General features: G+C 33.6%; 4 protein-coding genes and 2 long non-coding RNA genes across 12 annotated transcripts in view; 3 read left to right on the forward strand and 3 right to left on the reverse strand.

Moving 5' to 3' along the window:
* LOC112025170 (kinesin-like protein KIN-4C) overlaps window positions 1-3,695 on the reverse strand; it is a 4,084-nt gene extending 389 nt beyond the window's left edge. The window contains 8 exon segments of the mRNA XM_065765201.1: window positions 1-44; window positions 579-669; window positions 1,538-1,574; window positions 1,848-1,960; window positions 2,170-2,348; window positions 2,907-3,238; window positions 3,329-3,478; window positions 3,570-3,695. The exon segment at window positions 1-44 is cut by the window's left edge and continues 47 nt beyond it. Coding sequence (XP_065621273.1) covers window positions 1-44; window positions 579-669; window positions 1,538-1,574; window positions 1,848-1,960; window positions 2,170-2,348; window positions 2,907-3,238; window positions 3,329-3,478; window positions 3,570-3,695 — 1,072 coding nt within the window.
* Window positions 3,696-21,403: 17,708 nt separating this feature from the next.
* LOC112025176 (lysM domain-containing GPI-anchored protein 1) lies at window positions 21,404-24,600 on the forward strand. Its single transcript, XM_024057839.2, has 5 exons — window positions 21,404-22,540; window positions 23,108-23,225; window positions 23,343-23,504; window positions 23,629-23,660; window positions 24,159-24,600. Exons 1-5 carry the CDS (start codon window positions 21,868-21,870, stop codon window positions 24,449-24,451), a joined length of 1,278 nt encoding a protein of 425 aa, XP_023913607.1. The 5' UTR covers window positions 21,404-21,867; the 3' UTR covers window positions 24,452-24,600.
* Window positions 24,601-26,051: 1,451 nt separating this feature from the next.
* Window positions 26,052-27,819, reverse strand: LOC112025169 (aspartic proteinase nepenthesin-1-like). Its single transcript, XM_065765202.1, has 2 exons — window positions 27,465-27,819; window positions 26,052-26,509 (listed from the first exon to the last, which is right to left on the reverse strand). The coding sequence occupies exons 1-2, from the start codon at window positions 27,817-27,819 to the stop codon at window positions 26,052-26,054; spliced, it is 813 nt and encodes a 270-aa protein (XP_065621274.1).
* A 7,657-nt stretch (window positions 27,820-35,476) lies between these two features.
* LOC112025161 (uncharacterized) lies at window positions 35,477-38,884 on the reverse strand. 2 transcript variants are annotated; one of them, XR_010625695.1, is made up of 4 exons: window positions 38,569-38,884; window positions 36,851-37,016; window positions 36,603-36,674; window positions 35,477-36,018 (listed from the first exon to the last, which is right to left on the reverse strand). It is a non-coding gene; the product is annotated as an uncharacterized LOC112025161 (long non-coding RNA). The 2 variants fall into 2 exon arrangements; XR_002884229.2 differs by having other exon boundaries at window positions 38,029-38,884.
* A 4,121-nt stretch (window positions 38,885-43,005) lies between these two features.
* LOC136064049 (uncharacterized) lies at window positions 43,006-43,894 on the forward strand. 2 transcript variants are annotated; one of them, XR_010625694.1, is made up of 3 exons: window positions 43,006-43,091; window positions 43,193-43,297; window positions 43,388-43,894. It is a non-coding gene; the product is annotated as an uncharacterized LOC136064049 (long non-coding RNA). The 2 variants fall into 2 exon arrangements; XR_010625693.1 differs by lacking the exon at window positions 43,388-43,894 and having other exon boundaries at window positions 43,193-43,298.
* Window positions 43,895-47,010: 3,116 nt separating this feature from the next.
* LOC112025178 (uncharacterized) lies at window positions 47,011-59,432 on the forward strand. 5 transcript variants are annotated; one of them, XM_065765197.1, is made up of 16 exons: window positions 47,017-47,507; window positions 47,625-47,747; window positions 48,095-48,262; window positions 48,382-48,609; window positions 48,753-48,847; window positions 49,889-49,973; window positions 50,132-50,332; window positions 51,878-51,937; window positions 52,919-52,998; window positions 54,643-54,968; window positions 55,093-55,184; window positions 55,276-55,405; window positions 56,240-57,417; window positions 57,503-57,807; window positions 58,525-58,692; window positions 58,785-59,432. In XM_065765197.1, exons 1-16 carry the CDS (start codon window positions 47,241-47,243, stop codon window positions 58,912-58,914), a joined length of 3,636 nt encoding a protein of 1,211 aa, XP_065621269.1. In that variant the 5' UTR covers window positions 47,017-47,240; the 3' UTR covers window positions 58,915-59,432. The 5 variants fall into 5 exon arrangements, with proteins under 5 accessions (XP_065621271.1, XP_065621269.1, XP_065621270.1 ...); XM_065765198.1 differs by having other exon boundaries at window positions 47,628-47,747; XM_024057845.2 differs by having other exon boundaries at window positions 47,018-47,513.
* The last annotated feature ends 4,833 nt before the right edge of the window (window positions 59,433-64,265 follow it).

Raw genomic sequence — 64,265 nt, forward strand, 5'->3', positions numbered from 1 at the left:
TTATAACATTTTCCTTCAAATCTCTTATTTCTGAGTCCTTTTCTCTACAGTCAATGCAACTTTTTGTAGACATAGAAGCTTTTTCTATTTTTCGTTGCAAAACCTAGCATGTAATTAAAAAAAAAAAGTATGAAATAACAGTGAAGGCCCAACACCTAAGCATATTAAAGGTAACACACAATGATGATAAAAACGACAGCCAACTATACACAGGCAACTTTGTTACACAAATATCTGCTTTTTTATTATATTTAATATCTTCAATTTATATTGTTTTGATTTTTTAAGCAACCAACTAGAGAGAAATCACCTAGTTTCAGTATGCTACACTCAATGATAATGTGGTTACCAAAACAATTCTTGGACAGCAAATTAATAATGGGGAAAAATTTCTTTCTAGGAAAGAATATGTATGTATAGTTATCAATCTATGTATACATACATACATTGATATATGTATGTATAGTTACACTCTACCATATCCATGACCAGACCTTAAGAAAGATGGGATCTAAGAGGCCTACAAACACAGTTCAACAATAGATTAAACCAATAAAGTATGTTGAGAGAATACTTACAACTGCCTTATCTGAATGTTGCGAGCATGATTTGCATACTTCAATGTGTTCAGGGTTTCCTTACGATTTAAGTCGGCTAGACTTACACAAGCTTCAATCAATACAAACACTACATCAGAAAATGTCTATTACATCAAGAATTAATACAACAAAATATGTATATAGTAGTTTTAGATAAAATATCGCATCTACAAGTTAAAATGGATGCAATAGTAATTTAAAAGTGTTAAACTATTGCATCAACAATAATAAGTTGCAAGAACTTATAATTTTCAGCTGCAATAGAAGTTATAATATATTATAAAAAAATTGTTGCAATAACTTAAAATGAAAAAATCATTGCAATAAATTGATACAAATTGTTTTTACAATCTATTGCAACGAAAATTTCAAATTAATAGCTTATTGCAACGAAGTTACCATTGCAATAATTTGATATTAATTCTTTTACAATGTATTGCAATGACAACACGTAATTGTAACAAATATTTCGTTGCAATAATTTGATATCAATTATTTCATAGTCAACCGCAGTGACAAAATGAATTAATTATCTTTTACAAAAAAGATATCATTGCAATAATTTAATCCGACTTATTTTGTTCAATTATTTGCAATATATTACAATAAATTTCATGAAGTAATAGCCTATACTTAAAAGATGTTCGAAATAGTAAATTGTTTATTGCAACAATATATATATCATTGCATCAAAGTTATTATTAAAATATTTGAAATTTATTACAACAAAAATTTTTGTTGTATAAACCTATTACCTCAAATTTTATTGCAACATCTTGTATCAACTATTGAATGACTCTAATGCTATTGCAATGGTTTTTTTCATTGCAATAAACGTTTTTTGTTGTAGTGAAAACATTGTTAACATTAAAAATAAAAATGGAGGAATTACAAGAAAGAAAGATCTAAGATGCTTGAATAAGTATATTGACACGTACCAATCATAACCGTTTTGCTGTTTCCTCCAAGAGAATCCTACAGATTCAAATTTCAATAAACAATTATGAGAGAATTTTTACAATCAGACAAATTTTCACTTTAAATACCAAATAATATAAATAATAACCCTTATTCCATTATTTTGGTACTTATGGCAATCTCCATATTACTCCTTCTTACTATGTGTTCTTGTGTTATGTGAAATATAATGAACTAATCCATGACCAGATCCAATTTCATTAGTACAAGCAAATTCTAAAAAATTATACTTACAATTTAAGTAAGAAAAATAAATATTTATTCACTTGCCTGTAACAAGCGGGTTAACTGGCTGTCATGATACAGAACATGACCTCTTTTTTTATCTCCCAAGGCATTTATCACTTTGCCAAGTGCCAATAAACCCTTATTGATATGTTTTCCTACATCAAATAAACTATTAAAACAAACACAAATGGGAAAAACTTCAATTTAAATGATGTAACATACTTATCATTCCATATATCACATTCACAACAAATGGCTATTTTAGAATTTAAAACTACAAAGCTATAGATGTTCATCTTGCCATTATTTTATTAACCATATTGCAACAGATTGAAACCCCAAGACCAAGTCTCTACCGTACTACCTTCTTCTAAACGCATGCCATCTACACCCATTCGATTTGCACATTCAGAACTAGCGAGATCCACTAGAAGCGGTTTTGCACATAGGCTGTCATCACCAATGTCTTCATTAGTTACTCTAGCTACGAAGTGTGCAATTTTCTTTTGCTCTATAGTAATTGTAAAGATAGCATGTGAGCGACTAGAAAATGGTACAAAAAGTTAACATGAAGTTCAACATTATAAATTATATAACTCTCAACATAATGAAGTATGACTTCACACACACTCAATAGATCCTAATTCTTTTTGGTTTGTGCATTACCTAACCCCATTAAAGGATCAGGAACTAAAATGTCAAACCACTCTCTTTAGAAGCAAGCATAAGTTAATTGTTATATATTCTAAAGGTTAAAAGGTGAAGATAGAGCTTTTGCCTAAAAAAGACTAGAATTGAAGACTGGTGATACCACGAAAAACTAAACAGCAATTCAGCTGGTTTTAAGTTTATATATGGTGGTAAAATGTTAGGTCACATGTTGCAATTCAAGAAACTTAATGCACTTCCTGCTATTCTTCTAAGTAGACATACCCTGAACCCAAGACTTCACCCTAAACCTAGCACTTGCAAAGAGGGTGCCAGTTGAGATAAAGCTCATTGGCAACAGTTCAAATTATGAAATGTTTATTCAAAACTACAAAGCTAGAGATTTTCATTGGCAACATTTTTCAAAAATATATATCATTATGAAATTTTCACCTTGATTGGCTATTCATATCAGTACTCTCAGAGGCACGAGAGTGGGAACCGCGAGATAGATATTTTGACACTTCATCCATGAGTACCTATCATCACATCATACCACATCAACAAATAAACTCAAGTAGCGAGGCCAAGGAAACAAAACAAAACAAGCTAACTAGAAGTATTTCTTTTACCTTAACAAATGAGACTCTAATAACAAATTCGTTTGAATCTTTCATCACTTCGACTCTCTGGAATATGTCTTCCATTACTTTAGGTATGACTCCTACATTACTTGCCTCCCCTGAATAGTTAGTCCCCATGGTGTACATCTTCCCCGACCCCATCTTAAAAAACACAAATAAAGTAAACTCAGCAATGTATCAAAACATATTTTCGAGTGTTCTAACTCTATAAGATAAAATAAAAAGTTATACCTGGCCATATGCAAGAACAGTGGCATTACAACCATGGAATAGTGCATCCACCAAAGGAGAAACACAATCATTATATAATGCAAAAGAAGGCGAGCCAGTACTACCACCATAAACATAATTGAAGGTGAAGTACTGCGAACCAACTTGCACCTAATTTTGAACACCAAATTTCAAAATTCTAGCACCTCAATCATACACATATCATCAAATTCGATTAATTAATTTTTTAAAAATCAAGTACCTGAGGCAGAGGTTCACCATGAACCACTGAAATGCAATCTGTACAGCCAAGCTCGATTGTAATCAGAGGCTTGATAATAACCGTGACTCGGACGCGTTGTGAACTCCTCGCTTCCGAATTCTTCATCACTAAAACCAGAGAGATTGCGAGAGATCGATGGGCACATTTGTTTTGTTTTTTTTTTTGTTTTTTTGAAATGAGAGAGAGAGAGAGAGAGAGAGAGAGAGAGAGAGAGAGAGAGATACAATGATGTCAATGCTACTGTTACTATTAGTTTGAGAGTGAGTTTGAGAGAGTTCAAGGGTTTGAGAGAATCTGAGCATTAGAGTAGGGATGAACCTAGGATTTTAAGCTCTGGGGGGGAGGTAAGGAAAAAAAAAATTCCAACTCCACTTGTCCCTATTATGCCTAACTACCAGTCAACAAAGAAAAAACTAATCATAATCCTGTCGAATTTCATCACGTTAATTAATATGATATTCTAATATTTGTTTGCGTGTTCCTGGATCATAATCCAATCAAGGTCAATTCTTTGAAATTGTGTTTGAGAGATTGGAACATCAACATTTTTCGGAATTGGAAAATTCATATTTTCTAGAATTGGAACATCCACATTTTCTAGAATTGGAATATAATGTAAACTACTCACTACTATATAATGTAAACTAAATACTGTGTTTTGATGAGCTTTCTTTCATAAGCTTATTTTCTTTGTTGTGCAAAAATACGGTTGTACTTTGAAAAGGGCGATGCTTTAACTAGTTATTTATTTCTGCTTTAAGATGAAAATAAGATCATTTTAACAATCCAATGAAATTCCTGATTTGGGAGGGGGAAAAAAAAGTACGGGATGGGGGAGAACAAATTGGAAGAAGAGGGAAGAAAAGAACAAAAGCTAAACTCATTTGACACATCAAATACTCCATCCTAAATCTTCTTGTAAATGGTAGCAGCTGTTTTTATGAATGCCTGCACAAAAAATTATTTACCATTTAAAACTGAGAAAGGTAAAGGCAAAAAACCAAACCTCAATTCACATATATAGTTGAAGAATCTGAGGATTTTGTTACAAGGCACTTTCCAACATATCAGCAATATTTATTCTTACCTCCTCAACATTCTGAGCAGTTTTAGCAGAGGCCTCCATAAAAATTAGACCATGCTCCTTGGCAAACTGTTCCCCTTCCTCATTTTTTTTTTTTTTTTTTTGAAATGAGAGAGAGAGAGAGAGAGAGAGAGAGAGAGAGAGAGAGAGATACAATGATGTCAATGCTACTGTTACTATTAGTTTGAGAGTGAGTTTGAGAGAGTTCGAGAGTTTGAGAGAGTTCAAGGGTTTGAGAGAATCTGAGCATTAGAGCAGGGACGAACCTAGGATTTTAAGCTCTGGGGGGGAGGTAAGGAAAAAAAAAAATTCCAACTCCACTTGTCCCTATTATGCCCAACTACCAGTCAACAAAGAAAAAACTAATCATAATCCTGTCGAATTTCATCACGTTGATTAATATGATATTCTAATATTTGTTTGCGTGTTCCTGGATCATAATCCAATCAATGTCAATTCTTTGAAATTGTGTTTGAGAGATTGGAACATCAACATTTTTCGGAATTGGAAAATTCATATTTTCTAGAATTGGAACATCCACATTTTCTAGAATTGGAATATAATGTAAACTACTCACTACTATATAATGTAAACTAAATACTGTGTTTTGATGAGCTTTCTTTCATAAGCTTATTTTCTTTGTTGTGCAAAAATACGGTTGTACTTTGAAAAGGGCGATGCTTTAACTAGTTATTTATTTTTGCTTTAAGATGAAAATAAGATCATTTTAACAATCCAATGAAATTCCTGATTTGGGAGGGGAAAAAAAAAGTACGGGATGGGGGAGAACAAATTGGAAGAAGAGGGAAGAAAAGAACAAAAGCTAAACTCATTTGACACATCAAATACTCCATCCTAAATCTTCTTGTAAATGGTAGCAGCTGTTTTTATGAATGCCTGCACAAAAAATTATTTACCATTTAAAACTGAGAAAGGTAAAGGCAAAAAACCAAACCTCAATTCACATATATAGTTGAAGAATCTGAGGATTTTGTTACAAGGCACTTTCCAACATATCAGCAATATTTATTCTTACCTCCTCAACATTCTGAGCAGTTTTAGCAGAGGCCTCCATAAAAATTAGACCATGCTCCTTGGCAAACTGTTCCCCTTCCTCTGTGCTCACAGTCCTTCTATGAGCCAAATCACACTTATTACCAATAAGCATTATTGTCATGTTTGCATTTGCATGTTGCCTTGCATCTTCCAGCCAGCTAGCCAAATGATTAAAAGTCTCCCTCCTTCAAATACAAAATCGAAATTGTCATCCTAGTGCCTTATCTCAACTACATGGCACAAAATGATACCAGATAACTATAAAATATAAAGAGTACCCAATAAGTACATTCATTAGAAAAATTCAAAGCTCCCTTTATGTATGCTTCTACATGTAACATATAGTCAGCCACTAAAATCTGCCTTAGGCAAGAACCTTTTAGTCTTATTTTTATTAAACCCAAATTCTTGAAATTATCATGTTTGGTTGGTCAATATTTTTTTAAGGTAGACAAAACATACTAATTTAAATATAATATATATATATATATATATATATTCCCCTTTCGTGCAAGTATAATACGGAGTATTTTTTTGGGGAAGTCAGGGTGGTGGGTAGTTGCCCTAGGTCAGGCCGTTTACATAATTCTGTGGTGTGTTAGTACCTGGCTGTTTCATTTGGGCCCAGACCTTGGGTCATGGAATTTTGTTATTCTATAACCAAAATTACACCCATGTAGCATTATCATTTATCAAACCCCTCTTGTTAGAGAAAGCATTATTTATATCTAACATTAAGCCATTCGTATAAGACTAGTATGCATACATCAAAATGTCCAATTATTGTCAAAGTAGTGGTGGAACGGGAATTAGGTAGTATGTGTAATAGATCTGCTCACTCTACTCTCATTTTAGACTGTTGACAACTAATGAGATGGATTCCAAGCATGAAGATTAAGCACTATTATTGAGAGGGGTACCAATGTGTAGTTCGACTAGCTTAAGAATGGAGCAGATCAACAGCATGATTTTAAGATTTTTGCCAATCCACCTACGGCTACGAATATCATTTTATTGATGTATTATGATTCTCTATGGGTTTGTACTATGAGAGGTTTTCCCTTAACTCTTCTATTTAATTAATGCAATGCAATCCTTTTTCTACCTTAAAAAAAAAAAAATGCTTATGACCACATTGAAAGATTGTCAGCTTGGTAATTGTTGACTAGTATGGTCAAAATATTGTCATTCGCTGTGTTAAAGATATAAACTAAACCCTAAACTAATAGACTTATAGTACAAATAGAGACTTGGTTTGCACATAAATCAATAATATATTAGAGTGTAATACAAATTCTGTGTTACAATGAATCATAACACGTGTATATATAGTAAATTAAATCCTATACTAATAGACTTCTAGTATAATTATGAAACTTAACTTGCACACAAAGTAGAATTAAACTTAGGTCTACACGAATAGGCTAATATATCTCTAACACACTATATCATCCCCTTAACTAGAATTTTTTCATGTGGAGTGCTACCACCCATCCCAATATAACACTTGCAACAACCTACAAAAATACCAACTGTAAGGGCCTTTTTTGTTATGTTGGGTTGGACTATCTTCTACGGTAATGGGCTCAAGTATTCTGAGTAAGGGAAGTTGAGACCGATCCAACTGCAACTCAATTTGGGCTGGATTGTGCACAAAGTATGCCTCGTCTGCCAGGAGTATGCTTATGGCAAGCAGAGCTGTTTCAGATGAGTCATGACAGACAGATATTATAATAACAAAATAGAGTACTCTGGCTATTTAATAGAAAATGTCCAAATAATCTCTATTCATGAAACATAATCACAGTAATAACAATGACTTTTACAAAGACAATAAAGGGGAACAAATGGTAATATGGGTTAATTAAAAAAAAAAAAAACAGAAAACAAAACCAAAGAAGGAAGAACACCTCTTCTCAATGTAGTTAATCTCCCAGGGAAAATCCTAACATGGAGATTAATGGCTTTGAGGAAAACGAACCTGAATGGTTAGTGCCCAAAGATTACTTTCAGACAGAGAGCAGGGTTTCGAGAGGGAGAGAGGGAAAATCGACTTACTAGTGCATGCCTGCCCGTCTAACTCTCTCTGTTTTCTCCTTTCTTCTTTCTTTTGTTTTTAGTTTTTCCTCTTATCTTTTCTTTCTTTTCTTTTACCCTTGTTTTCTATTTTTATGATTCCTCAGAAGCGATCTCGCTCCCTTCTTCTGGGCACAGTAAGGGTCTCCTTATATAGTGCCTGTCATAACTAGATTTTACTATTTTAGCCCTTAACCACCTTTGTCTGGTCTAGGTGTACTTGCTGACCACTACTGATCCGTCTGTGTGCCATTTTCCTTTTCCAAACAAATGAGAGCTATTTTATTTATTAGTCTGTCATGGCATCCTTTCCTGCCACAGTGTGGATGTTCTCTCTCTCTATCCCCCATGGCATGCATCTAGCGGTTCCCACTTGATCTTACTTCTTTTGGGTGATATGTCATCCCAACAAGACGTACGTCCCAAAAGATCTTGGGCAGGAACTACAAAATAAGGTTTTTCCCCTCTCCCCACCGCCAAACCATACCCTCTTACCTCTGACCCATAACCCCACCACGTCCCATATTAGCTGGGTACAGGCTGGTGGTGCCTAGGTCTTGCGCGTGCCTCCCTTTCATGTATGTCCAAAATCTATCTGCTGCTCATGCGTTTGTCGTGGTCTGGAAGCTTGCTTGCACAGTCTGCCGCCCTTCTTTGGCCTTTTATATGGGTTGTTCTACGATTTTCCGCTCCCCTTAGGGGCTGGGCTTTATTTGATACTAGGCTTTATATTTCTTTCAACCTATTCCTTGATTGTCATCATGTCATGCCATATTACTCTATCATTTCCGCTATAATGACTTGATCCTGCTAGGCCTCTTTAGGATGGCCATGGGTTTTCTTACTTATTGGCTCCTATGTCCCTTTTGTTTTCTCTCGGGCATCCTCGGCCCATTTGTTTTTCTTGGGCTTCCTCGGCCATTTTCCTAACTATGTGTTCTCATGGGCTTTTACTAACTTTATTGGGCTTCCATGGCCCAATTACCTCATACTTATCTTTGGGGTTTGTGGGTCTGTCATCAATCCCTTACTCTCTTTACTTACATTGCTTTGCGCCTGCCGCGGTCCATTCTCATTTTTTCTACATCATACACTACCCATGGGTTTGCTATTTACTATTTCTCTCCTTCCGGACTCTTTTGAGCCCATTTGCTTCCTCAAGACCCATTTATTTATTTTTTATGAACCTGTAATCCATTATTCTTGTCGCTTGGGCTTAATGGTTCTTTTTTCTATCTATTTGCCAACTTCTTTTTGGTTTGTGCTGCTAGGCCTTTTTCTTTTTATTTGGGCTACCCAAAATGACCATCAACACCAACGAAACAATGTTCTTTTTTAGAGTCAAGCCATTAATATTATAGTGTTCAGTCATTTAAATCAAGAAAAAAAAATTCAAGAGCACAAAACAAACTATCATTCACTCTCGAGCCTCATGTTTCAAAGCATGAGCTTGAGCATGCGAAGGTGCGTATATGATCAACTTTTAAGTTTGGCACTCCGGATCACCATGTCAAATGCCCAAAACCCACCACAACCATGAACATAATTTGGGCAATTGCTCAAATTTGAAGTATACCCACACCATGCCTTCCTCTAATTTTACTTTCTTCCATCAAAGTAAAGGCTTTGTTACATCCAAAACTAGGTCAAAATGCCCAAATATCACTTATTTTTGAAATTTTCAGCAAAATAGCATTGTTCTCAAAATTTTAGTATAATCGAGTTCCAAAATGATGGTAATCTTAGTATTTTGCTACATAGTTTGCAAACAATGCTATTTTGCTGAAAATTTAAAAAAATAGGTGGTATTTGGCCATGTTGACTCCAAAACCATTCAAGGTTAAAACTTGTAAGAACTTTGCCCAATTAGACCCATGCCATATCAACCATCAACACCGAACCTACTGCTTGACCAACTCTCTCCCAAACTTACTTAGTAATATAAATCAGTGAAAGGCCGTGGATTTGAAATTTTGAACCAAAAAAGGAATTGAGTTCATAAGGAGCTTATATGGTTCAACATAAGCACTCACCATGAGTAAGTGCTTATTAAAAATCTAAGGACACCCCGCTAGAACTCTGGCCATTCGCAGCAAAAAACTTCCACAAAAACCATGTTACCCAAGGCATCCCATATATAGTCATTAATTATATACTATACAGTTTTCCAAGTTTTGCGTATAGTATGCTCAAAAGCTCATTGCTTGAAATTATTGACCGATAACACCTTAACCATGACACATAAACTTCCCACCCAGCGAATAATACACCTTCACTCCTCATCGATAAATTTGTACAGGATCACATGACACATAGTGACCCAACAGTACAGATCCCCCCCTCTCTAGGCAAAACACCAAAATGCAGTAATACTTCATCGAGTGTTTTTCCAAAGAGAACTTGAGAGACTCGAGATTGTTTTGCTCAACTTGTTAACGGTTTTTTTTTTTTGGTTATTTTCTCTTTTATGTTAGAGCATTCATATCAGTCTATGCATAATAATAAAAAAAAGAGAGAGAGAGAGAGAGAGAGAGAGAGAGAGAGAGAGAGAGAGAGAGAGAGAGAGAGAGAGAGGAACCTCACTGCCCCTACTCACCATGTAAACCACCACCACTCTCACTGCTCTGCCAATGGGACTACACTAGCAAGCCGGTTCTTCAAGTCCAAACTCAGAAGGCAGGTGCGGAAAATATTGAAAGGTGTGTCGTAAAAGGTCCATTGTTGCAAAATGTGGCATCAACTACTGTAGCTAAACCTTTTTCTTTTTTTGTTTTAGGCTTTAATTTAGCTATGAATTAAGGTTTTTCTAGAATTTTATCATGGCTCTCTCTCTCAAACCGGCTCACTTTCTCTCTCTCTCACAAAGTTAGGGATTTGAATCCCTTAATTTTTATTTTTTTTTAAGATTTTTCTTTTAATTCCAAATTAAAAATTAAAAAAAAAATTAAAAAAAAAAAAACCACATGCAAAATGGCGTCGTTTTAGTGGGTTTAACAACAGCAGTAACGGAGCCTTGAATTGGCAAAAATTGAAAGGTAAAGGACTAAATTGACAAAATTGAAAGTTAGAGGATTGAAATGAAAAAATGTGAAAGTTAAAAGGTCAGTTTTACATTTTTGCGAAAAGACTTTCCAAGTCATAGCATAACAATACATTTGTCATTTTAACAACTTTGTAACAACACATTTGTCATTTTAACAACTTTGACGGTTCTGGGTTTTAGATGCACTTTTAACTAACTTATTAATGTTTCAGAATGTTGTAGAGTCAATTACTATGTAACATAATTCTTTTATATTTCAAATCTAAATAATAGAACTCCCCGTATACAAAGCCATAGAAAATGACTAATGAGTTTTTTATTTATTTATTTACTATAGTTTGGATCTTTCTTATACTTCCTACCTTATTATTATTATTATTTTAGAATCATCTTCGAATAAATAGTGATGGACTTTTAAATGTTGAAAAAACTATAGGTAAAACATTATTTAAGCACATTACAATGGGGCATTCTTATGTGTCTATTAAAAAAAAATTCGTTTGCCTTAAAAAACAAAATCTCTAAAAAAAGACTTATTAAAAAATACATTTTTATTATTAAAAATACCAAACACGTTATAAACAAATGAATGACAATAGTTACAAACAATAAAATTCAATACAAATTATATTTTATAATAACATTAATTAAAGTACTAACAAGTAACAACATACAATAGAAAACCTTTCATTTCAACTCATCAAAGTTCCATCTATTTTTTTTTTCTCCAAAAAAAAAAAAGTTCCATCTAATTTTAGGAATACATGATTTAGATTTTAGGAAAATAAAATGAAATGAGATTTTTTTTTCTTCTTCTTCTTTGTTTTAGGTAAAAGAGTTATGTAAATTATGCTTCCAATAACAAATTTATCAATATAATTGTAGGTGAAGAATTTCACACAACATCTGATTGTATCCTACCGCGGTGCCTGGCGCGGTGCGGTTTTGTCCTCGTCCCCGAGTATGGCCCTAGCATGCAAGCGCTTAGCTTGGACAAGTGGAATCCCACATCGGTTAGAGAGAGCGCCCCACTACCCTTTATAACGCTTCAGGAGCTTGGGTAGTGTACCACTACTCACGCGTGAGTAGTGGTACACTACCCAAGCTCCTAAGGAGCTTGGGTAGTGTACCACTACTCACGCGTGAGTAGTGGTACACTACCCAAGCTCCTGAAGCGTTATAAAGGGTAGTGGGGCGCTCTCTCTAACCGATGTGGGATTCCACTTGTCCAAGCTAAGCGCTTGCATGCTAGGGCCATACTCGGGGACGAGGACAAAACCGCACCGCGCCAGGCACCGCGGTAGGATACAATCAGATGTTGTGTGAAATTCTTCACCTACAATAATCATTAACATTTTTTAGTAAATTTAATGTTGGACAAGAAGAATACCCCCTCTGGCACAATTGTTTGTCCTATTTGAAAAGTCAAATTTTTTAAGAGAACATCATTTATTGTCTTGTCTACCTCATTAAAATGTATAAGTTTACAAAACTACTCTTAAATAAATTTATTAGTTTTTTTTTTTTTAAGAGTCATTCTTAATGAGACAACTAAAGAGTGCTCCAATTAGATTGGTTTTTTAAATATTTGTTAGTTTTCTTTTCAAATAGTTTTGAAAATAAAATAGTGGTATAATAGGAACATTAGTAAATTAATTATTTTTATTTTTAGAAACATTACAATATTTTGAGATATCTAAAAATGGAATAGAACACAAACAAATTGAGACAGAAGGAGTATTTATTATGCATTAAATGAGCTTGTTTCAAGATGGCGAGCAATTAAAACATAGGAGCCAATCTACACTAAAATTAAAACATTTATTAATCATATATCACATAGGGGCCAATCTACACTAAAAGTCCGTTTATGAATAACTTATTTAATTGAAATTGATTTTTTTTTTTTCCTGAATGTACTGTAGATAAAACTAAAAAATAATTGAAATAGTACAGTGAGACCTATAAATAATACCAAAAAGTTCAATGAGATCCATGAATAGTAACAAAAATAATCTGAATAGTAAAAAAACTAGATTTTTAAATCAATGCCAAACACAATCTAAATGTTAATTTACAAAAAAATAAAATGTTTTGTATTTGTATTCATATTAAATAATGTCACCCTTATCACATTGTTTGAATAAGTGAACTTAATCATTTGACGAGATCTTACTTTAATTATACCACATATATTATATAAAATAGTCATATGGTCATGATCTTCACTTGATTGTTGTTGTTGTTTTTTCTCTCTTTTTTTTTTTGTTGAATTATACGTTGTCAATTTGTCATGTCAAAAAAGAAAGAAAAAGAGATAAATGAAGAGAAGATGAAAGTAGCCATTTTCCAAGACAAGATTAGTAAAATGATTATTTAATTGACACTATTTAAAATATATTTAGAAATTTAACATTTTTCTAAATTGTGTTAATATGATTTCAAGTAAAATTATGTTTTGAAAACATAATTTTGACACCTAAATTGCATTGAAATTAGTTTAAAATCATTTTTTTAGAGAAGTTTAAAATCAATTTTGTGACCATTTGGATTCACATCCAAGTCCATGTTTTGCGTTTTTTTTTTTTTTTTTACTGACCGGCGCCTCCTATACTGTTCATGGGATATGAACAGTGCATTAAGGCAAATGAACAATAACTCATGCGTGAATAGTAATTTTTTTATTATTTTTTATTTTTAATTTTTTAAAAAATAAATAGTATTCAAACATTCTTTTAAGCATTAACATCGTGTGTTCAAAACATAATTTTTTAATCAATAAAGGAAAAGATTAAATTCTCGAGTAACTTAAAAAGAAGATGGTACTAATTTGGATAAATAATATTAAAAATATACTATTATTTTGAGGTGTATGACACGCTCCTTAGTGTGGGTGGGATTTCACACAATGCTCTAACGAGCAAGAAACCAGAAATTCGTTTCCGCAAAGCCTGAAAAGCAGACAATAGAACCCAAAATAGTCGAACGTGGGGTTCGCTTGGATACCCATAAATCTTAAAGGCAAAAACCTAAATTACCAAAACATCCCTACGTAATAACAGTCCAAAATAAACAACTTAAGAGCATTTTCATCAGCTCTCTCATAAAAAATGTCATTTTAACACACCAAATACCTACTTTATCATTTTAAGAGGTGTATGACACGCTCCTTAGTGTGGGTGGGATTTCACACAATGCTCTAACGAGCAAGAAACCAGAAATTCGTTTCCGCAAAGCCTGAAAAGCAGACAATAGAACCCAAAATAGTCGAACGTGGGGTTCGCTTGGATACCCATAAATCTTAAAGGCAAAAACCTAAATTACCAAAACATCCCTACGTAATAACAGTCCAAAATAAACAACTTAAGAGCATTTTCATCAGCTCTCTCATAAAAAATGTCATTTTAACACACCAAATACCTACTTTATCATTTTAGCACATCATTTTACAATTGACTATTTATCAGATGTTCTATTCTCCCTTCTAAATATTAAAATAATATATTCAACCCATTAAAATAATATATTTCCTCAAAACCCAACAATATTCAGTCACAGCCCCATGAAAGTCACCACCAACCAAGAACCACCGCTACAACCACCACCACAACCACCACCACTGCTACAACCACCCCCACAAACTACAACCACAATCACTGGTCCTCCCAACAAATTCCAAATACAAAAACCTCAACAAAAGAGGAAAACAAAAACTCAAAACCTTCAGTGAGATCAGAACCAGAGATCAGAATCAGAACTGAAGGAAAAAAAAAAAAAAAAGTGAGATCAGAATCAGAGATCTCCATGGTGACAGCCTCATCAGTGAGGCTGAACTTCACGGCGACGGCCGATCTCAACGGCGACGGCGAGGCTGAACTCCACAGCGAGGCCGATCTCAATGGTGACGGCCGATCTCAACGGAAATGGCCTAGGCGGAGAAAAAGAAAAAGACAGAGAGGGAGAGTGACAGGGAAAAAAAAAAGAGATAGAGAAGGCGCAGACAGAAAAGAAAAAAGGGGGAAAAAAAGAAAGAAAAATGGAGAGGTGGAGGTTCTGGAGAAAGAAAGAAGAAGGAAAAAAAAAAAAAAAGGAAGAGAGGTGAGAACTGAGAAGAAGAACTGAGGCGGAGAAAGAAAGAAGGAAAAGAAATAGAGAGAAGACAGAGTCATGAATGAAGAGAGATAAACCAAATAAAAAATATTTTTTTATTATAGCATATCTATCCGTACCGTTCCAAAAATGGAACGGTACTGTTCATGTGTGTCAAATTTTATAGGATATAGAACACCTGATGAACGTTCATTTTTATGTTGATGTGCCAAATGTGCCAAATTTTTAGCATTTGGCATATTTAAGAGACCTGATGAGAGTGCTCTAAAAACAATAGTCCGTAGTAAAGGAGACGGAAAATTACCAAATTAATGTTGTCACGGACTCATGGTCACTTGAACTGCAATTATCGAAATGAAATATAGTTTAGAATAAATAATTTGATATGTGTTATTTATAAATTGATTAGGTAAAATAGGAATTTTATTTTTCTTATTGTTTCAAAAAAAAATTTATTTTTCTTATATTAAGAGCATTCGCATCCTTGAGTTTTTAGCCAAATTTATTATAAAAAACTTATTTTGTCAATTTAGTTGATCTATTATTTATAGACAACTATATCAACTTCAGTATTCTATCACTATTTTACTTTAATATTATGTTCTTTTTTCTCAAATATATTTTTTTAACCCATCTTTCCTAAGGTGTGAATAAAATAAGATTTTTATTTGGGGTATTGATTGAACAATGCTCAATAGATATATCGAGGACATTGTTCATTGTTAAGTTTTTAGGAAAAAAAAAAAAAAAAAAAAAAAAAAAAAAAAAAAAAAAAAAAAAAAAAACCACATGCAAAATGGCGTCGTTTTAGTGGGTTTAACAGCAGCAGTAACGGAGCCTTGAATTGGCAAAAATTGAAAGGTAAAGGACTAAATTGACAAAATTGAAAGTTAGAGGATTGAAATGAAAAAATGTGAAAGTTAGAAGGTCAGTTTTACATTTTTGCCAAAAGACTTTCCAGGTCATAGCATAACAATACATTTGTCATTTTAACAACTTTGACGGTTCTGGGTTTTAGATGCACTTTTAACTAACTTATTAATGTTTTAGAATGTTGTAGAGTCAATTACTATGTAACATAATTCTTTTATATTTCAAATCTAAATAATAGAACTCCCGTATACAAAGCCATAGAAAATGACTAATGAGTTTTTTTTATTTATTTACTATAGTTTGGATCTTTCTTATACTTCCTACCTTATTATTATTATTATTTTAGAATCATCTTCGAATAAATAGTGATGGACTTTTAAATGTTGAAAAAACTATAGGTAAAACATTATTTAAGCACATTACAATGGGGCATTCTTATGTGTCTATTAAAAAAAATTCGTTTGCCTTAAAAAACAAAATCTCTAAAAAAAGACTTATTAAAAAATACATTTTTATTATTAAAAATACCAAACACGTTATAAACAAATGAATGACAATAGTTACAAACAATAAAATTCAATACAAATTATATTTTATAATAACATTAATTAAAGTACTAACAAGTAACAACATACAATAGAAAACCTTTCATTTCAACTCATCAAAGTTCCATCTTTTTTTTTTTTCTCGAAAAAAAAAAGTTCCATATAATTTTAGGAATACATGATTTAGATTTTAGGAAAATAAAATGAAATGAGATTTTTTTTCTTCTTCTTCTTTGTTTTAGGTAAAAGAGTTATTTAAATTATGCTTCCAATAACAAATTTATCAATATAATCATTAACATTTTTTAGTAAATTTAATGTTGGACAAGAAGAATACCCCTTTTGTTTGTCCTATTTGAAAAGTCAAATTTTTTAAGAGAACATCATTTATTGTCTTGTCTACCTCATTAAAATGTATAAGTTTACAAAACTACCCTTAAATAAATTTATTAGTTTTTTTTTTTTTTAAGAGTCATTCTTAATGAGACAACTAAAGAGTGCTCCAATTAGATTGATTTTTTAAATATTTGTTAGTTTTCTTTTCAAATAGTTTTGAAAATAAAATAGTGGTATAATAGGAACATTAGTAAATTAATGATTTTTATTTTTAGAAACATGACAATATTTTGAGATATCTAAAAATGGAATAGAACACAAACAAATTGAGACAGAAGGAGTATTTATTATGCATTAAATGAGCTTGTTTCAAGATGGCGAGCAATTAAAACATAGGAGCCGATCTACACTAAAATTAAAACATTTATTAATCATATATCACATAGGGGCCAATCTACACTAAAAGTCCGTTTATGAATAACTTATTTAATTGAAATTGAATTTTTTTTTTTTTCCTGAATGTGCTGTAGATAAAACTAAAAAATAGTTGAAATAGTACAGTAAAACCTATAAATAATACCAAAAAGTTCAATGAAATCCATGAATAGTAACAAAAATAATCTGAATAGTAAAAAAACTAGATTTTTAAATCAATGCCAAACACAATCTAAATGTTAATTTACAAAAAAATAAAACGTTTTGTATTTGTATTCATATTAAATAATCTCACCCTTATCACATTGTTTGAATAAGTGAACTTAATCATTTGACGAGATCTTACTTTAATTATACCTCATATATTATATAAAATAGTCATATGGTCATGATCTTCACTTGATTGTCGTTGTTGTTTTTTCTCTTTTTTTTTTTTTTGTTGAATTATACGTTGTCAATTTGTCATGTCAAAAAAGAAAGAAAAAGAGATAAATGAAGAGAAGATGAAAGTAGCCATTTTCCAAGACAAGATTAGTAAAATGATTATTTAATTGACACTATTTAAAATATATTTAGAAATTTAACATTTTTCTAAATTGTGTTAATATGATTTCAAGTAAAATTATGTTTTGAAAACATAATTTTGACACCTAAATTGCATTGAAATTAGTTTAAAATCATTTTTTTAGAGAAGTTTAAAATCAAAATCCATGAATAGTAACAAAAATAATCTGAATAGTAAAAAAACTAGATTTTTAAATCAATGCCAAACACAATCTAAATGTTAATTTACAAAAAAATAAAATGTTTTGTATTTGTATTCATATTAAATAATGTCACCCTTATCACATTGTTTGAATAAGTGAACTTAATCATTTGACGAGATCTTACTTTAATTATACCACATATATTATATAAAATAGTCATATGGTCATGATCTTCACTTGATTGTTGTTGTTGTTTTTTCTCTCTTTTTTTTTTTGTTGAATTATACGTTGTCAATTTGTCATGTCAAAAAAGAAAGAAAAAGAGATAAATGAAGAGAAGATGAAAGTAGCCATTTTCCAAGACAAGATTAGTAAAATGATTATTTAATTGACACTATTTAAAATATATTTAGAAATTTAACATTTTTCTAAATTGTGTTAATATGATTTCAAGTAAAATTATGTTTTGAAAACATAATTTTGACACCTAAATTGCATTGAAATTAGTTTAAAATCATTTTTTTAGAGAAGTTTAAAATCAATTTTGTGACCATTTGGATTCACGTCCAAGTCCATGTTTTGCGTTTTTTTTTTTTTACTGACCGGCGCCTCCTGTACTGTTCATGGGATATGAACAGTGCATTAAGGCAAATGAACAGTAACTCATGCGTGAATAGTAATTTTTTTTATTTTTAATTTTTAAAAAAATAAGTAGTATTTAAACGTACTTTTAAGCATTAACATCGTGTGTTCAAAACATAATTTTTTAAACAATAAAGGAAAAGATTAAATTCTCGAGTAACTTAAAAAGAAGATGGTACTAATTTGGATAAATAATATTAAAAATATACTATTATTTTGAGGTGTATGACACGCTCCTTAATGTGGGTGGGATTTCACACAATGCTCTAACGAGCAAGAAACCAGAAATTCGTTTCCGCAAGCCTGAAAAGCAGACAATAGAACCCAAAATAGTCGAACGTGGGGTTCGCTTGGATACCCATAAATCTTAAAGGCAAAAACCTAAATTACCAAAACATCCCTACGTAATAACAGTCCAAAATAAGCAACTTAAAAACAATAGTCCGTAGTAAAGGAGACGAAAAATTACCAAATTAATGTTGTCACGGACTCATGGTCACTTGAACTGCAATTATCGAAATGAAATATAGTTTAGAATAAATAATTTGATATGTGTTATTTATAAATTGATTAGGTAAAATAGGAATTTTATTTTTCTTATTGTTTCAAAAAAAAATTTATTTTTCTTATATTAAGAGCATTCGCATCCTTGAGTTTTTAGCCAAATTTATTATAAAAAACTTATTTTGTCAATTTAGTTGATCTATTATTTATAGACAACTATATCAACTTCAGTATTCTATCACTATTTTACTTTAATATTATGTTCTTTTTTCTCAAATATATTTTTTTAACCCATCTTTCCTAAGGTGTGAATAAAATAAGATTTTTATTTGGGGTATTGATTGAACAATGCTCAATAGATATATCGAGGACATTGTTCATTGTTAAGTTTTTAGGACAAAGTATTGAAGGTTAACATGTGGAAGTTTAGGGTGAGTTTGGCTTTTTATTTATTTTTAATACTAAACATGGCTTTAGCGAGTATCGGAGGATGTAAAAAAAAAAAATATTTTTCATTTTTCAAACTTACTTTATCTATTTTATCAACTCAGTTTATAACTCACTTAACATCTCAATTTTTATTTTTACTTACAACTTATTAAAATCATATAAACTACATCATCAAATAATATAAAAAACTAATTATCAAAAGAAAGAGAGAGAGTGAAAGGAAGAGAGAGTGTGAGAGACTATAATTTTTTTTTTTTTATTTACAACCTTATGAATAGTAAGTTGTATAAATACAAACTTACTGTTCATAGTTGTTAAATTTTTTTAGCAACTCATACCTAAATAAAGCGCAATTCAAATAGATGGGTTGCTAAAATAGCAACTTGAGGGTTTTTACACTCCAATGCTAAGATCATTCACAACAAATGTTGGAAATGCTATAAATGCCATTTTTTAGCATTTGAAACCACAAAATGTTACTCCATCAAACATCCTATATATTAAAAATTTTGCAATCTTGCTACAGCGCGCTCTCAAAAATGAGAGCACATTGTAGCTCAAATCTTATAATTTTTTTTTTTATTACTCTCTCATCTCTCTCCCTGTACTCTCTTTCTTTTTCTCTCACCGATGTCTTCTTCTCTCATTTCTTCTTTCCTTCTCTCACTGGTCTCATTTCTTGTCTCTTTTCTTCATTCACTGGCATCCACAACTGAAAATCATGGTGGTAGTGGTTCGGTGAAACCGTGAAGAAGATGAGGTCGAGTTTGTGGTTTTTAGGCCTCTGCTGGTGATCAGGGTGGCTGGGTTGCGGTGGTTCGGCGAGCATGGCTAGGTTTAGGTGGGTTTTGTGATTTGATTTTAGGTGAGAAATTTCAAAAATATGCTCTTTCTAATTTTAGGTCTATGATTTCTAACATGGGTTTGTGATTTGTGGTGGTACTGGGTTTAATTGGTGGTTTTGGGTGGTGGGAATCCCGATTTGCAGAGGTTGTGGGTGCTGTTGGTGATGGTGGCTATGGCTATGCTGTTGTGGTTTGTGGTTGGGTTTGTGTGGTGGGTTTGTGGTGGTTGTTGGTTGCTGGGTGAGGTGGCTATGGGTTGTTGGATGTGGTGGCTGTTGGGTTTTGTTATACTAGTGGTGGTGGGGGTGAGTGGATGTGGTAGTGTGGCGCTGGCAGTGTTGTGAGAAAGAGAGAGACAGAGGAGAGAGGAAAAATTTTTAAAAAAATTATTGAAAAATAATAAAGAAACAATATTTAAATGAAATGGTAAAAAAAAATAGCAGTTTTGATATAGGATGTACTGTAAAGTAGTGTGTTATATGTTATAAAATTGAGTTTTAAGATGGTAAATATTAAATTTTTTAGAATCCTTGATAATGATGCTCTAATACTCTTAAAATGGTATAGCTAGCAGCATTGGGGTTGTAAAAACTCCCATTTGTTATTTTACAACCCAAAAGAAAAGAAAAAAAAAAAAAAAAACCCACTACTGGTGGGTATATTCAAATTTTTTTAAAACTTTACTACAGTGAGTTCTTATTTATAAGAACCACTTGTAAATTTTTTTTTAATATAATGGTATCCTCTCCCCTATTATTATTGAGTTAGATTTTTATATTATTTAATATATATATATATATATTTTTTTTTGAGAAATATATAATTATATTTTAATATATAATTATATTATTTTAATAAGTGGTAGGTAATAATATAAATTAGAATATAGAGGGCGTTACAAACACCAATATTTTTGCATGAAAAAGAAGGATAGTAAAAGCCTATTTTATAAATAAAAAAATGATAGTAAAAGGCTATGAAAGGGACCACTAGTGACCGACTAGGAAGCATCAATGTCCACAACCGAGAATAAGAGATGTTGACGAGGACAAATTAGACCAAGAAAAAGAAAGTGTTTGAGACTCCAAGCTCGAGAATCTGACTAATGTCTGTTCACTCTATGCAACACATTTGTCCATTCCCAGACGCTCCGTCCTTTTCAAAACTTTCCCTTTACCCATTCTCTCTCTCTCTCTCTCTCTGGGTGGAGAAAGTAGAGCAAGAAGAAGCAGCAGCAGGAAAACAAAACACAAACCCTAAACCCTAAAACTCAGTAAAAAATCTCTCTCACTACTAAACCAAAAGAACCCACATTTTTTTTTTTTTGGTTAGTGTCTAAGCAGGTCTCGCCAATCTTAGACCTTTCTCTCCATTTCTTCTTCTTTTTGGTAAACAAAGCATAGAAGAAGAAGAGCAAACCAAAAAACAGTCCCAAAGGTCCAAAACCCACTTCAATCGCTTTGAATACCAAAGCAAAAAAACGCATCTTCAGCCTCATTTATTGCCCAAAAGAAGCATATATTTTTTTCAGCTCTCAGCTCTCAACTCTCAACTCTCTAAAACTCTAAACAATGCCAAATCAAAAACCCATCTTCCAAAACCTCTTCTTTTTCCTCCTTTCCTTGTCAATCTTCACCAATGTAGCTCATGTGAGCTCAAAGTCCACCATTGAGCCCTGCTCAAACTCTGACTCTTGCAACGCTGTCTTGGGCTACACGCTCTACACTGACCTCAAAGTCTCCGAAGTAGCCTCACTCTTCCAAGTAGACCCCATAGCGATCCTCACATCAAATGCCATCGACATCTCTTACCCTGATGTAGAGAACCACATCCTTCCTTCACAACTCTTCCTCAAAATCCCCATAACCTGCTCCTGTGTCGATGGTATTCGAAAATCGGTCTCGACCAAGTACAAGACTCGGCCTTCAGACACTCTTTCCACGATTGCTGACTCCATATACTCGGGTTTGGTCTCGGCTGATCAGATTAGAGAGGCTAATTCGATATCTGACCCTTCGGTTCTCGACGTGGGGCAGAGCCTTGTGGTGCCTTTGCCTTGTACTTGCTTCAATGGGACTGATAATTCGTTGCCAGCTACATATTTGTCCTATGTGGTGAAGCCCGTGGACACGTTGGCCGGGATTGCTGCAAGGTATTTGACTACTGTTACTGATTTAATGGATGTGAATGCTATGGGGAGCACGGCTATTAAGGATGGAGATATACTTGCTGTTCCATTACCAGGTATGTTTATCACTTTCTTTGAGTTAAATAAAGCGTTTAATGTTTATTCTATGTATGGTCATGTCTTTCTATGTATGTTTTGGTTGAATTTCTTGTAAGTTACATTACAGGTTAGCATTTGTTGTTGAGTTTTGTGATTTTAAGCTTTTATGAGTGAGGGTATGCGTTCTTTGTAATATGTATTGTTAAACACACAATATTGTTAATATTTGTTATTGAGTTTTGTGATTCTTATCTTTACTTTTTGATAATTTAACAGTTAGCTATGAGGCTCTTGAGTCTTGACAAGCTATGTACTATGTATTTATCATGGAATTTTATTTAAAAAAATGTATTTATGATGGAATTTTTGTTAAGCACACGGTATTGTTAATGTTATACCTTCCGTTCAGAATGATGTGTATGATAAATTTGCATGTTTTGGCAGTAAAGAATGAGTGATATTTTTAGTTGTTCTGAATTTGTTTTGAAATTTGCTGGTGCTTTTGTTTTGTACAATTTATGATTATTTGTTTGTACATGATTGAGGTGGTAGGGTTCTTAGTTACTTTCTTTTTTGTATTACAGCATGTGCATCTAATTTTCCAAGATATGCCTCGGATTTTGGCTTGATAGTGCCGAATGGGAGCTATGCCATTACAGCAAGTCACTGTGTGCAGTGCAGTTGTGGGCCAGGGAACCTCAAGTGATTCAGCAACTTTGCTTACATTTTGATTCTTTTGTTGTTAATTTCAATCTTGAAGAAGATAAAATTTTCTTCTTTAGGGCTAGTATTAATCCGCTTTATTGTGTATTTATGCAGTTTGTACTGCATGCCTGCTTCGTTAGCTGTTTCTTGTTCGAGCATGCAATGTCGAAACAGTAATCTCATGCTGGGGAATGTTACATTCCAGCAGAGTAGTGCTGGTTGCAATGTGACTGCTTGTCATTATGGTGGTTATGTCAATGGCACCATAGTCACTAGGTATTGTTATCCATTATAATCCAGTGATTTATTTTTTAATCTTCTTATGTTAATCGTGAGATTCAATATCTGAAATGGAGTTACATTTGAAGGTTAAGCTAATTCATTCCTAATTATTCTGCAGTTTGTCCACATCTCTTCAACCCCGATGCCCAGGTAAAAGTTTTTGCATCCTATATTCTTACAGGGTACTTGGAATGCACATTAGAGAGGATATTATTCACTTCTTGCTGTTAAAAATTGCAATGACTGCAACCCCCACACCCACCCAAAAAAAAAAAAAAACCAAAGATTTTGGTAACGTTCTTCTTGATAACTTTGTTGGTGATGATGATATGGTGAAAAACTATTTAACACGGTGGATTGTTTCTTCTCTAATGGAATTTTTTTCTGACAACCAAACCACTTGGATTTCAAAGCCTTTGTGCAGAATATGCTGAACTATTAAATTCAAATAAGGTCGTATTAGGGAACCAATTAATGTTCAACAACTCACTTTACACTGAACACTTGAGTATGAATGCAGATTTAAAGTTGATATGTCTCGTTCACTTCAATGTTAAAATCTGTTGAAGTAATCACATAAAGCTTCACTTGATTTTATCATTGTAGCTCTTAAGTTGTTTTTGGATTGGTTTTTAAAAAATGATGCAGGGGCACAGCAATTTCCTCCACTTGTAGCACCACCTAACTCAGTAACCAGGGATTCAATGTTTGCACCATCACCTTCACCTCAGTCCAATGGTGCAGGAACCCCAACACCCAAGTCTTCGGGGGTGCCAAAAACAACAACTGGGTCACTTCCAGGACTTGGACTTCCCCCTGCAAACAGCCCTATTGCAAGTGCTTCTTCTGATGCTTCCTCCTTGGTGAATTCATTAGCCACGTTTCCATCTGCACTTGTTTTAATTTTTTTTGTCAAGCTCATGATTTCCATGTCATTGTAATATTGCTGATTATTGTATGCCTTGATGGCGGGGTTTTGTTCCGCATGGTTGATGCATTTTTTTGACTGGTTCAACTTCTTGTATTTAACTCTTATTTCTTTGTTTCTACTGTCAAACTGATTTATTGATGTGGTGAGTCCTTAGTTTCCTGTTGGTGCCTGCTATATTGTTTTACTTAACTGCCTTGCTATGCATTCTGAGGTATGACCAGTTGCATTTCTGTAATCTGTTCTTTGGTATTTATTAGCAGAGTGCTCAAAAATTGTGTGGGTGTACTGCTTGTCTGACTATGTATGTTGAATTTTTGTTTTCCTTTTGACAATTTTGAATATGCTGATGAGAACTTAATGGTTTTTAATTTATTGGAATCTCAATAACATCAAATATCTGCAGCATGGTCTGCTCTTTGAGGTGTGACTTCAAGGAATTCTCTGTAAAATTTTATAAAATTGCCCCACTCCCCATGCCCCATATGTGCATAGTTGCTGGATTTCTTTTTTGGTGTTTGAATTTACTAATAATTAGAATTTTGTAACAAGATTGGGCTTCCCTTGAATATTAGTGCTCTGGTTATTACCTTTACTAATTAGTAACTACTACTGTTCCTTGTTGGCTAAAGCTACTCTTGACCTAGAAGGTAGGCTTCATGTACTGGAGTTCGTAAGTGACTCTTCTCTACTTTCTCAAGTTCCCAACAATCTTGGCTTTGTCAATCTTTTCTACATTTGCATATTATTACTCTTGATTCAAAGTTGAGTAACAGATAAATGAGGAGGTTTTTTGTTTATTTTATGACTACTTTAGTTGGTTAGGGTCTGAAGTGTGTTCAAACAGCTGGATGGATTTTTTCATCTAGAATTTCATGCTAGAGTAGTAGAGCTAGCTTGTCTTTTATTTGCATCTCAATGATAGTTTAGTTTTTGGCAAATTGAGGAACTAAAGCATGTACTTGAGAAAACAGCAATGCTGTGGGAAGAGAGTGACAGTGACATGAATATGTTCACGAAATTGTATTGGGAAGACTTGCTTAGTAGGAGTTGGAATCAATTCTTTCTTTCATTTGACTCTATCTAAAATTTTGTGCAGTAATGGACTTTGAGCTTACACTTCGAACCAAACTACTCTACTTTCTGAAATTAGGAATTTATTGGCGTTGGACTGGAAATGGGAGGGTGCAATAGCATCCAAAAAGTTCAAAACAAGCTGAAAAAATCTTTGCCATTGGATCAGATTGGAAAAGTTTAAAAACAAAGTATACAGTAAAAAGTTATTTGAAAAATATGATCCAATGACAAAGTTTTTTTCAAATTTTTGCAGACCATTGGATGCCATTACACCTCTTATTTGCATGGGATCCAAATCCGGAAATTAGAACTCATGTTCTTCTAATGAATACAGGCCATGTTGCCTTCTCATGGTTGACGTGGGAACTATTAGAACCAGGCATACAAATGGGGGATTAGGGAAATACGGAGTATAATCTAATGATATAATTGTTGTGAACTTTTCATGAGCATAAAGTTATATGATTCTAAACTAAGAAAATTTCTAATGCACACAAAAATATTGAGACTTGAGCAGAAGCAGGTTAACCAAGAACCTACAGCTGATCGCATTTAGTGGGAATGAAAGAAAGAATCTCTTTTTTAAGATCATGAAGAGCCAACATGTTCAGCTGCTGAAAGTTAGCGAAAACTGACAACCTACCCGTTGGCCTCATTGCCAAGCACACCAGTCCTAACTTGGTATCTGGTATCATATAGTTCTCTGCTGGCAACTCCAAATCTAATCCCTTGAAATGAAAAACCAATCTGGGGAAATTAATTTCCTTAACATTTTTTGAGGGCAAGTCAAAGCAAAGATCGAACTCTGCTGTGTATGAGTATGACAACTGAAGCTTTGTTTGTGCCACGAACGCCTGCTTTAGCATATGGAAAGCATCCTCTTGTAAACAAGTGACTGTGGTTCCGGAATTTATCATCAAGCCCCCACCTCCATCGCTGCCAATTTGGAACAATGATTTTGGAGTAGGCAAGAGAGTTTGCCCAACTGTGATACCTTCAAGGGATAAGTAATAAAAAGATGGTAGAATTGGATTTCTTGTCAATGGGGTGCTTTTGAGTTTTAGTGTGAAGTAAATTGTCTATTATGATTGTGAAATTTTCTGATTGGCAGGTTATTGTTTGTGATTGTTGATTAGCAGTGTAATGTGCTACACATTATACTGTTTTAATTATTGTGATGCACATAGAATGTGTAACGTGCATAAGACAAATTAAAGACAAACAAATATAATAAATTAAAGTAGTATAATTAATGACAAACAAATTAAAGTAATATAGTTTATTGTTATGCTAAATAATAATAATTAAAGCTATATAATTAAATTAACTAATACATTATAAAAGACAAATAAATTAAATTATGTTAGGCTAAATAACAATTAATAATTTTATAATTAATGTAAGAATAATAATTATAAAATTATTGTGTAATTTATGCTTTGTTGAGAAACACCCTGAAAAATTTTTCTGGAGTTGCCACTGCTTTTGACTGCCCCATTTGAGACATTCAAATCCGCTAGAGAACCAAACAAAAGGCTACTACTTTTGTTGTCACCAATTGAAGTGAAAGAGTACGAGAATTTCCTTGAACCAAGTTGTGAAACTAAGGGCAGTTCCACGCCCAAGTCCCACCATCCCCGCAACATTGTTCATTCTTATGACTTGGTTGTTCACCCCACACCCAAAACCTATCCTTGGCACAGAAACCTGTTCTTCAAAAGTGAGAGTTTCCCTTGATAAAAAAACCCTTGTGATGACGACCCGTTCCCATAAACATTCAAATATTCACAACACCCATTACCGCACCTTGAATTTCTCAAAGCCTTACGCATCTTACTAGAGCATGTAACATCCGAAAAAGAAGAGATAGTTTCGGGTTGAAAACTGGGGTTGCTTGTTCGAAACAGTATGTACATGGCTTGCATTGTGTCCATATCAAGTCACACTACCTGCGTCCATGATCGCAACCAAAGGTACCACGGGAGTCCCAATGGATAAGTTCATGAGGAACTCTCCGTCCACAGCATAAACTGGCGCTCGAATATCATCAATTCGACCATTTTTTGTGATTGCACTAAGCTTCTCAAGCCGGGGTTTCACCCGGTTGATTATGGCTGGTTGGATGAGTTGCAGTTTTGTGAGGTTTTTTAGGCCAGCATCAATGTTTGTTAGGTTAACCCGGAAGCCGTTTTCTGATGGGTTATCATCAAAAGCTAGCCTTGATGAGAAAGTTAGTAATGGGAGAATTAGTATTAGAAGTGGTAGTAGTAGTAAGGGTTGGAGAGAAGTTGCATACTGTGCCATAGTGTGCGTGTTTTGAATGGTAAGTTTGTGAAATGAAATAGATAGTTTAGTGGCCTTATTAGAGGAAGAGGAAGAAGGGAATTGCCGTTATCATAATCTGGAACTGAATGTAACGGTTATTATTATGAGTAGTTGCTCAATCCTTTTGTACATGTGTTGGAGAATCGGATCAACCAATGTGAACAATGGGTGGAAGAGAAAACTTTAGTTTCATCACATGATTTATAAAATTCTATTAGAAAATATTATACAAATGATTACAAAGAAATTTTTTTTTTTTTTTTTTTTTGAAAACGTTGGACGTTTTGATTCCTTAAAAAAATTTGAAACGCTATTGTCGAAGATGGTCATATTATCTATCCTAAAAGATCACATTAGATAAGATCATATTGTCTTCTTGTGTGACATGCTAGAGACACTTTAGATAAGATCACTTTTTTTTTTTTTGGATAGGAAAATCACTTTGTTTTTGTTGATATTGCATTGTCTTTTTTCTTTTTCTTTTTTTCTTTTTTTGTGGATTTTTCAATACACAATGGAGGAAAGGGGATTTGAACTCTAAATGTTTCTGTTAGAAATGGCAAGAGATTTCAGTTGAGTTACAAGACTGTTGGCAATATTGTATTGTAATCTGTCCTTACACATTGCCTTTTATCATCATTAAAGAATTGGAGGGACACATTCAATATTACTCTATACTCTATGCCGTGAATTCAACATTTAATCAAAAATTAAAATTATCAAACTTATATATTGGAAATCTTGACATCATGCTACCAAGTAAGCATTGCAATGAATTGGTTGAACACTTAATTTGACTCATCACTTTCATCAACTTATTTAATTACACTTTTTCATTATTATCACAGATTTTGGATATAACATCTTTCAATTTTTTATTACTTATTTATTTTATGATACTAAATGCAATTGATCTAAATTTGGAACTATTCCATTAAAAATTTAGGACAAAGAGTTGAAATTAACTTTGACAACAAATTTAGTTTTGTGAAAGCTAAATATTTCAACCAATTGCTATAGCAACCCCGTTTGCTATAGCTTCAAGGAACCAAGACAGGTTGACTTGGATGGGGGCAAAACATGGCGACTTTGATCTAACAAGTGCATATAGGATTGCAACAAGGCTGGCTTCTCTCGATCTTTTCCATGGAAAATGGGGTTGGGACCTAAAAATCCTTCCAAGAGTTCAAACTTTCATTTGGAAGTGTTGTCATAATATCATTGGGGTTAGAGAATGTCTAGCATCAAGAGGCATGAATATTGATGTTACCTGTCCTCTTTGCCAAGCTAATGTTTAATCAATTTCTCATGCCCTTCGAGATTGCCTAACCAAAAAAAACCCATATGGATCCAGCTGGGAATCTCCACAATTAGTTGTTCCTTCGTCACTCAAGACTTCAATGAATGGTTGTCAACCAATTGTGCTACTATTAAGGCAAGGTCTTGGTGCACTATTCCTTGGAATATAATGTTATCGTTTACTGTTTGGACTTTGGACCATCTAGAACAATAGGAATTTGGTGGTATATCAGTAGGTTCAGGTCGATGGAAGCAAATTTGAGAAGTTGATGTCATGTTAGCAAGGAAGCTGGGACGAGACCTGGACTGAAGTTGCAGAAATAGAGTATTGGAAGGACAAGCTATTGTTAGCTTCTGCATAAATGACTATAGTCTAGTCTTTCTATTTGCTATGCTACTTGTAGTTTAGGATGTGGTGTAGTTAGTTTTTATTAATTATAGACAAGTGTTGTTTGGTGTATTTGCAAAACCAATTTTGGAAGGAAGATCCGGATAGATTGGGGAGTTAGTTAGGCTCAGTTAGTAACTCTTTTCCTTGTATATATATGGATCAATTTTGTACAATGAAATTAATGCATTTTATTCACTCATCAAAACTCTTATATGGTATTCAAGTGTAAAAGAACCAACCCCATGCTAGCTAAAGAGGCAGTGCAGAGGGCAATGAAATTTTTCTTCTGTGCTTACTCCCCAAAAAACCCCTACCCATCTAGCTGTGAAGCAGATTCGATGGGAAAAACTAGCCCATGGATAGGTTAAGTTGAATACGGACAGATCATCACTTGGTAGCCTGAGGCCATTAGGAGGAGGAGGAGTTATTCATGATATCGAAGGTGCTTGGATCATGGGGTTTGTGAGGAATATAGGCATTACTTCTAGATATATAGCTGAATTATGGGCTCTACGGGATGGGCTCTTACTCTGCATAAATAGAAATTTTAATGCTATTGAAGTTGAGTTAGATGCTAAATCAATTGTTGATGTTTTGTCTACTTCAAATTACTCTAACAGTTTGGTTTCCCCTATGGTGGAAGACTGCAGGCTACTAGCTACCTAAATTCACCAGATTTGGTTTAACACATTGCTTTTGAGAAGCAAACAGGACTGCTAACAAGTTGGCTAGGATAGGAGCTGCCCAAGAAAATCAATTTAATCTTTTTAGTTGTCCGCCTGTGGATGTTGTTGATGTTTTCTTAGCTAAGTTAATTGATTTGTATTTAAACGGGAGGTGTCCTAACACAATGTTTGTTCCTTAGTTTTCTTAATGCAACCCTCTTTTACCCAAAAATGAAAAAGAAAAAAAAGAAAGCTGAATTTTTCATGTCAATGTGTTAGGGTTCTTTTTGCTCTCTTGCCATGCACATAAGCTGAAATTATCATGTCATGTGAATTTATTGAGCTTTCTTGATGATTCATATAAAGTTCAGGAGTCAAATCCACTACTTGCCCACATAAGCAATGAGAAAAGCTAGTGACACATCTTTCAATGCATATTGAAAAATCTTAAGAATTTTCAAGCATGTTCTCATTGAAATCTTTAGGTAATCTTCTTTTTGGCGTTACAGGTGAGTAAAAAAATAATTTAAAGTTGTGAATTCAAATTAGAACCAATAACAACTTACTACCTATAATTTGTTGTGAAAGTATTGTAAAAATATTGTAGACATAACACTTCTCGAAATTTATATTAAGGTAAAAGGAAAAAAAATTATATGAGAGGTGTTTGGTACGATTTTTTTTTTCTCTTTTCCTTTTTCTCATTTTACCAAGGTAATAGGTTAATAAATTCTCAAAAAAAAAAAAAAGAAGAAGTGATAGATTAATAATATCTGTCTTATAATTACAAATTTTCACCTAAGAGCACGTTTGGAAGATTGTAATAGTAATTATATAAAAATAGGAATAAATATTATAAGAATAAAAAAATGACATAATGTAATACTTATTAATATTTATTTGCTTTTATTTCTCAAAAAAAATTATTCAAGTGCTAAAAATGGGTGAACAATAATTTGTAGTAAGTAATAAAAATTATTTTACTATAGTGTTTTTAGTAATAAGTTTTCAATTTTTAGTAAATTAAACGGTATTTAAACGCACACGATATGTTTAGTATCTAAGAGTACTCATAGCAGTGAAGCTAAATAGTATATAGCTTTTTTTTTTTTTTTTTTGAAACAAGCTATATAGCTATTTTAACTCCACCAAAACACAAAAAATACTCTATGTTAATGTATGTAAAGCCAAGATTTTTTAGCTTCAACTTCCGTATGAAGCTACTTTTCGCTTCAACTTCACGAAAAGTTTAAAATAATTATTTAATTCCCACCCGTATTAAAATAATACTTCTTTCTATTTTTTTTTATTCTTTTTCTTTTCTCATTCTTCCCTTTGCTCTCATTCTCTCGCTCCCTCCCCTTATTAGCTCTCAAGGCTCTAAAGCTCAGGCCTTGTTTTGATTTTTTTTTAATTACTCATCACTCCTCACTCAATTTCCGTCATCACTTCTCACTCAATTTCCATCACTTATCACTCATCACTCAATACCCCACCACCCGTTTGGCCCCATCACTCACTTGTCATCGCTCAATATTTTCCACACTGTTTGTGGGCCCATGCCTGTCACTTGGTCAAAGCAAAGCTATTTTGTTACCCGCCTAATCTTGTTCATCCCCATTTTTTCTCTTTTCTCATTTTCCCTTCCCCCTTCAACCCTGTCATTCTCCTAAAGCACAAACCCGAACCCATAAAAATTTCGCCTTGTCAGGACCGTCACCAGTGAACAACACCCATCGCTCCGACGTGTACAGCGGCGCAATCTCCTCTGTCGTGACCCAGCGGCGCCGACGAGCATAAAGAAACGTGACCCATTTCCCCATTTTGTCATTAGTGGTGACGCCACGTTGAAGGCAGGGTGTTCCCAGGAACAGTTTGACCCAAAAATAAAATTATATATATATATATTGTGGGGCCTATGGGCCTGATAGTCTCGGCCCATCATGAAACAGGCCCAAGGCCCAGGCCGAGGAGCATAGGCTATTTGTTGTTAGGGTAGGGGAAAGTCTCTTTTCCCAATCCACACCGAGGACAACCTTATCCTCGGCCTGACAAAGGTGATTTTGGGGAAAGACAAACCCCAAAGTAAGCTATCGCTCTCACATTTAATGTACTCAACTAACCCCCCTTGGCCGCATTAATTGGGAGGTAACCCCTCGGCAGGATAACGTTGATCAGAGTGAACCACTTGAGTACCGATAAGGCCTCTGATGGGACAGACGGCCAGAGAAAAAGACAAATAGATAATCAACAGATGGAAGGAGGGGATAGGAAGATAAAAACTATAAAAGAAAAGCTACTAAAGTAAAGAGGAGGGGGAAAAAAAACGGAGAAACGAAGAGAGAACAATAAGGCCTCCTCGGCCACAGGCCGAGGAGCATTCCCCCATTGATAAAGAAACCCTTAGCATTTTTATTTTTTATAGAAAAAGTTCATGCATGGTGATCGACGGCCAGCACCTAAACCTCTCAGCCCACTCTCTATAAATTTATTGTTTGGGCTTATTGGGCTGAAAACCCATCACTCAGGGTCAATCCAAATTGAGTCCCTACAATTGGCGCTGTTTGTGGGAAGGATTAGGGTGCTGGCCGACGCACCAGATAAGTGTTCTAAGTTCTAAGTATTCGTTTTACAGTAAGTTGAAAAAGATAAGTGTTCTAAGTTCTAAGTATTCGTTTTACAGTAGGTTGAAAAAGATAAGTGTTCTAAGTTCTAAGTATTCGTTTTACAGTAGGTTGAAGAAGACAAGTGTTCTAAGTTCTAAGTATTCGTTTTACAGTAGGTTGAAGAAGACAAATGTTCTAAGTTCTAAGTATTCGTTTTAGAGTAAGTTAAAAAAAAAAAAAAGAGAGAAGGTGTATGAAAGATTTGGCAATAAAAAAAAAAAAGGGGAAAACAAAATAAACAAAGAAAAATCTTGATATTATTATTTCATGCATAAAAAAATTACATATTACAATCAGAGGCTCAGGTAGGCCTGTTCTACAAGCAAATTTACAAGCTAATAGCCACCTGCTAGTCCTACAATCAGAGGCCCAGGTGGAGCCGCCCTAAGGAGAAGCTAGCCGGAGGGAAGTGTCAACTCGTGCTTTTATTTGGCACCAAGAGAATGGGAGAGCTTGACACGCGGTGGAGGAGGTGAAGGACAATCATGCTCTCAGGCCCCCAACCACTCCCTCCTCGGTTAGGCGGAGTTGGAACAAAGAGAGGAGCAGATGCAGGGGCTCCGGGATACCCTCCCCCATGATGTTCCCTCGATTCTCTCTGTTCCTCTCAAGTGTTGGCCGTTGGAGACGGCAACACTCGAGCACCACCCATGAGGTGAATTCGCACGTCTTCCTCGTCGGGGGTGTGCTCCGGGGAAAGACATTAGGTTCTCTAACAACATCCCTCTGGGATACCTCGGAGGGCACCATCAGGGTTACGCCTAGACTCTGCCGCACCGAAAGCCCAGTGGGGGCTGCGGCCATACCGGTTTTTGTCAGTCCCGGGAACAATTCCGGCGGGGTTGTTAAAAGGGCATGGGAAGTTGGAAGAAAGTGTTTTGTTCTGTTTGTGTTGAAAGGTTCATGGGTTGTGGAGGAACCATCTCCTTACTTTATATAGGGGATGGGGGTTTGGTGAGAATTAATTCATGCAGAGTTCGAAAAGAGTATTATCAGCTGGGTCAGTAATGAAGTCGCCAATTTCCAAGGAGATTTGGCGTTACAGGTGAGTAAAAAAATAATTTAAAGTTGTGAATTCAAATTAGAACCAATAACAACTTACTACCTATAATTTGTTGTGAAAGTATTGTAAAAATATTGTAGACATAACACTTCTCGAAATTTATATTAAGGTAAAAGAAAAAAAAAATTATATGAGAGGTGTTTGGTATGATTTTTTTTTTTCTCTTTTCCTTTTTCTCATTTTTACCAAGGTAATAGGTTAATAAATTCTCAAAAAAAAAAAAAAAAGTGATAGATTAATAATATCTGTCTTATAATTACAAATTTTCACCTAAGAGCACGTTTGGAAAATTGTAATAGTAATTATATAAGAATAGGAATAAATATTATAAGAATAAAAAAATGACATAATGTAATACTTATTAATATTTATTTGCTTTTATTTCTCAAAAAAAATTATTCAAGTGCTAAAAATGGGTGAACAATAATTTGTAGTAAGTAATAAAAATTATTTTGTTATAGTGTTTTTAGTAATAAATTTTCAATTTTTTGTAAATTAAACGGTATTTAAACACACACGATGTGTTTAGTATCTAAGAGTACTCACAGCAGTGAAGCTAAATAGTATATAGCTTCTTTTTTTTTTTTTTTGAAACAAGTTATATAGCTATTTTAACTCCACAAAAACACAAAAAATACTCTACGTTAATGTATGTAAAGCCAAAATTTTTTAGCTTCAACTTCCGTATGAAGCTACTTTTCGCTTCAACTTCACGAAAAGTTTAAAATAATTATTTAATTCCCACCCGTATTAAAATAATACTTCTTTCTATTTTTTTTATTCTTTTTCTTTTCTCTTTTTTCCCTTTGCTCTCATTCTCTCGCTCTCTCCCCTTATTAGCTCTCAAGACTCTCACTACAAAAAAAAATGCCTATTAGCAACCAAGAATTTATGACAGACCCAAAAAGCCCTCTCAAAAAATCTTATTTGTGATGGCAAAATAAAGCTCTCGCAAATACTTGATAAAATGTGAAATATTTGCGACCAACAAAAAAAGCTGTCGCAATTATGTATTATAGCCGTCACAAATGCTAATATTTTGGAAGGAAATTTTCCCTCCATATTATTTGCAAGGGACTGTTAAAAATCTCTCGCAAAAAGTGTATTATCTGTGATGGTTAAAAAAATGTCGTCACTAATACTAAATTATTTGCGAGGTCTAGGATCGACCTTCACAAATAATCATTAAAATGTAAAAAAATTTGGAGGGAAATGTTCCCATCAAATTATTTCCAAGGGACAATAAAAATTCCTTACAAAAAGTTTATTTTTTGTGTGAGTTAAAAATATACCCTCGCTAATACTAAATTATTTGCGAGGGCCACAATTGGCCTTTGCAAATAATCATGAAAATATTAATTTTCTTTGGAGATAAAAGTTATTCTAAAATTCCAAGAATATAATGATTGGTGAAACATAAAGTGATAGGAAATTTGTATTCAAAATTATGCCTTCTAAAATTCATAATGTCTTGTTTTTCATCTCTGATTTTCAATTAGGCCACCAACTTATAGATGGTTTGCTCAAATTCTTTGAAACCTTCGGACTCAGCTTGACTTTGAACTTCATAATTCTAATTTATCCATCATTTTCTATCTGTGTAATTAACCACTACAAGAACTACATGATCACTTCTTTGGAAAGTTGCATGAACTAAACTATAGTAAAAATGTTATTTACATATCCACAACACATATAGCAATCAGTGATTGCCAATCACTAATAGTACTAGGAAATAAGATGAACAAAAAAAAAAAACTCAGTTTTAAAATCAGTGCAAGGCAATTAAGTGGTGAGAATTGGAGGCAGTAATTTAGACTTGGATCCAAGAACTTTAGCCTTTGTGTCTAGGAAGAATTCTATCCCAGGTAGCACTTTGACCTCTCCTGTTTTTAGTGATATGAATGGGATAACTGAGCAAATGGCCTAGCAAGTCATGGTCCAATGTCTCACTAGAGTAGAGGTCCCAATACTTTCTGGCAATTTGGTTCACTCTTTGGACACATTCCACACTTTCTGGATGGAGAAAGGAGTTATCTAGGATGCCTAAGTGCTCGTACCAGTGATCCACTGATATAGTTGAAACCGAGATCACTGTTAAATGAAAGAAATATCATTTGGTCTTTCTCAATTTCGAGGTCATAAGACAAAAAGGCCAATCTTTGATGAAGCCAAAATTTATATAAAATGGACTACATATTGATTGGAAAAGGCTTACCAAGTTCCTTAATGATTGTATTAATGTGAATATCTACTCAAAAAACATAGAAGTATTTTTCATGGTTAATACAATATGGTTGGCATGGTGCATCAGTGTATGCTTGGACTTGGCAACTAAATCTAGAAGATATATATGAACCAGTCTGGTAGAATAATATATGCTTATCTGGTTTTTGAGTATCCGATAGAAATTAAATGTTTTTGTTGTTTTAATGATAGTTAGCCATATCATCATCAATTTAATAACAAGTAATGCTCTTAATTTTTACAAGTTCTAAGAAATCCAACTGAAATCCTATGAGAAATATGGTAGTGTACAGAATAAATGAAGAATGTGTGGACACCTCAATAACTACTCTTCATAATAAAAAAATCTCTATGGAAATTCAGCAAAAATGATAATATGATGAGGTTAATTAACTTCTTAAATGCAGAAAAAACACGAATGTTTCTCTTACAGTTCTTGCAGATTAGTAAGATTTCCAAAATCAACTGGTAGAACTCCACTTAGATTAAGACGCTTCAGCTGACTGTCATAGCAAATAAAGAAAAAAGCAGAAAAAATTGAGACAAAGAGAATAAGAAACTGAATGCAATAAGAATCAGCATACACAGAGACTACCAGTTTAATTAACTTTTCAAATTTGATTTAAATCTATTGAAGCTTTATGATGGTGGGTGAGATTAGGAACTTCAAACTAATTACCTTATTTGTTTCTCCAACAGTAGACTGAGGATTCTTATGAATAGGATTGTCCCACCAGGCTTCAATACTCTTAAGATTTACTCAAACAACCAGTCAGTGGGAAATTCAACTGATCTACAGATACAAATAACAGTCTCGAAAGAGGAAGACTCCACAGGCAGCCGATCTATTGTAAGTCAAGACCATAATCAGAAGAGAAATGAGAACAGAATATTTGAATTAGAACTACTATGGAAGCATTCTTTAAAAAAAAAAAAAGAGGCTTGAATTTAAAAGACCCTGTAAGAAGGTCAGGTAGAAAAAAAGGCTAATAGAGTTATAAAATTATGTATCTTGTTTGTAGGGGCTTGTAAATCTTCATAAAACAGTTACAAGATTGAAGATACACAATGTAAATGCCTAAGACACATTTGAAATTTAGATTTATGAGATAGATTATTTAAGGGCATATTAATCACTCAATTGAAGCACCTATACTGTCTACAGTGAGAAGCAGAAGAGACTGGTCAGTTTCACTTCACTATTGCAAGTTGTTTTTTCTTGTTGGACTTGATCATGGTATTAATTGTGCCAGGCATATATTCCAGCCCTCAATGTACGCCATGGCCAATGCTTCTATTTCTAAGGAAACGAATTCTTGCAACAATCATACTCTCTCTAAGCATATAGAAAATTAGAGACACAAGAAAATAGCATGGAAGCTTTTTATTTTTTATTTTTAGAAACAACCACACATAAGGGAGAGGAAAAGAGGTTCAAAAAATGAAAGTTGATTGAAGAAGACTTTGAATAAAAAGAAAACGCATAGATTGTATTTAAGATTCCAAAGCTGCTACTATCGCAATATGCTTTCTACCTTCACCGTGTCAAATGTATTTTAAAAGTCATTCATTTCATCTCCATGATATAGTCCAAACTACAAGATTAACATTAACATAAATCATAAAATACCATGCTCTCTAGATATATAATAAAAGACTGATGTACACATTTATTTCTCTCTCCTTTCTTTTATCTAAGTGGGGTCGTCTGCTTATACTAATCCCTTGAGTGTACCACGTGCTACCTTTTTATTCCACATGTCTAGCAGCCCTGTTCATTCTTTCTTTTTATGCAGCTCATATCCCTTATTGAAAACCCTAAAAAAAAGGTAAAGCTAAAGCTATCTTTGTCTCTACCTTCATGTTCCTTGCTTTGTCTTCGGTCTTTCACTTTCAGCATTCATGAATCACAAAGCTAACCATGATCGATACTACTCTCTTTCATGGATTCCATATCACCATAATCTATTAAAACACAATTGAGAACAACCAGGAATTCCCAACACTGCAAAAGGGTACACTACTAATGACAAAGACATGAACTTTAAACAACCAATAGCAAGTAATCAAGAAACTAAGAATTGGGTAAGCAAAGATACACAAATTAAACCAAGTAATCCAGAATTTTCTCAACTGGGTAACCAAAGAAACACAATTTAAAGCAAGTAACCAAGAAACTAAGAATTGGGTAACCAAAGAAACACAATTTAAAGCAAGTAATCAAGAAACTAAGAATTGGGTAACCAAAGAAACACAATTTAAAGCAAGTAACCAAGAAACTAAGAATTGGGCAACCAAAGAAACAAAAGTTAAAGCAAGAAATTAAGAATTCTCTCAACTGGGTAAGCAAAAAACCAAAAACCAAGAAACAAAAATGAAAATCAAGAAAATAGAGACCTGGTAGTGCTGAAGGGTTTATATAGGGGTTTAGACTTTGGAGGTGAGTGCTAAAGGGTTTGATTGAGTTAATTTTCGGGGTTTATATAGGGGTTTAGACTTTAGAGGGAGTGCTGAAGGGTTTTTGGTGTGATCCGCTGGGTAGGTTGTGGGCAAACAAGGCGTTGAAGGTCTATTTGGTCTTGCCACGCAGTTTCGTGTTGTCAGTTGGCGCGAGTTGGGAGCGTTAGAGGGAAAAGTGAAAAAATTTAGAGGGAAAGGGGAGTTTTGTTCCGAGGGAGTTGGGAGTGTTAGAGGGAAAAGTGAAAAAAAATTTGAGGGAAAGGGGATTTGGTCTTAATGGCTCTTTGTAGTGTTTTATTTGGGACTACACTGCACGTAGTGAATGTCCCACCTACGCTAGTGCATGCACTAGTTTACTTTGTATGACTATATTTGGCATTTAATAAAAGATTTCTACCGTTTTGAGCTCAAAAAAAGTTTTATAAGAAATTGTGTGTTATAAGAATTTTTTTTTTATTAATTTAAATTTTAGAATATATGTAGCGGCATGTGGTTTGAAGCTTATAAGGTTTAAAGTTTAAACAATTAGTATAATTTTTTATAATAAACAAGAATAAATAGGGAGTATGTATATGAAATACATAGGTTAATTAATGAAATAAATTAGATATAATTCATAAATGGAATAGCTCCCCAAAATTAGATAATAAAAAAGATTATATGTCATATGTTAAAAGAACAATATGAAAATTTTCCACAGTGAGCTATATCAAATACTATAAAAGGCATTGTCCCCTATTATAAAAGGCTCAAAATTTTATAAAATTATATATGTGCATGTGTATATGTATGTGTGTATGTATATATGTGTAGGTGTGTGCGTGTATATATAATGCATGTTTAATTAGGTTGTTGAAGTTTATCGATCATAATCATTTTCATATTATATTGTGAACATTTTTTAGTACCATTAATGCATTTTTCCTTTTCATTTCTATCAAGACTTCCAAAATACAAGACCAATAGCAACCTAACCCAATTGAAACCCAAAAATGTTTCAAAAAAATGTTACAAATGTGTTAAATCACCAATTATAGATTAATCTCTCTCTCTCTCTCTCTCTCTCTCTCTCTCTCAAAAACAAGTAATAAAATTAAAAATTAGATTACAATTTTACTTAACTATACATTGTCACATATCCAAAATAAAGTATATTTTTTTAATTGACATATATTTTTATTTCTTTTTACTAAAATTTATGGTTCAACTATGATATTAAATTCTCTATATGAAATTAACATTAGTTAAGTTCGTATTATTCTTCAAATTAAGTATTTAATATTGTATCAAATTAACCTTGATTTGATCAGTATTAAATAAATTTATTTAATTAATATTTACATATAAAATGCTTCACATTAATTTTCATCTTAAGCCCCAAATTATGTTGAGCCGCCTTTGCGCCCCTATACCTATCCCCTAGGGGAAAACTTTGACTACATTGACCAAAAAATCCAATATACATCCTTTAAAATTTTGTTTAAAATCCATTTTTTTCCCTTGATTTTTGAAAAATCTCTTTTAACGACAACATACTAGTAGGCATCCCAGGGATCATACATAAGAGTGACCAAGGTAGCCCTCACACATTCAGATTTTTATTATATCTCAACATTAACCCTCGCTAGTCATGGGTTTTTTAAAAAGAATTTAAAGTAAGGACATTTTCCCCCTCTAAAATCAAAACCATTTATATCTAAGCACGTGTATTATTCTAAATGCATGTGTAGGGGTTTTGGGCCCGGAAGGCCCATGCAGGCCCACTTAATTAGAACCCAAAATAAGGCCCAAGGCCCATTGGAACAATTCGCTATGGCACACGTAGGGGGAGTTAACCCCAAACCTTATCATAGTAAGCCCAACCCTAAGGCCGGGGTGAGGTAGAGGGACACCACCCTGAGGGAGTTTTAGGTGGTATGCCTAAATATTGACGAGCAATGAGGGAAGTGAGCATAGGGCACGAACATGGCAAGGTTGGTGACCAAGGGCTTGTAGTGTCATTGAGGAAGTTCACCGCTGAGGACTCTTTGATGTCTGGAACAAGTACCAAGGGAATCCTCTAAAGACGTGAGGATCCCTTAGGATTCTGATGAATGTGGGAGTATGTGTGAAGTGAGAAAAATAATGATGATTACCTCACTAACAATAGACTATAAGAGGAAGAGGTGGGTAAAAGATCAGGGTTGGGAAAACATTATGAGAAAGGGGATATAGAGGGAGTATACTAGGAAACACAGGGGGAAGGGAAAACACGGCAAGGGAGGTGTATTAAGGCCAAGAGAAGGCAAACCAGGCGAAGCTCGGAGCCCAATTGGTAGGATTGTGACAAAGCCCACATACAAATTAATTGGGGGCCCAAATACCATCGTTTAAGTAGGATCTAGTGCTCACAGCATGTATGAGATCATGGGGCATATGTCCTCAAGATTGGGCAAGTGTCTTGTTTAATCTATGTTGCGCACATTTTAAAGGGACAATCAAAATTAGGTCTTGAATATGGTCAAGCCCGTAGTGATGAGCAGTCGAGCTTATTCATGGAAGAGTTGGATATACTATTCAACCTAAACATCATTGAAAACTCCCTTATCTATATATTTTTCTTGTCGACATAATTTTTTAATTTTGTAGCAACCACAATTGTATATAGCAATTTTGAATTTATTTTCCCTAAAAAAAACAATATTGGATTTTATTTCTCATTAAAAATGGGTATTTAATAAATTCTTTTGGGCTTTTAAAAAATGAATTCTCCTTTAAGTGGGCCAGGCCCAAATGAAAGCCTAATCCTGCAAAACTACAACGTCCATTGCCCAAGCGTTTCGCTAGAGAAAACATAGAATGCAAAAACAGTGTGTTTTCCTTCTTCTTCTCTAAACCAAAGAGAAACCCTAAAATCACAGCTCTGAAATCCAATGGAATATAGATTCAGCTGAATAAGATACAGAATTTTCTTCAGAATCTAAATTCCAAAAATTTACCCTTTATAGTTTATTTGCTTAATTCTCAGTTGGGTTTTGTTATAGGCATTTGCGTGGTTTGAATTGTGAAGAAAGAAATAAGTCATCGTAAAATGGGAGACACTGAGAACGGTGAAAAGGCAAGGAAAATGGTTTTTGTAACCGTGGGAACAACTTTATTTGATGCTGTTGTAAGAGCAGTGGATAGTTGGGAAGTTAAGCAAGAGTTGTTGAAAAGAGGGTATACCAATCTTGTCATTCAGATGGGTCGTGGATCCTATACACCCACGAAGGTATTGTATGTGTTGTTGAAACATTGTTTCTTTAGTTTGAAATTGAGTGAGATAAATGCATGTTAATCTTGAAGATTTTTTTCAGATTGTTTCCATATGTTATGCTCTGTCACAAAATTTTTTTATTGAAAATTTGAGATTTATATATAAATTTCAGGATACCTGTTGAGACTTTAGACCCAAAAAGGGTGACTAACACCCTATGATGTATGGGTACGGATACGAGTATAGGTACGGGTATGGGAATACAACTTTTTTTTTGAAAAACTTAGGGTACGATACGATACACTAGGGATACGTGTATTAATAATTTTTTAAAATATTTTTAAGCATTTATTTTATATATTGTTAAACATATATCAATGTAAAAGCAATAATGGGTAATAAAGTGAATCCATGGCCATTAAATGATGTTTAGAATACAAACCAAGATCAAAAGAGTAAATAATAGATAACTAGGTAAGTGTTTAACATTGAAACCAATACATAAAACATATAAATAAAAATTCTTACAACTTTCGGCTATCTCTCACTATCGGGGGTTAGTTTAGAACAATATCCAAGTCATATCACAGGTGTATCCTAGATGTATTGTTAATTTTTTTTAAAATGATTGGGTATGTATCTTAGAGGTATATGGTATGATACCGGTACAATATGTATCGGATACAGGTATGTGAACAAATATGGAGTATCCGTGCATCCTAGCTAACACTTGTAATCACCAGAGATGGGAAGGGGCTACAAATAATTATAAAAACGAGTATACTGTAAGGTGATTTAGCATTAAAGAATTAAATTTTGAATTCAACTTGGAAAAAATAAATTCAAGAAGAAGAAGAAGAAGAAGAAGAAAAAGAAACATATTAACAATAATTTGAGTTCTTGCTGAAGTTGGCTTATTCTCTTCTTGTAAGAACAAGGTGGTGGTTGCTTTAAGTACTTGTTTTCTTTGAGTACAAAAAGAAAGAAGATCGTTACAAGTTTGGAAAGATATGGTGGATAAATGGGAGCATAAATGAAATACATGTCATAAATTCTCTCACTCTCTCTCTAACCATTATTTGTTAATATTTTCATAGAAACTAATGTTCTAGCGTATGAATTATGTGTGTAGGAGATAAGTTCGACAAATAAGGATAACAGAAATAAGTCTAAAATTTTCTCCACTACATGTTTTGTACCAATGGCCAAGTACAGATATGAAATGGTATATTATATTATCATCAAATAGTTTTACATTTTATTGTTTATTTACATAGTTTAATAACTTTACCAATGTTTTTTTTTTTTTCCTTTTAAATATTGTAGTATCTTGAGATGGGCTCTGAGCCTAGCCCCATTGATTGCTTTAAAAAATTTCACACAAAGAAGGATGGCAAAGAATGGGCAACTGATCATGCTAAGACATTATATGTATGCAACTTATACCAAAATTTTAATTTTGTTATCAACTTTAGTTTTTTTGTTGTTTTGATTATCCACGTGGTTTTTATTTATGTGTAGGGAAAAATGGATGCCATAAAGGCCAAAGCTGTTTCTGAAGGTACTAAGACAAATGATTATTAGATCTTTCGCGAAGTGGTTGGTGAACCAAGTCATGGTCGTATTCTTGGCATGGGAATAGGTATTAAGGCAAAGGATGTGTACGGCTTGACTTCATCTGGTAAAGGATGTAGCAAACGTTGCAGAGAGGATTTTACAAAAGAAAAAGAAGATTTGGAGGCACATCTTAGAGAGGAAATGGATTCCAAACTTGCAAAAGTTGTGGAGAAGTTTAAAGAGAAGTTTGCACAAAGTTGTAGTCGATGGGCATACCACAACAATCTAACATAGATCCAGCTACCACAGTACAATCTCAAACTTCTGCTTTTGCCTCTTGGATCTTCTACAACTTTCTATTGGTTTGTTGTGGTTTACAGCTTGCAGCTATTATAATATTATATTATTTTATATTTAGTTTTGATAAATGATAATAGGACTATGATACTATCTACTGTTTTGACAGTTGTGTAAAGGTTTTGTATTTAATTTTGTATATCATATGTGTTTTGTGGTTTACGTTTTTCACAATTGTTATATTATTTTAATTTATATTTAATTTTGATAGTGGTTCAAGTAATCAATTAAGTTATTATTACTGTTAAACTAGTCCATACATGTTTATTGGCTTTATTGCTTTAAGTAGTTTTTTTTTTTTTTGGTGCAAAACAATAGTCACATTTTTGGGAACATGCAAACCATATTGTCCTTTTTATTTGGGGTTTGAGTCTTATTGTAAGTATGTGGGTTACAGTTTAGGAAAAATCACGCGTGCAGTACTAATAATTGTTTTTTTTTTCCCCTGGGTACAAAATAGTAACATTTATAAGAAACAAAACTTTGTTATTTCTTCCATGTATGGTTTCATTGAAGCTCATGTTTTGCCTGGACCATATATGTTTACATTGATTGCTTCTTGTTTTGTTTCTACTAGTAAAACCACAGCTCTGAACCGTTGTCTTCATGCACTGTTAAGGGTCTCTCCCTGATGTTCATGAAGTGCCTTGGTGTTTTTTTTTCTCTTGCAAGACCATCATAGAAGCATCCTTGTTTGATAATTTGGCCTATCCTATCTTTTAGTTTTAGGACAAAATTATTGCTGACAATAATTTATAGCATTGGCCAAGGTTTGCATTGGGTGAACCTATTGTAACCAGTGGCTAGGTTTGGACTTGAAGTTTCACTTTTGTTAACTTCAAGGGCCAAGATATATCCATTCTGACTTTAAGCTTTGGATTGTGTGGAGGGCCTTGTTGGCTGTTGCACATAAATCTGGAATTGTTATATTATCTTAGTTTATATTTAATTTTGATAGTGGTTTAAGTAATCAAATTAAGTTATTGTTATTGTTAAATTAAAAAAAAAAAAAAGGTATTACTGTTGTTTATGATATATTATTATATGATTAGATTTGATATGGTATATGTTTACTTATTTATTGAAGCATTGATACAATTACAAATTCACTTTAATTGTTTCATTTTAACTAATGTTTAATTTTATTTTTTATTTTTTATTTTTTAAGATGGTACTAGCAGAGATGAAGAGGACAACTCAAACAATAACATAGAGGTTGAAAACAGCTTGGAGGGTGACTCAATGGAAGACTAATATAGATCTTGTCATAATTCTAGTTGTTTAAGTTTAAAACAAGGTTTAATTCCAGTATTTATTTGTATATTTTATATTTTAAAGTTTGAACTTACATGAATTTTTATGTTTCGATGGATCAATTTTTAGTAATTATTGGACTATTGTATCAATTTTTAGTAATTATTGTACTATTGTAACATGATAGTTAAACAAAAATGATATAAAATAAATTATAAATAAATAAATAATAAAATATTTCAAAAATTATATAAAATATTATCACCAATGACATAAAAATTTGGTCATAAATAACTTTATAGTGATGACAAAGTCCCTCGCAATATAAAGTCACTATTATTCCTAACTAATTGCGAGGGGGTTAAAATCCTTTACAAATAAATTTTAGCGCCGACATTATTTGTCTTGTCGTTAATTTGAAATTTGCAAATAACTAATTGCGAGGGTATAAATGTCCTCACAAATAGTTATTAATGATGATTGCTTCCCCTCGCTAAAAATAAGTTGCGAGGGGTTAAAAAGTCCTCACAAATAAATTTTAGCAATGCCATTATTGCGAGGGTATAAATGCCCTCACAAATAATTATTAACGACGATTGCATCCCCTTGCTATAAATAAGTTGCGAGGGGTTAAAAGCCCTCACAAATAAATTTTAGCGATGCCATTATTGTGAGGGTATAAAGGTCCTCATAAATAGTTGTCAACGACGACTGCTTTCTCTCGCTAAAAATAAGTTGCGATGGGTTAAAAGCCCTCACAAATAAATTTTAGCAACGCCATTATTTGTCACTAAAAAGTATGTAGTCAATTTAGAATTCGCAAATAACTAATTGCGAGGGTATAAAGGTCCTCACAAATAGTTATTAACGACGACTGTTTTCCCTCGCTAAAAATAAGTCGTCGACTTTTCTTGTTGTTTGGTAATATATTTGTGAGAGCGAATTTGTTTAGTAGTGACGGTGGATTGCCCTCGTAAATTATTTATTTGCGAATGTATGGTCGCAAAATCTCTTTTAGTGACAAGTGCAAACACGACGGCCTTCGAGGGCCATATGCCCTCGCTAATAACCTTTTGCGACGATATTTGAATTTTTGCGAGGGAATATGGCGCTCGCTAGTAGACTCTTTTCTTGTAGTGTCTAAAGCTCAGGCCTTGTTTTGATTTTTTTTTTTAATTACTCATCACTCCTCACTCAATTTCCGTCATCACTTCTCACTCAATTTCCATCACTTATCACTCATCACTCAATACCCCACCACCCATTTGGCCCCATCACTCACTTGTCATCGATCAATATTTTCCACACTGTTTGTGGGCCCATGCCTGTCACTTGGTCAAAGCAAAGCTATTTTGTTACCCGCCTAATCTTGTTCATCCCCATTTTTTCTCTTTTCTCATTTTCCCTTCCCCCTTCAACCCTGTCATTCTCCCAAAGCACAAACCCGAACCCATAAAAATTTCTTAAGCTCCTTCGCCTCGTCAGGACCGTCACCAGTGAACAACACCCATCGCTCTGACGTGTACAGCGGCGCAATCTCCTTCGTCGTGACCCAGCGGCGCCGACGAGCATAAAGAAACGTGACCCATTTCCCCATTTTGTCATTAGTGGCGACGCCACGTTGACGGCAGGGTGTTCCCAGGAACAGTTTGACCCAAAAATAAAATATTATATATATATATATATAATAATTTAAATTTATTTATTTATTTACCCTTTAAAAAAAAAAAGAACACCCCCAAACAAAATCAAGAACACCCTCAAATAAATAAATAAATAAAATTATCTGTTCTACTTTAAAAAAAAAAGCCCAAAAATTTTTTAAACTAAAATCTAAAAAAAAAAAAATGTAACAGAGCAAGCCCACTGCCCAAAGCCCAACATCAATCCCAAACCCAACCTAAAGAAAAAAACAACATATTTCAAGCCCAACAAATGGTAGCAAACCCACGGGCCACGGATTCATAAAAAAAAAAAAAAAAAAAACCCAAACCTAACCTAACTTCACTGCCAAAAAGCAAAAATCCCTCTGCTCCAAGGCGGGAACAACGTTCTCTTTCCCTCCAAATATATATATTTTTTCTTTTTCTCTAAAACCTTTTTTATTCTCCAAAATCAGAATTTTCAATTTCGTCGCCAATTCCCAAATTCCTCTTCCAATACCCTAATTCCCCAAAACCAAAAACCAAACCTACATCTACATTACATGGACAAATCGGACGACAAAGACGAGCCCTTGACGGAGCTCAGCCCCGGCGATCTCCGGCCACCGGAGGATCTGCGGCGATGTGTTCGCCGCAGATTGGTCCAGTCCACGCTCTTCCCACAAAAACCGCAAGAGTGCGAAGAGAACGGCGATCACAAGGTTCAGAAGGACTGTTCGGAAGATGAGGACGAGGATTTCGGTGGGAGCAGTCAAAGCAAGAAGAAGAGGAAGCCTAAAGGAAAGTCAATGCTGCGAGCTTCCAAGAAGGTTCAGGTGAATCTTGGTTGTTTATTGCTGAATTGTTAATGTGCATTGAATTTGAATTATCTGATTGAAAATTTAGGATAAGAAAGTAGCTAATTCTCAAGTATTTGTTTTTTATAGCAGGTGAAGGAGAAGCGAGCAGTGAATACTACGCCCAAGAAAACAATGGCTGATTCGATAGAGTGTCAAGCTGCATCCCCGCCAGTTCCGGATTTGCGGTTGGAGGCAAAGATGTCAGCTCAGGTCAGTCACCATGCTCAATTCGATTGCCGGGTTCGGCTCATATTGCTAGATTTTGGTAATTGGATATGCTTATGTTTGTCATTGTGGTTATTGCTTACTCATACTATGAATAAATAACGATTTTGGTATCAAAAAAATTACAAAAAAAAAGAGGAATAAGCTGAAATTAGTTATGGTAGCTCAAGTTGTACTTCTTTGGTTTTGTGCTGATTTTGGGATATTTGGTTAAATGAAAACTTTTAGCTTGAATATTGAAAGTGATTGTATCTTGGGTTTGTTTGCTTCATGTTTATCACCCGTAGTATTCAGTGTGTAGCTCTAAGTGTTTTTCTTTTGTGTATGATCAGGAAAATTCACGGATGTTTGCAGGAAAGCAAATTCATCCTTTTTTCTCATCATGGAAAGCAGGAAAGAAAAACCAAGAGGCTACTGAAGTGGAGGGTAGTTGTTGCTTTGTTGATTTGGGGGATAAAAGTATTACTTGCGGCCCAATTCATGTATTTGAAACAACTCAAGTATGGTACTTCAAAGTTAGCTTTCCGTATGAATTGAAAAAATGTATTTAATTTCCGAATTTTAATGTCTTTATTTACCTTCCTCACCTAAGGTGAAACCTAAATTCTCTGTTATGCAGGATGAGGCAGCGTCTCTTGATTGGAGAAACTGGAAATTTTGTGATGACACCTTTATCAATACCAATCATAGTTTAGAAAACACATCATCATCAATTTTTGAAAGCTCTGCTGGGTCCTTACATATTGATAAGCTTCCCATCTTTTTACATCCTTGGGATGCATCAACTGTACTGAATGAAGCGTCTTTGGATCAGTGTCCTAAGCAACTAGAACATGCACCTGAAGTGGTATGTACTGCATCATTTATCTGAATACGTCACCAATTCCTTCTTTCAATTCCCCCCCAGCCCCCTCCCCCCTCCCTTTTTGAATTGTTTTAGTTTCTCTACATGTAATGATTTTTGAGTCATTATATATGAATTACTCTCAGGACTATGAGGTGGAGGAAGTTGGTTTATTTTCTGGGCATGCTAGCTGTCTTAGGAAGTCAGATATTCTGCAGCAAAGTAGATTTCTTCGGGAAAGGTTAACTTTAATGTTCAAAATCTCCATGGTGTTTATATATGGATAATCTTCCTTTACTTATCGATGTTTTTCCTGTTCACATTTAAATTTATAATTTACACGACTCATAACGTTTAAGTCAGACAATTTTGTCTTTATACCCCCCCCCCCCTTCCCTTTTTTACAACCACATATAATACTTTGCAAGTATATTTCCAGTATTTACTCTACCACTTCAAAGAGGCATGATAATTCAATGTTTACTTGTCATTTGGTTGTCTTTGAGGATTTTATTCTTCCTTCTTCCCTTACTGTATATGTAAACTTTAGTGTCAATTCTCACCTTCTTGGTTCAACTTACCATGGCATTAAGATTTTATCATTCTGGTGGAGAAAGAAGAAAAGAAACCACTGAAACAACTTTTCCTTAGATTGCTGTCTTTGCTCTAACTACTCCTTATTAAAATGGTCTTTTATAAATCTTTTCTGCCAAAGCTAAAGGCTGAAGGAACCTTTGAAACTGCCAAAAATATTAGCACAATTGTGCTATCTTTAAAAATGTTTGTAGATAACTGTTATTAGCCTTTGTACGTGGTGATATGGTAGCAAATGTCCTGTTAAATTTATATAAGCTCTTGTACTGGTGCAATTTTGAATAACACATCCTTGATGAAGTCATATCATTGTAGAAAATTACAACATGAATGCATGACATGATTGCAATTTTTTTTTCTTTAACCGTCTTTGGACCCATACTGTCTTGGTGGTAAACAATTTTGTTGAAATATCAAACATGGATGCATTTGTCAAACCATCACATAAGTTAATCATACTTAGTCACTTCTAAATAAAAAAAGTTAATTACACTTAGTTCCCAATTCAATTATTTTTGTGTATAATATCAGACAAGCATTTCAGCCACTTTTCCCATATCCCCTTTCTTTCACCGAGTTATAACTATACTGTTTGTGACACTTATCACTAGTTTTTAAATCATTTATGCATGATTCTCAGTTGGAATACTAGATATTGATATCTCTTTCATTTATGCTGATATTGCAGTATGATGTCATACTATGCACGTCCTGATAATCAGCTTGAGAATAGCTTATGGACATATAAATATAAACCAAAGAAGGCTACTGAGGTCAGATATGTTGTTTTAGTCTCTTCTTTGCATTGATGTTGTGTGTTTCAATTATTTATTTACCTAAGTAGATTGACACCTTTTCCCCTTTGTCCTGTTTCTCATTGGAGATGATGTACATTTACTTTTCATAATTCTGTTATTCTGGTGTCCTGCAGGTATGTGGTAATGATGAATCTGTCAAGTTTTTGAGTGATTGGCTACATATGTGGCATGAAAGAGGTTTCCAAATCAGCAAAGTTCGAACTGATGGTGATCAATGTGACATACAAGATGATGATTATAGGTGTTCTGATTCAGATGACATAGATGAAGAGCCTGGTCTAAAGAACGTTCTCTTAGTTACAGGACCAGTTGGGGTATATCCAAATATATATTTTTTTAATTGCACCTTCTGTTTGTTTTAATTTAAGTTTGGATTGTTTCTGGTTTCTGTACTTGAAGTTGTGGTGTTGTTATTACTTGCTTGGAGAACATTTCCTTCATCATATCTCAACATGCATTCAAAATGATAGTGATTTTGGCCATCTTTCGGTAAATTCTTTCAGGAATATTGCTTTGAAGACTAATAACACTTTTTCCTTGTTTGAGGTTCATTTATTGGTAATCCTATTTTCTTTCCTAGTTTAGTTTACTTTTTAATTCTAAAAAATGGTGTCTGCCTATACTAAGCCCAGATAAAGGTGGAGGCTGGGTTGACATCCAGTGGAATAAAATTTATCATATCCTATGGACATAGTATTGATATACACGGTAGCTATAATAAAAAAACATGTCATGCATACAAATAGGCTGCTCCAGTCTTGGAACTTTGCAGGATAATAAAGAATGTTTGCTTATGTAGTTGGTTTTTTCATAAAACATTAAATTTCAATCCAAGTTTTTTTTTTTCAGGTGGTAGGATTTTTAGGAGACAAATTTTGATAGGTAGCGAGTTTCTCTCCTAAACAAAATTCTTAAATGGGGTGGGCAGGATGCTATAAGTCTATAACCATAGAACCCAATGCTGCTGTGTGGGAAAAGGTGTTAGAAAAATGTTTAAAGAATGAGGGGTTATATCAGTGGTACTAATGTTCTTTTAACTTGCTTTGTCACAATAGTCCGCAGTATAATTCTACTGACCTAGCAGGTTTGACAATCATGATGTTCAATTGGGCCTGCATCTTAATCTCTTTACTGTTTTTGGGGATCTCGGTAACTCTTTGTCATAAAAGAAGTTTAACTTGGAGATATAATTACTCATTTTCAATTAATGTTTAATAATTTTGACATCCATTGATTTATAAAATAAAAATAAAAATGAGACCTATTGATTAGAGGAGTTTGTCTTTGATGGAAGCCAAAATGTGTGTCGATCTGTTTTCTTCTTTTTAGGAATCATTGGAAGGAAATCTATTCTAGAATTTCTAACCGATTTTCCTTGGAGGTGCATGTAGTTGAGTAGAAAATCAAACTTTGGTAATTAAGTTAGTGTGCACTATCCTGCCTATAGGGAAAGGATCTCCTCCAATGCAATCCTCCAATTCCCTCCCAATTTTAGCCTGGTTTGAGACACACGGCATTTATTTGATTTTAAATGCTACATGTCTTACACCTAAATAAAAATAGGAGGATTCAATGGGAGGGGATCTTATCCCACAGATAAGAGGTTTTGTACAATGCTTGTGCCAATATACTTTACTGTTAGATTTGGCACTTTGTTGGCCTTTTCTCATCAGTTTTTGTCTGCTTTATGTTGGGGTAATATGTTTAAATTCCTTCATTGTTAAGTGAAATCTGTTAATGAAAATTGAAACTTATTCATTTATTTTCCATATGGCATAAATGTTCTCAAACTCAATGTTTTCTTAGCAAATGCTTTTGGTTCATACTGGCAGTTAAAAGGTTTGTTTCTTGTGTTGCAGTGTGGGAAATCTGCAGCTATCTATGCTTGTGCGCAGGAGCAAGGGTTTGAGATTTTGGAGGTATCACCTGAAATTGCACAATTTTGTTGTTGAACTGTATTGAGCATTCCAGATTTGATGGTTTCACCAATTGATTTTATGTATCCTAATATGCATATAATCATGAATAGGAAGCTCAAGATGCTGGGATGCATGGTTAAAAGTTAATATAGCCATGGGATTTTGTGCACTGGGTATGGCATAATGCATTTTGTGGTGCACTGTGCAATATTTTGGATTCTGCACATTTTGTGTTGGTCAGTCTTGGGGTGGATTTTGACGCCAACCTGAAATTGGGTTGAATATATCCTAACCAATGCCAGACCAAAGCACTTATTAAGTTGATAGGCAGGTTTCACATGAGTTGGTTAGAAACAGTTGGGTTGGTTGGATTCAGAGATTGGCTGCAAGTTATTACTTATTACTTGAATCAATTAATTATAGGATTGGTTGAAACTGCTTTTTAACGGTTAAACTCAACAAATTCTTTTTGGTTTGGGATTTTCAGACATCATCTTTAGATTCTTGAAAATATATCAACATGGTGTTGGTAGGTTGCAGAAACTGTGCTCAAAGATGCTTGCCATTGAATCCAATATGCAATAAATTTAAGCTCTAGTTTCCCCTCTAAATGACTGACTACCCCCCTGATTTTTGTGTATGAGCACAAAGCACAAAAAATTTCAGTTAGTCATTTTGGAGTTATTGTGTTATCAGTAGAAGTGTTTCTATTCACTACAGCAGTGCTATAAGAAATAGTTTGTTTTGCCTTATTCCCAAGGACCTGAACTTCAGCTACAAGTCTGCTACAGACAGAAAGCAGAATTGTCTTCTTCGTTGCTGTTTGATATAATTAGGGGTATATCCCACTACTGCTATCAACAATTTGAACCATTTTAACTTACTGTTAAAAGTCAATTCAATAACTTCTTGTATAGTTTAACATTATGGAAATAGCCTTTCAAGTGAAAGTTAAATGTGTCTTATCTGTTGCTTTGTTAGCTAAGTGCATCAGACTGTCGCAGTGGAGCTCTAGTGAAGCAGAGGTTTGGGGAGGCTTTAGAATCACGTTGGCTCAAAAGGTTTATCAATTTATCTTTAGCACTAGTGGCTGCGTTTTTAATCTCTCAAATTTATTGTGCTGGGTAATTGTATCTGACTATACTTTCCAATTGTGCGGTCTTTTTTATTTCCAATGACACTTTCTTCTATGTTTCATTGTTTCATGTGTTCGTTGTATATTGCATTTAATATGAGATAAATAATTCATTAAGGATGACAATGTAGAGGGTGCAGTAGAAAATTAAAAATGGGGAGAAAAAGGGAACCTGGGCCTCAAAGTAATATAAATGTATGATAAAGCAGGACTAGTACTTGTGAGGATCTGGCTTCAGAAAATTCTTTTCAGCCACTTTTTAAATGCACTTTAGAATGGGATAAATTTGCCAGATCATCACTATATGATTTATTTATGACTTCCGCTTGGAGGGGTTGTAAATATTTACAGGGTAAATTGCATTTTTAGTCCCTCAAATATAGGTTTGATTTTGGTCCTTCAACTTCAAATTTTAAAATGTAATAATTTAGTCCCTTTGTCTATTTTCTGTCCATTTATTACTTGCATTTTTGGTCCCTTATGGGGTTGGTTTGATTTTAGTTCCTGAGGTTGGTTTTTTAGATATCAGCTCGGTTCGATTTTGGTTCCTTAAAAAGAAAAATAAATGTATGGACTAAATTGTTACTTTTAAAAATTTGAAGGAAAAAATTGAACATTCTAAAATTGAGGGACCAAAATCAAACTGACCCCATATTTGAGGGACTAAAAAAACAAATTACATTTTTTTTAATAATTTAATCTTGGAGTGCTAATGATAATTGAACATATACATACAACACACACACACACACATTAAAAAAATTCTCTCTTCTGCAACTAAGATCATCCTTCCACTTTACTTTAAATGACTAAATATGGGAATCTATTTACAATTTGTTCTTGGAGTGCTAAAGATAATTGCACATTTTTTAGGTAAATTGCACTGACACCCTCGAGGCATAGTGAAATTAGACTCATTCCCCTAAATGATCAAAATAATTGACAGTCTACCCCCTTCTGAATTACTTTGGGGTGGAGTGTCATTTCTTGAAATTTGGGTATAGTAGTCTAATTTCGCTATACCTCCTCGTAGGCGTCAGTGTAATTTACATCATTTTAATTTTCTTTTTCTTCTATGACTAGACCATAGACCATTTTTCTATGTCACTTCAAATGACTAAATATGGGAATCTGCTTTAGAATTATTACTTGTTATCATTGTAGAGCATGAAGGATTTGTTCTGTCATGAGCATAAACTTAGAAGGGGAACATTCTGCATAAAAGTGTACTTGTTACCAAATGCCAGACTTGATGAATTGAGAGAATTAGTCATTTGTAGTGCTATGATACTTTGGAATGTATCAAATTTGTTTCTAGAACAATTTTTTTTATTTTTATTTTTTATAGATTTTACTGTCTTATTTTTCAGCTAATGAGTGCATCCTCTTTAAAAGACCATGATGTAAGCAAAATCTTGCTTGCTAGTAGGAATCTTGTAATATCGCACATATTTCAGCCGTAGCCCGTTGTTTTTAATGAATTATAACAAAATGATCAGAAATTAAACATTATTCCTTGAGTAATACTGTGATCATCTATCCTATTATGATATGGTATATATTTTTTCAGGTCATTGGGACATCCTGTGGAATCACAGAACAATCATATTGTGATGTCTCCCCAATCTCTGCCCAATGGTAGAGCATCACAAGAGTTTGAAAATGAGGTGGTAGAAGTGATACCCTTATCAGATGAGGAAGCTCCTCATGATGGCATTGGAGCCTCAGCAAAATTTATCTGCAAGGAGAATGGAACTGCACATAATCAAAGTGAAGTTAAGCCTTTGATTCTCTTTGAGGATGTGGATATCACTTTTCTTGAAGACCGTGGCTTTCTTGCTGCTATACAACAAATTGCTGAAACAGCAAAGGGACCCATGATATTGACCAGCAATAGTAAGAGGACTTGCTGATCGAGAGTCTCATTATTGACTGTAATATTGTTGGTTTTAACTTATCAAAAATATTTTTGGTTTTAACTTAATTTCTTTGTTTTTATTCTTATTCTGGTAAAATGCAGGTAACAACCCTGTCCTGCCAGACAGTTTGGACAGGCTACAGGTGGGTTTCACATTGCCATCATTAAAAGAGCTGCTTTGCCATATATGTATGGTATGTGCTTCCTGTGCCTTCCCCTCTTCTCTCAGCTTTCCCATTGTGGATTTTTGTGTTCCTTGCAGTTTATTTTGTTTTCCAACTGTAGGTTTGTGCTGCAGAAGGAGCCAATGTCCAACCTCATTTACTGGAGCGATTAGTTGGGTCTTGTGATGGAGATATTCGGAAAATCATTATGCATCTTCAGTTCTGGTGCCAGGGTAGAAGATTTAGAAAAGGTGTTTTGCACAATACATTTGCATGCTTGCTTAGCATCTGTATGCATGTTATTATTGTTTACAGTGTCATTTTTGTTGTTGATATTGTTACTCGCAACTCCTTTTATTATATTGCCATTATTGCTATTAAGTCTACACATTTTTGATTTGGGAATTGGTTCCCTGATCAGTCAAATACAACTCTTTTAGATTCTCAGGGAATACAATATGCAGCCTTGCAGGATGCAGCTAGTATTTGAGTGAATTGCAGTCAATCAGCCTGTGAAATACAGCACACCATCTGCATTTTGGGGGTCTCACATGTCATCATTGACTGCATTTATAAAATAATTTTAGTAAATATGCAGCTTACGTGTGGTGGTCACCTATACAGATGTTGCTAAAGCTAACAGAAACTGCTTAATTAATTAAGAATTAAGCATCTGAGTGAAATTATGACAACTCTATATATATTTTGTATTGATTTTGTTAGAATTATGGTTAAGTGATTAAATTCACAATTTTCTAATAGCTTAAGCTTTTGGGACAATTAGTAATTTATCAGATTTCATTTGGAGAATGTATATATGCCTTAAGATAATTTGGGAAATTACTGATAGGAATGAATTTTTTCTCATATGTTAATGTTCATGCTCAGCACATGGATTCGAGCCTTTACTTGAAATTTTTATTTGCATGCACTGCATTTTATAATAAATTACCTTTTGTCCCAAAACCAAAAGCTTAAGCTATTAGGAAAAGGTGAATTTAATCATGCAAAATAATTCTAGCATTTTCAAACCTTTTGTTCCAGCTTGAAGAGATAATTTTAACATAATCCTTTTGACTGTCCAGATAGAAAAGAGAAGAGAACATATGGTTCATTGATATTTGATATTGATGCTGGCCATCAGTTACTACCTAAGATTATTCCCTGGGAATTTCCTTCTCAGTTATCTGAGCTAATTGAGAAGGAGATCACCAATTCATTATCCATGATGGAAGAAAATTCTACTTCAATGGAGGTTGTTGAGGAAGAACTTGACAAAATGGAAATGCAGAAAGGTTTGGATACACATGATAATGAAACAGAAAGTATAGAGGCCAAGAAGTTAGCAATGTTGAACAGGAATGGCTCTGTTGAAGACTGCATTGAATTCACAGCTCAATTTGATGAATTATCCAATTCTTCAGGCCCCCCTGTCGCTTTCTCTCGGCGAAATGTTCGAAGGAAACTGGATGCAGTACTGTCTTCTGATTCTGAAGATGAGATTTTAAGTAATGGGTATTCTATAGTTTTTGATAAAGATGCTAACAATGAACCATCCCAAGGAGTCAACAATAGCTTTCCCTTTTCTTGTCCATTAACTGAAAATTGCTTAAGCCCATTAACCAACAAGCTACTCTGTGGAGCAGAGAATTTGGAAGAAACTTGTTATCAACATTCAGAAAGACCTGATATGCAAATTGATGAGACTTGCAAATCTTTTGATGTATCATTTGTGCCAGAATCATCATTTGTTCCTGAAACTATGATAGGTGATGTAACAGAGCTGTTATCTAGAAGTGGTCATGTTGCTGATTCCTTAGAAGTTTCTGTGAGCAATGAGTGGATCCAGACCCTGTTCCCAGATGAAGCAGAGAATTGTGATAAACCTTTACTTAGATTACAGAAACATTCAGATATGCTAAGAAATAAATGTGATGTAAATCCTGAAATCCTTCACGGAGAGGAGGTGGAAGATTCCCAAAATGAAAGTGTTGAGGCTACAAGAGGTTATCAAGTAATGGATGAGTGCAGTCGCATGGATTTTGATAGAAGGTCCAAATTTGTAGAGAAGCCTAGGCCGTTGATGGTGACTGATTTAGTACAAGACACATGGATAAAGCTTCGTGGCTGTCGCACTGATCTAAGGCAATACATCGTCTTGGAACGACAAGATGCAATTCAAAGTATTAAACTTGCTCATGGTATGAGCAATCTAATCTCAGAAGTTGACCTGTTGCTATCTAACTGCCAAATGGTAGCAAGTGTAAGTATCCTTAAAAAAAAATATAAAATCCCTATTCTTTTGTTATTCATGTGTATTTTATTATGATAGTCAAGTGTTTTTGCAGGATTCATTGGAACCATCTTTGGACCCTTCTGAGGGATCAGATGCATTCAGCTGGTGTGATGAGCAAATACAGATGACATCTGCAATTGCACAACATGGTTTTTGCTTTTATGCAAAAGATATAGCTGCTGTAGGATCAAAGATGGGCTGTGAGAGCAGTGTTGATATAGCCTCAGAGATGTTGGGTTCCACAACTCATACAATGGCATTGGGTAAATTAATTGGACAGGAAATGAGAACAAGTAGTACATTATTTGGGGCAAGGAGTTCAGAAATGAGTCCACCTAAAAGTGATTTGTCGAGAAGGTATTGACCTCAAATCCCTTGTTATGGTGATGTTGTACGCATTATTTAAATGACATCCATGTATATTGGTATACAATGATATGTTAATAATATTGTATCCTGAAGCTTTTGCAAGTTTTCAATATTAGTTGACATCCTAACACTAAACGGATGTTAGCACTGAAATATTTATTTTTTGGGTGGGAATCCTCACACTATCCTATGTCTACTTTGAAACTTCTGTTGTGGCAGGGGCACAGATTCACTTAACATTTATTGTTCTTTTTTCTTTCCTTAAGAAAAAAAGTGTAATCTTCTACTTGAGAGATGGATGAGGTGGGACTTTCCAGTCTTTACTCTGTTATAACCCAATTTGCATTGCTAATTTCTTGCAAGGTGGTAGTCACATAGTCAATTTTTGGTTTCATTTCTGTAAAAGTGAGGAGAATTAAGACAATTAATTATGAATTTTGTGAACATGACCACCCATCGAATACAATGAACTATTCCTCAAACAAGTGTGAGAAGTGCAAATGTAAGGTTTGAACATGGTCTAGTGTGAGTTACATGTTCCGAAGCAAATCTTTTGTGCATGTTCTCAATTGGTATTTAACTCATTCAAAATAAAAGTTGTCTTAGAAGTGGCAGTTTTAGCAATCTGCTTTTAACTCATTATCCTGGGTCTTGGTATGCATTTTTTTGTTGATATAACCATTTTCTTTGGTGGCTGTAATGCAGTGGAATCAATTCAAGTCCTTTTGATATAATCCAGTCCATGATTCCTGCAAGATCATACTTGATGGTGAGAGATGTGGCATTATATGAGTATATTTCTTCATTGTGCCACATTTCAAGATCAGAAACTTCCCGTTTATCAGGAGGCACTCACAAGACCAAAAGACGGAGGTATGCGCTTAAAATGTTGAATATGGCGTTCTTGTAGCATAACAATTTGTGGCACGTCTCTTGCAATAGTTGCTCAATATGTTTCAATGCAGGGGACGGGCTGCTCGACACTACTTGAGTACTGGTTCATTGATGTTGTCTCCGGAAGACATATTGTTGCTGGATCAATATAACTTGTACGGGAGTTTTTCATCCCAGTTAGTTGATGCTAGTTCGAGATAGAACTTTGCTACTTGGAAAACTAACAAAGTAGATGCAATAACCCTTACATTGATACCATGATATGCTACTCGGGCCCTATAGGAGAACCTATTGAAGAATGTGACATTAAGATCGAGGTTGACTGGCATATGGTTCCGTTCACTCTAAAGGAAATCTTTAGAGTGACCAGCAGCTTCATGATATGGTATTATGTTGGTCCGTGTCTTCGGTCATAGCCCAGCAGTAGATAATACGAACGATGCCCGATGAATGGGGTATCCTGGAGTAGCTAGCTTGAGCCAATAATTTATTCCATTTTTTTATTGTAGAGTTTTAGTGGTTCTCTTTTGTTAATTATTATAATATCTAGCGCAAAGTCATTTACATAACAAAGTATTTGACACCAAATATTCGGAACTGGTTGTCAGAGACACAGAGCACTCAAATGTAATATACCCCTGTTCATACAGCTTATTCTTCTCAAGTACTGCTTGTATGACTAAAATGATGTTATTGGAAATACGTAGTTTTGGCAGCAAGCTTTACTCTTTGTTAGTCATATAAAAGTTGTTCAATAAGACAAGTTACCCATATTAAGTGCTAGATAAGTGTTGTCTATTAAGACAATTCATCAATCCATTTTTATTAGTTCTCTAATCGTTGTGTTAGATAAGTACAGTCTATTATCACACGTCACTCATAATATTAGGTGTTACAAGATTTTAAATAAAGATGGACGATAAAGCTAATATCAAAATGAAATCAAACACGAAGGGTAAAAAGGAAAAAATTTGAAATTGCAAAAGATAAAAATAAAAATAAAATGCAAAAAACCTAAAAATTTAAAGGGAGAAAAGTGTGCTTTAGTAATTTTTTCTGTTAATTGAAGAATGTATTACATTTTTATTTTTTATTTTTTATGAACAAGAGTGTATTACATTTTGTTAAAGCAGAAAAGAAAAACTGCATAACAGCCTAAGTTAGCGGAAACCAAAGGTCCAAAACAACTGACAAGGGACCTAAAGTTGACAAGATTGCTAAATAAGAATTTTTTAGCCCAGCTTGCCTCTATGCTGCAAGTCGAAGCCCGTTTATTTAAAAATGTACAACTTTTTTTTATTATCATAATTCAGACTGGGTATCTAACTTTTAATTTTGTTAATTAAAAGTTTATGAAATCATTTCCATTTGAAGCTTTTGTTACTTCTCTTACAGTTCATAAATCAAATTGGTTTGGTAGCCATTGAACAAGAGAACAAGATCCCCGTCCATTTCAGTAGAAAAGAGTTCATTTTATGATTACAATTTTACTTCTTGTATCTAATAATGTATAAGGTGCGTTACATTGGATGTACTTTTAGATTTGTAACACATAATTTGAAACATGAAATGGATCAATTTTAAATGAACATGGTAGAAAGAGAGTTTTGGTTAGACTAAGAAAGTGATTGTCAAAAAATCAAATTTTGTTACTTCGGTTAAACACAAGGTTTTATCAACGATTTTTTTTTTACTCTACTATTGTCTATATATATTAATAGACCAAACTGAGAGAAAATTCAATTAGATTTCAAATTTGAATTTAATTAGAGTCTAATTTTGCGCCATGTGTCCCATCTAATCTAAGTTTTTAAATTCTTGTACTAAGTTAGTTAATTCAGTGTAAAAATTAGAATTCAATTAGAGTTTAATTTTGTGCCATCTATCTCATCTAATGTAAGTTTTTAAATTTTTGTACCAAGTGAGTTAATTCAATGTAAAAAATAAGGAGTTCAATATAAATAAACCATAAAAAACCTAATTATATATATATATATATATACACACATACATATAAAACCGATGCTTAGAGAAATTTAATTACATTCAAAATTGAATTTTGCTTTTGTTAGCTTTCCATACAAATTAAATTATTTAGATTTTTGTTGTTATTTTTTCTCTGAACTAATGAGTATATTTTTTATACTATTTCTATCCAAATATTTTGTATGCCAGGATCTTGAACTTAACATATTGTAATTGAGCTGAACGATCTCATGCACATATCCCCATTCAATTTAAGAGATACTATTAGACTAATTTATTATTTATTTTGTGTTGTATTTAGTAGAATTTCACGGACAGTGATTGTGAATTAGTATTTTATATGTGGTATCTAAAAGTGATTTTCAAAATCATATACATAATAGCAGCGTAATGAGAAGCTTGGCGTAACCAATATGATGAAAATTGCAAGAAAAAAACTATTTTAGTAACTCTAAATGTCTTGGTTGAACTAATATCTTATATGTTTTATAAGCCAAGCTAACATCAATAGCACCATTACAATTTATCATTTTCGTGTGTAAGCATGGTTACAAACTAGTTTGATACTGAAAAAGAATAATAAAGATGGACATGTGTTTCAAAATGAAATGGTTTCATAAGTTTGAGATTTTAAGCTTCAAACTAAAATGATTATGTGTATGTTCGAGACTTTAATTGACCAAATTAAAACCTAAAAGTTAATTTGAAACATGGTATAAATGTAGATTTAAAAAAAAAAAAAAAAAGCAATCTACTTTTAAATAATAATTAGAAAATCTCATTTTAAACCCTATTATTTAGAGGCGTAGTAAATTAAGCATTATAGTTTTAGAGTTAACAAAAACTCTAAGATTTCAAAAAAGTAATAAATTAAACCCTCAACCTTATTACATCATTAAATTAATTAATTTTTTTACTTTTTGAAATATCATATAATTTTTAATTTTGAGATTATGAAGTTAATCATTAAATTGTAGTGTTTTAAACGTATTTATCCAAAGTTAGGGTGTGTTTGAGAAACAAGAAGATAGAAAATAGAATTTGATGTTGTTTGGTAAAAGGAGAGAAATGATGGAAAATTTTTAATAATATCCATGCATTTTCTCCTTGGACCTACCAAAAATTGATCTCTCCAAAATAGAGAGAAAACAAGTGTGGAAAATTGTTCCAATTTATTTTACAAAACTCTCACCCATTTGTATCTTTTCTTCATTTTTTTTGTCTTCCCCTACGTTGTAGTAAAGTAACATGCTACTTCTTATTATTTATTTTTTTCTTCTCTTTTTTTTTTTTTTTTTTGAGAAGCTTTTTCTTCTCTTCTTTACTAAATGGTCGTGTATAGGAGCATAGTATCCGGTACTGTATGGAAAAATATGTTATATTTTAGCATCAAAGCACAAAAACACCCCATTTCTTGCCCTCGTAAAAAAATTTACAATTGTGTTACAAAACATCTTAAATATAGATAATACTGTAGCTCACTTGCAAAAATAAATATTGTTCATAAAAGAAGCAAACAGGATACAATAAATTTTACTACATGAATTGTAATTTGGAGATTCAGTTTAAGCACCAATGATATGGTATGAGAGAAGCAATATTTTGAATTTTAGACAAGTAGTACAAAAGTAATTTTTTTTTTTTTTTTTTTTTGAGAAGCTTTTTCTTCTCTTCTTTACTAAATGGTCGTGTATAGGAGCATAGTATCCGGTACTGTATGGAAAAATATGTTATATTTTAGCATCAAAGCACAAAAACACCCCATTTCTTGCCCTCGTAAAAAAATTTACAATTGTGTTACAAAACATCTTAAATATAGATAATACTGTAGCTCACTTGCAAAAATAAATATTGTTCATAAAAGAAGCAAACAGGATACAATAAATTTTACTACATGAATTGTAATTTGGAGATTCAGTTTAAGCACCAATGATATGGTATGAGAGAAGCAATATTTTGAATTTTAGACAAGTAGTACAAAAGTAAGGAGTGTGGTATTAATTTGATTAATGTTAAAGAGGGATTTATGTACACTTACAGAGAGAGATTGGTTTCTGGGGGTGACCACCGAGTCCAACACCAATTGGGTGGCACTTAAAAACTTGTGAGGTTAAGAGTAGCAGTTGTCGGGGCCATTTGATAGATAGAAAACAAAGAGAGATGGTGGCGAAAAGGTTCCTACTTTGGACCAGAATTTAAACTAGTACTGTCCTACAAGCCTACAATGACTACAACTCTCTCTGTGTCTAGAAAGTCAAAGTAGTGTCGTAGTCATTAAAGAGCTTGAACATCTGGGGAAAGATCTTTTTGCCATTTTGGTTAGGGTGGCACTCGCCTCTTTGACTTTTTAGCGGACCACGTACCAAAGTTCTATATGTTTCTCCAGCGTAGGTTCACATTGAGATATCTCTAGTGATTGTGAGATCCTTGGTGTGGTGGTTTTGCTGTGGGTTTTTTTTTCGTGGGGGTTGCTATGGATTTGTTGTGATTTTGCAGGTTGTGTGAATTTGTCGTGGTGGTTGCAATAGTGGTTGATTCCGGTAATGGTAGGTTGTGCTGTTGATGATTTTCTGGTGGTGGGGTTTGAATGGTGATTGTGTTGGGTTTTGGGTTTGTTCATGGTGGTGAGAGAGATGTTAAGAAAGTGAGAGGGGGGAGGAAGAGGATAAAAATTTGAGAGAGGAGAGATATTGATTTGGGTTATCTATTATCTATTATCTATATCTATATTATTATTTAAGGGGCTTTCCCTGTTTGGATTTTTCAATTTTGATGTCCAGAATACCCTCATATTTATCAATTTGTAAAGCTTAATGATAGGGTTAAATATGTATAATTATTGATTTTAAAAACTCCTATATTTTAGCTAAATTAAAAAAAAAAAAAAAAAACAGTTTTTTCTAACCACATTTCTCCCATCTCCACATTTCTCTCACACGTTAGTAGTCAAGCATAATTCAACTTTTTCATTTTCTTTTTTCTTTTTCCTAATTTCCAAATAAAAAATGAGGCATATAAGGAAATTCAATAACTAAACTCAAAAACAATTTTAAAAAAATCCCATGTTCAAGAGGTTCATCCCTACTACCAAGCAGTTACACAACCTTTTTAGCAAAATTTTCAGGTTTTATTTTAAAAATCATCCAAAATGTAGGCATGATTATCTTTTCCTTAGAAAAAAAAAAAAAACAAAAAACAAAAACAATTATAACGTGAAATCTGCTTCAACTACTTCATTATCTTTTCTTTAAAAAAAAAAAAAAAAAAAAAAAAACTAAACTAATTTTTCTCTTACCAAAAATTTTCCAGTTTAATTAACAAAAATAACAAGAAATTAAAACAAGAAACGTACAAATAAAAACTCTCCAGAGTAGATAGATGCAATGTTCCAATAAAATAATAATAATAATAATACTTGCCACACGTTACTTTTGTTTTTGTTCAAATTTAAATTCAAAATTTTAGGGAACAAAACACCTCACTCTCCTCACTCCTCACGTTACAAAAACTCCCAAATGGTAGATTTATACTCCCAAAAAAAAAAAAAAAAAAAAAAATTCAACCCC

This window comes from Quercus suber, unplaced genomic scaffold (assembly GCF_002906115.3).
Source record: "Quercus suber isolate HL8 unplaced genomic scaffold, Cork oak 2.0 scaffold_615, whole genome shotgun sequence".
Classification (NCBI taxonomy): Eukaryota; Viridiplantae; Streptophyta; class Magnoliopsida; order Fagales; family Fagaceae; genus Quercus; species Quercus suber.

Coding starts and splice junctions, on each gene's coding strand:
- LOC112025176 (XM_024057839.2), top strand. CDS start 21,868: ATGCCAAATCAAAAACCCATCTTCCAAAACCTCTTCTTTTTCCTCCTT. Junction 23,226..23,342: donor TGTGGGCCAGGGAACCTCAA/GTGATTCAGCAA, acceptor GTATTTATGCAG/TTTGTACTGCATGCCTGCTT. Junction 23,505..23,628: donor AATGGCACCATAGTCACTAG/GTATTGTTATCC, acceptor ATTATTCTGCAG/TTTGTCCACATCTCTTCAAC.
- LOC112025169 (XM_065765202.1), bottom strand. CDS start 27,819: ATGGCACAGTATGCAACTTCTCTCCAACCCTTACTACTACTACCACTT. Junction 26,510..27,464: donor GGTTGCGATCATGGACGCAG/GTAGTGTGACTT, acceptor TATCCCTTGAAG/GTATCACAGTTGGGCAAACT.
- LOC112025178 (XM_024057845.2), top strand. CDS start 47,241: ATGGACAAATCGGACGACAAAGACGAGCCCTTGACGGAGCTCAGCCCC. Junction 47,514..47,624: donor GAGCTTCCAAGAAGGTTCAG/GTGAATCTTGGT, acceptor TGTTTTTTATAG/CAGGTGAAGGAGAAGCGAGC. Junction 48,610..48,752: donor TAGAACATGCACCTGAAGTG/GTATGTACTGCA, acceptor AATTACTCTCAG/GACTATGAGGTGGAGGAAGT.